Source organism: Capra hircus, chromosome 27 (assembly GCF_001704415.2).
Source record: "Capra hircus breed San Clemente chromosome 27, ASM170441v1, whole genome shotgun sequence".
In the NCBI taxonomy this organism is placed as follows: Eukaryota; Metazoa; Chordata; class Mammalia; order Artiodactyla; family Bovidae; genus Capra; species Capra hircus.
The window spans coordinates 15,985,873-16,057,961 of NC_030834.1; positions in this window are offsets into that span (position 1 = coordinate 15,985,873).

Genomic DNA, 72,089 nt, shown 5'->3' on the forward strand with positions numbered 1-72,089 from the left:
CACATCCTTTTTAAATGCTGAGACCTGCCCTAATTGGTGGGGTTTTCTCTCTTTTATTTTTCAAATGAAATTACTTTATAAATACTTCACAGGCTATTGTGTGAATCAAATTCAGTAGCAGATGTGAAAGTATTTTGAAAGCTCAAAATGTTAAATATATATATATATATATAAAGTTATTTGACATGCAGTTACAATAATAACAATCTAAGCGTGCTAACAGACAGTTTTCTCATTATCGAGGTGACTGGTAAAGTGGAAATAACACTAGATTGACTTAGGAGCCTCGTGTTCAAATTCCAGCTCTGACACTACCCAATGGGCATTGTCCTAGGCAAGACCTTCACCTGCTCCAGACCTCAGCACTCTCAATAAAGTGAGGAGGTAGAATTAGGCAGTTTCTAAGGACTTTTTGAGCTCTAAATAACTTTTCTGGTTAACATATTTTCAAACATAATTTTTATTTGAAGAAGAAAAAAGACTACCTTTATATATACGAAAGCCTCTTTAGAAGCCTGCCTTTAAAACAATAACAAAACAGTCCTTATCTTGGAGTCAATTTCATTCCACCCACTTTGAACCTACGGGAATCATCTAGAAGGAAAACCAATGCTATGAGTCTTACAAATGCCCAAGTTCATTGCCTTAAAGACCTTTCCAGGCTATGATGCAGGGAGGAGGAAGCCAGGCAAAGCTTGGCATAGCCCTTGTGTTGAGGAGCCAGAACTGAGAGTCCTAAGATATCAAAGCAGCTAGCATAGAAGACCTACACTGAGGGAATGTCAGAGATCTGCAAGGGTGAATCCTGACCAGTGCGTGTGTACGAGTAACTACTTAGGAACAAAGAAGAATCGAGAAGGATTCAAGAAAACAATGCCTGGGCTCAAACTGGATCCAGAAACAGTGCCCATTTCCACCACCCTGACTAAAAAATATTGCATTAGTTTTTCTTCTAGATGATTCCAGTAGGTTCAATACCACGGATAGTGGGGAATAGTCATCCCTGAACCAGGAACTACTCAGATCTCACCTAACAAATCTTAGGAGAATGAAAGAATCAAACTATTTCCAAGTAGTTTAACAGCATCCCATGACAAAGCTCAAAAATACATGTAAGAATTTTTAAAAATATAGCCAGCACCCAAAAAAGTAAAATTCACAGTTTTGCAAAAAACAACAACATATGATCCAGAATGAGGAGAAAAATTAATCAATCAAAACCAACCCAGAATGGACACAGATGTTAGAATTAGCAGGCGAGGATTTTAAAAGAGCCATCGTAACAGTGATCCATATGTTCAAATGTTAATTAAAGACTTAGAAGATATCACAACCACTCAAATAGGACCTGTGAGATGAAGACTAATCAATGCAAAGTGTGAGGTGAAAGCTACACTTGATGGGATTAATAGTAGGTTAGATACTACAGGGAAAAGATAGTGAGTTTGAAGATATGATAACAGAAAATAACCAAAATGAGACACCAAGAGAAAAAATAATTTTAAAAAAGGTGAAAAGTCTGTGAGCACTTCAAGTGGCTTAATATGTGGATAACTAGAAATAATGAAAAGGGAGAAAGAAAATATTTGAAAAAATTAGTTAAAATTTTTCCACTTTTGATGAAAATTATAAACACACAGTTTTAAGAAGTTAGATGAAACTCAAGAACAATAAACATGTATAAAACTATGCAAAAGCATATTATAATCAAATTGCTTAAAACTGGTAATAAAGAATCAAAGTTCTAGCAAGATTTTAATAGCTATAGGCAAGCCATTTTATAGTTTCTATGGAGACAAAGGAACTAAATAGCTAACACTAATTTTTTAAAGAAGAATATAGTAGAATGAATCACTCCACCCAATGCTAAGACTTTGTACATCGTTGCTATAATCAAGAACAGCACAAATATGCCCAACTGATTTTTGACAAATGCTTCAGAAGTAATTTAATGAAGAATGAACAGATCTTTCAACAAATGGTTCTCGAACAACTGTCAACCACAGACAAAAAAGTGAACCTCAATCTAGACCTCACACCACACACAAAAACTAACTGAAAATGGGTCATGGCTTTGAATGTATAACACAGAGCTGCAAAACCTTTAGAAGAAGACATAGAAGGAAATCTTTGGGACCTAGGACAGGAAAAGAATTTAAAGACACCAAAAGCATAATCCATGTAAGAAAAATAATTGATGTTGGACTTTTTCAAAATTTAAAAACTTTAATGCCATGATAGGCCCTGTTAAGGGGATGGAAAGGCAAGTTATTTGACAAAAATATTCAAAAGCCACATATCTGAAAAAGATCTTATATCTAGGATATACAGTAAAAAGTTTCAATTAGAAAATAGACATAAGATTTGTATATGAATCTACATAGCAGCTCTATTTGTAACACTCCCAGATTGCAAACAACCCAAAGAACCATCAAAAGGTGAATGGATAAACCCTGTTACATCCATGCAATGAAATACTTTTCCACAATAAAAAGGAATGAAATACTGATACACGAAACAGCATGGATCAATCTCCAAATATTATGCTGAGTGAAAGAGGCCAGACCAAAGAAGAGAACACACTGTATTATTCCATTTATGTATCTATAATGACACGAAGCAAGTCAGGGATCACATGGGACTAAAAGGAGGGCGGATGAAACAAATACAAAAGGCAATGAAGAAACTTGAAGGGTTGATGAAAACGTGCATTATATTGATTGTGACGATGGTTTTATGAAGGGATACATATGCCAAAACTTACTAAGTTGTACACAAAAATGTATGGCTTATTTTATGTCAGTTTTGCCCCACAAAAGCTGTCAATAAAAAAAACATGTTACTTTGGGACTTTCCTGGCTGTCCAGTAGTTAGGATATCAGGCTTCCAATGCAGGGGCTGCAAGCTCAGTCCCTGGTTGGGGAACTAAGATCCCGCATTCTGCATGAAGCAGCAAAAACAAATCAACAACAACAACAAAAAAAAAATGTGTTACTTTAATTGGAGGCTAATTACTTTACAATATTGTGTTGGTTTTGCCATAATTAGTCTCCAATTAAAGTAAATAAATTTATATTAAAAATTAATGTGAAAAAAAGTGTTACTTTATCTCTACATAGCATTGTCATGATGTCATGTCTGCATATGGATGTCTAACTGATGACTGCAACCATTGGAACTGAACTGCTAATATCCCTTCTCCTTAAGTATGCCCCGATCAGAGTTATCCTATTTTAATGACTAGCAACCCAAATCTTCAAATTGTTGCCCAAATCATCATTTTCTCTTGTTGTTCCCTTACAGAAAATCCATATCGAGTCCATCAGCAAAACTGTTCATTCCATCTTTTCAAAAATACCCCAATTCTGCCCACTTATACCACACCCACTGATGTCACCCTGGTCAATGCCAACATCATTGTAGCCATCACTACCTAACTGGTGTCCTTGCCTCTGCCCTTGCCCTCCTATGCTTTGCTCTGATTGCTGAAATGAACTTTTAAAAAAAAAAAAAAAAACCTGAAATTAAAAAAAATTTTTTTTTCACTGCCCTGGGTCTTCATTGCTGCACGTGGGCCTTCTCTAGTTGTAGTGAGCAGGGGCTACTCTCTAGCTGCGATACATGTGCTTCTCATTGCCATGGCTTCTTGTCCCAGAGCGTGGGCTCAGTGGTTGTGATGCATGGGCTTAGTTACCCCGTGGCGTGTGTAATCCTCCCAGACCAGGAATCGAACCTGTGTGCCTTGCACTGGTGGGCAGATTCTTAATCACTGTACCACCAGGGAAGTCCCTGAACTTCTTGTAATATGTCGTATTTTTAACATTCCTCCTCTCAAAGTATCTTCACTAGATTTCTATCTTAGCGAGATTGGAAAACCAAAGTCTTTAAAATGTCCTACAAATTTCTACATAATCTGCACCCCCCCCCCCCCGCCCCCACCGGCTTTGCATTCCTCTCTGGACTCATCTCTTTTTACTTTTTCCCGACTCATTCTACTCAGTCACATTGGTCTTCTTGCTGTTTATCAGGTAAACTGGGCGTGTTTACACCTCAAGATCTTTGCACTGGCAATTTCCTCTGCCTGGAATTTCCCTTCCCTTAAATACCCATGTGGTGCCAAGCAGTCAAGCGGTAGCTAAACTGCAAGAGGGAGGATCAGTAAGGAGACAAGCCCAGATGGGTTTAGACAGTCTGTCACTCATGGAGCAGCAGGCAGCACACACGTGATGCTGGCGTTGGTTCTGCTGCCCATCCAAGTCGCAGGAAGACGGGAACAGCCTCCGGTGGAAGCAGCTCATGCGTGTTTGTGTCACAGTTGAGAAGCATTCAGTTTAGGAGATGCCTAGTCTCACATGGGGACTGCTGTGAAGCCTGTTCAGCCTCCCCTCCAGAAAGAGCTGTTATCTTAGTACTCTGGAATGGAAGCAAATCTTCTTTGGGGGAAGGAGGGAGACTTTATTATCCTAGAAATTCTCCAGGGAGGGGGATAGAGTCCATATTTATTATATGCATCATGAAATGAATCTACCCAACTTAAAGAGACAGGCTCTCCCGAGCTCCCAAGCCTGTTTACTACTCAAATATCCTTGAAAACCTAGTTCAAGATGTGTGGGAACATCATTTCCAACATGGCTCCCCGTTTTTCCCCCTTTGAGCCTTTTCCCAAATATCATCTTCTTTGAGAGACCTCCCTCATGTATTTACTCATGTAATACCCTTTGTCTTGCTCCATCCCCTTGAGTTATTTCACTCCAGACCATTTAACCAATTCAAAACAAAAAGTTGACCCTTCAACAACACGGGTTTGAAATACAGGAGTCCACTGATAATGTGGAGTTTTGCCATAAATACATTGGGAAAAAATTTGGAAGTTTGCAACAATTGAAAAAATTCACAGATGAACCACATAGCCTAGAAATATCAAGAGAATTATGAGCAAGTTAGGTATGTCATGAATACATAAAACGTATGTAGACATACAGATATCAACAAAATAAGGGTTAATCAACGGTATGTTATCATTAAGGCTTCTCGTTAACAGCAGGCTATTAGGAGTTAAGTTTTTAGGGATTTAAAAGTTATACATGGATTTTCAACTGCACAGGGGGTCAGTGCCCCTAACTGCTGTGTTCTTCAAGGGTCAACTATATTTAGATTTATGCTTTGCCTTCTTCCACTTGGAGAATGTGCGGTCTGTGAGGGCAAGCAAACTTTTTGTTTGATTCACTGCTATACCCAGCATCTACAATTGTTGACTACTTATAAGCACCTAACAAATTATTTTCAACTCTGACTCACACACTATAAAGTGTAAAGTACATTATGTTACTTTTCCCTGCAATGCTTTGCAGGGAATTCCAGCCTTCTGAAGAAAGAGATACCCAAATAAAACAGGTTTTAAGGGAAAAAGTCATGAGGTTACCAATATCTGGAGGCCCAATATTCCTTCCAAAAGGCCAACTGCAGGGAAAATAATTGATTGACAGTAGCCAGCCATTACATCGTTACCTTTGATGTCATAGCAGTCCATGCTCCCTTTGGTTGTTCCTCGCCAATCACTGAGGATAGTAATAGACTATAAGTGGACAATCCCTGCCCAGTTTGGGATTCACTGATGGGTAAATTTGGTTCAGAGACTCCCCACTAGCCTGGGCAAGATGTTCACAGATCTCCACTGCAGTATGAGACTTTCTGCCCACTCCCCCACCCCTCCCCGTTTTCACAGGCATCACGCCTGTATTGTGGTTGGGGGCGATGCTTAACTTCTCCTCATCCTCTATCCATCACAGACTTTTCCCAGAAGTAAGCACATGTTTATCTAATCCCATTTTCGTGTCTGCTTCTTGGAAGACTCGAACTAACCCACAAAGACACAATAGGTCTGTCCTTGGTGGGAAAGCATCAGTTTCCTCACACGGTTGTTCTAAATGCAAGCTCATCACATGAGTACAGAAGTCAAAATTCCAAAAGTCCAGGACAGAATTATTTTCATTAGAAAGATAGTAACTTACTAGAGCTCAAGCCTTCTTTTACTGGGGGGACTAGTTCCAAACAGAGTATTCTTGCTTACTGAGTTCATCTAAGGAGGCAACGTGCTTTGCTTTGTTTTGTTTTGTTTCTGTGAGTGGGATGTGATGTGATTATCCCTTATTCAACAGGGCGAGACATCAGTTTCACTTCCTCAGAAGCAAAGGGTATGGATAAAAAGTTCATTGCTCTGGAAATCTGCACATTGCTGCCAACTTGCTGGTTTGCTCCATACTACAGTCTCAGGTAAACCAACTGAACACATCTAGCCCAGAAATATCATCTGCAAAATGCTAGAGATGTTAGTGATGTCAGAGAATGCAGATCAAAGAAACCTCCCCGGTCTCTGCTTCTGCAGCTTACTAGGAGGCAAAGGTAAATTAATCATCTAATACTATCATGGCCTGACCATTTTGTTCAGCATCCCAAAGGGTAAAGCTAGGAAACATTTTGAAGGTAAATCATGGCAGTGGTAATTTCTGCACTGTATTCTCCTAAAATGTGTACATGTAGGAATGGGATGTTGGAGGAAGGGGAGTCAGGGATGGAAGGAAGGAGGAGGGAGATCCAAGAGGGAGAGGATATATGTATACACAGAGCTGATTCACTTCATTGAACAGCAGAAACCAACAAACCAAAGAAACTATGTGTGTGCGTGCTAAGTCGCTTCAGTCGTATTTGACTCTTTGCCACCCTATGGACTGTCGCCCACTAGGCTCCTCTGTTCATGGGATTTTCCAGGTAAGAATACTGGAATGGGTTACCATGCCCTCCTCCAGGGGATCTTCCTGACCCAGGAATTGAACCCACATATCTTACGTCTCTTTCATTGGCAGATGGATTCTTTACCACTAGCACCACGTGGAAAGCCCATAAAGCAACTATATTCCAATTTTTTTTAAACCCATGTATTTCTCAGTATGGGTTCCTCTCTGATTCCTAGGGATGCTCATGTCTACAGAAAACCAAGCAGAAAAGCCCTGAATTCAGTCGTCAAATGCCCTGACCCTTCACCAATAGACACTGATATTGCATTAGGCGCAAACTAGCACTCAAGCTGCATTTTCTCATGAACACCCTCCCAGGACTCAGCACGAAGCCTTCACTAACACTGTACTCAAGCCTTTGTTTGAACGAGGCTCTCGTTTTCCTTCATTCAGTCCACAGAACCCTGTCGGAGTGAATCCTGCCATGAGCAAGACGGGGGTCCCGAGAGAGGCCATGTTGGGTTCTGTATGTTTAACGTTTTATCCTTCTTGTCAACCCGAGATGTTTCTAAAACATTTCCAATCCCCTGGCTTCGCAGAAAACAAGTAACTCTGCACAGTTCCCCTCTTCCTTCATTCCTCATATGCAATAGCCACAGAGGAGGACGGCCACAGAGAAAAAGCCTGAATGCTGAAGAGGGAGGTTTGGCCAACTTCAGCTCCACCTCAGAGAGTCATCTTACCACTGGGCCATGAGACTTTCCCAGTGGGATGGGAATGGTGTCATTGCAAGTCGAGATCCTGACTCTGCCATCGGAAATGCTCAGGGCTAAGTGGGCTTCCAGGGTGGCTCGGTGGTAAAGAATCTGCCTGCCAATGCAAGAGACACTGACTCAGTCCCTGGGGTCAGGAAGATCCCCCAGAGAAGGGAATGGCAGCCCTCTCCAGTATTCTTGCCTGGGAAATCTCATGGACAAAGGAGCCTGGCGGGCTACAGTCCCTGAGGTCACAAAAGAGTCAGACATGACTTGGCGACTAAAGCAACAGAAGCAGGGCTTAGTGTCCTAGCCCTAACTCAGTGAAATGTTCCCTGTGTGATTTAGAAGAGCTGTGATAAGAATCTCTCCAGACCTTAGTGTCTTTATCTATTATGAAGCATGATGATGGGGTGGTTAAATATGGGGCTTTTCAAACCAAATAGATTACTTTTAAACTTGAATTTTGCCACTTAGTAACCATATAACCTTGAACAAATCACCTCGTTTCTGTATTAGAGAGCTTATACTTGTTTATGCTGCACAACAAACATCCCCCCAAAAAAATCTCAGGGGCTTGCCACAGTGAAGATCTGTTTCTCACCCAAGTCCCATTGTGACTGTGGATCAGCTGTGGTCCTGAGGCTCTGTGGCTCTGTTCCATGCATCTTCCTTATTGACAGATATAGGCTTTATAACAGATTATAAGAAAGCAACGAGATTGGACGCATTTAGGGTGGCATGGGCGTAGATTATGGAGGACCATATGGAGATTCCTTTAAAAATTAAAAATAGAAGGACCATATGATCCAGCAATCCCACTCCTGGGCATATATGTAGAGAAAATCGTAATCTGAAACAATACATGCACCCCAATGTTCATTGTAGCTCTATTTACAATAGCCAAGAAGCAACCTAAATGTCCATCAACAGAGGAATGGATAAAGAAGTTGTGGTACATATATATATAACAGAATATTACTCAGCCATTAAAAAGATGAAATGATGCCATTTGCAGCAACTTGGGTGAACCTAAAAACTATCCTGCCAAGTAGTTAAGTCAGAGAAAGACAAATATTGGACGATGTCACTCATATGTGAAATCTAATTTTAAAATGATACAAATGAGCAGGAATATACTTTTAGATATTGAAAACAAACTTTTGGATACCAAAGGGGACATGTAGCAGGGCGAGGGATAAATCAGGAGTTTGTGATGAACACACACACACACACTACTATATATAATATAGATAACCAACAAGGACCTACTGTATGGAACAAGGACCTCTACTCAATGCTCTGTGATAACTTCTATGAGAAAAGAATCTGAAAAAGAATGAATATATATATACATATATAAAACTGAACCTCTTGGCTGTACACATGAAACGAATGCAACATTGCAAATCAACTATGCTCCAATAAAATAAAATAAAACAAAATAAAGCAATGATCAGCCATGAGATGGCTTCTAGAGCAAATGATTGAAATAAGCCTACTGTCTCTTCCACTGACATTTCATTGGCCTAAGTGATGATATCATCTCAATGTGCAAAGAAGTCTATCTCATCTGTAGGAAGCATGAGCAAGTCAAGCAGCAAAGAGCAAGGATCTACAACTCTCTTACATGGAAAGGGGTAAATAATTGTACAAAATATAATCTGCCTTCTGCATTGCACTTTACTCGTATGTGGTATAAAACTGATAGTAATAAAGCTTACCTTATAAAACTGTTAGAAAGATTAGATAAGCTTTCATACAAAAGAAAAACATTTAAAATGGTACCTGGAATAGAGGAAACTCCCATTAAATGTTAGCTATTATGATCCATCCAATAGGAATAAGATAACTCTTTTTCTACCTCACGGAGATGTTTGAAGATCCTGTTATTAGTGTTTTTTTTGTAGATACTATGCAAGAGGAGATAAATTGTATTAAATATCATACAAAAGTCAGAAGTTGTATTATATCAATTGGAGGCAATAATGTAGACTTGTACCCTCCACTCATCTCCAAGTAGATATTCAGTTAGGAGACTTTGAAAAGTATTATTAACAGCACAATAATCTCTTGGCGACATCATCATCACCAATAGCAGAATATATCATTCACAGAGCCTCTATTATGCATGAAGGATTATACTCAGCACAGAAAAAAAAAAAAAAAACGATAAAGAGGGTCTAGCTCTCTGTATGGCTACAGCCCAGTCAGAAAGACTTTCCTTATTTATGTGCCTTAACTAAGCACTGCAGGTGAGAGCCACCTGGATGGTGATACAGGCCATAGATGCTTCAGAAGGTCTGAGGGGAAATGACCCCAGGGGCTGCATGTTGGCACACACTTTTCAGAAAGCAAGACACTCGAATTAGCCCTTTAAGAAAAGTAGGATTTGGATAACCAGAAAAGGAAAGGAGAAAGAGAAAAGCACAATAAGAGGTAAAGACAGCTTTCTCCTTTTTCAAGAAAAATTTTATGTAAGGGATATTGCCAGTTGGGACTTCCCTGGCAGTCCAGCGGTTAAAGCTCCACACTTTCAATCCAAGGGGTGAGAGTTTAATCCCTGGTCAAGGAACAAGATCCAACATGACACACAGCCAAACAACAACAAAAAAGATGTTATCAGTTGAAATAGTAGGGGAACAGAGAGAAAGCTAGCAAAATAAGAAGCCCGGACTCCCAGTACTGGGTGGGACTTTCCTCTGAACCTGTGATCTCTTTAGATATTTCATCCAAAATATTTCATCTTCTGCTCATGTACTTGATTTCTTTCTCTCAAAACCCCATCTTTCTTCCTCCATCTGTCTTTTTATAAGGTTAGGTAACATGTGAAATACATTTTAATGTAGTTGCTTTAATAATATTATCACTTATCAGCATCTATTATGTATTTATAGACACATAATAATCTTCATAACACTCAATGAATTATTTAATACAATCCCCAAAGTCACCCACTAAGGGGCCAAGCCTGTACTCAGACCCAAAATATTTTTTTAATATTTATTTATGCATTCCTTTATTTGGCTGCACTGGGTCTCAGTTGTGGCATGCAGGAGCTTTTTCTTTTGGCATTTGAACTCTTAGTTGTGGCCTGTGGAATCTTAGTTCCCAGACCGGAGATTGAACCTAGGCCTCCTGTTTTGAGAGCACAGAGTTTCAGCCACTGGATCACCAAGGGTGTTCCAGAACCAGTCATTTTGCCCTAGAGTTAGTGTTCTTCTCCATAAGAGTGTACTCTTTTCCTTTAAAAGTATGTGTGTGTGCACACATATGAGCACACATGCGTGTAGACATATAAGTGCATGCCAGATATGCGTACGTGGCTCTTCATATTCGCCTGCTTTGCTGTGGGCACAGGGCCACAGGGAAATGCCTTTCAATCAAATCAGTTGGTCACATGGGTCTCCCCACTTGGCAAATGTTGGTGCCTTGAACTCTACTTCTTAACTCCATTGGTTAATTACAAGGGGTTTGCTGGCTCTGAAGAACATGGACGATGGTGAATGCAATTTCCTTGTTAGTTTATTTGAATGCCAGTGGCAACTGTGCATCACAGTCACATTTTGGAGGATCATGAACCTTCATGATCTCCACCAGGGCAGTGGTTGGCAAGCAGCCTGCCTGGAAGGTGGGGGGAATCATTAAGCCTCTTGTGTCTCAACAGAGACAACAGTGAATCCCTCAATCATACCTGTGTCAGCGGTTCAGTCTCTCTAGTGAGAACAATTTAGCAACAGCCTGGTGATTCCTGCTGTCACACGGCTGCCCGAAGCTCATACCTGGCCCTTCAATATGAACCCAAGATCAGGTGGGAAAAGACCTGAAAGTCATTTTTAATATGATTCTTTTATTCCCCGTCTCCCTGACCAAGTTCTCAGTGCACATGGGTGTATGCACACACACACACACACACTCACACACACAGTTGCACTCACACAGTCTTCTGTAGATTTCTTCACTGTACCAAGACCTCATAAGGTCGTTAAGGGTATGACTCTGTATTCTCCAGATCTTGCCATACAGAGCCTGACTTCTAACTGGAACCTAATGAAAATCTGTGAGGGGAAAAAGCAAAGAGATTTAAAAAAAAAAAAAAACTACCCAGGCTATAGAATTTGACAAAAAATTTTAGAATCCAGTGCATGAGCTAGAGAGAGAATTTTTATGTCATTTCAGATTCCTCTGCTCATGCAATTTTCTCTCCCTCTCCCTTAGACCGCCACAAACCTACCCATTCATTTTCACTTGGATTATCATAAAGGCAGAGCCTGATGCAAGGATGTTTGAATAGGTAGTTTATCTGGTAGGTAAACCAAGAGAGGTAGAGTGAGAATCTGAAGAGAGTGAAAACAGAACAGCAGGTAAAGCTATTATCAGCAGGATGTATCAAGGTCACACCTGTGGGCAATGGGAACTTGATTTTGCTGGGTTTTCTGAGAAACATACAACTGTCAGAAGCATCAACTAGAAACACAATGGAGCTCCATTGCCCATTGGTTAATGATTATCCCAAAGGATGTTAATTCAGAAGGCAAGTTTTCAGACATATCAGAAAAGTTGAGTGGGTTCATTCTAGCATCTGTATGATGGTAGCAGAAAAGTCCTAGGGCAGAAAGTAAGAAATCCACAGTGCCATTGATGCTTAATTAGGTCATATGAGACATAAATTTAACAAAGATGTCTATCAAAGAAGTCAAGCACAGTTTAGCCTTTGAACGACATGGCTCCACTCAATCCTATGTAAATTCTTGCTATCATACAGCCTTCATGATGGTAGTAAGCGCCATCTTTACAAAAGACTCAGTAGGAAATGGTTAGTGAAACAAACTCCAGTCTTTGCTGCTGCAACTGGTCCCAACTCCATAATTTCTATTCATCATCTCCTATCTCCACCATCCATTCCAAATATTCCCTACACTCAGCCATAACATTAATGGATTCAAATGTGTTCCTTGTTGCTGCTGCTGCTAAGTCACTTCAGTCGTGTCCGACTCTGTGTGACCCCATAGACAGCAGCCCACCAGGCTCCCCTATCCCTGGGATTCTCCAGGCAAGAACACTGGAGTGGGTTGCCATTTCCTTCTCCAATGCATGAAAGTGAAAAGAGAAAGCGAAGTTGTTCAGTTGTGTTCAACTCTTCCAGACCCCATGGACCGTAGCCTACCAGGCTCCTCTGTCCATGGGATTTTCCAGGCAAGAGTACTGGAGTAGGGTGCCATCGCTTTCTCCAGTGCTCCTTGTTAGGGTATTCCAAACCTTCATCCCTGAGAAATTTCAGCACCTGATAGCCTTAAACTTTCCAGGTCATGATTGGTCCAATGGCTCATTCATCATTCTCACCAAGTGTGAAAACACCAAGACACACCCCAGTAACCACTGAGTTTCATACAATATCCTCTTTGCCACCCTATATAGTGATGAAGCTAGGGTCTCTTGATGCTCAGGGTCAATTACAACCCAGTGGAAATCTTACTCATCCTCTTGTGTACATGTGTTCTTTTTATGGGAACCAGAACTTCTAAACCAATAATGTCTAAGGATGCATGGATGCTTGTGAGAGGGACCAATTCAGCTTTCACCCTTCAGTTTCTTGACTCATGTTTCTGACTATGGGTTGCATGATATCACATGTCAGTTCTTGGTTCAGGCATAAACTGAATCTTGGATGAAGCACTCTAGTCCCACATGGTGTGGCCTCAAGGTGCCACCTTAACTGACCTCTTAATAGGTCATTTCTTCATCCCATAAGCCAATTAGTTCTGTTGGGTATGGAGTAAGGCAAAGCCAGTGATTTCCATGGTTACGCTCACCTGTCACATTCCTGGGACTGTGTAAATGGTTAAAAATGCACACTGACTCCTAGCAAAATCAAGTGTGGTTCGATTGAGTGTAAGAGAAGGTATGAACTATCCTACGAGAAGATAATAATCAGATGGAATAGATACTACGTCCCGAAAAGTAGACATTATATGATACACTCAGTTAAGACAAACAACAAAGATACTTCTGTTTAGAGAATGAAATAAGCAAATAAAAGAGAAAATTTAAAAAGGCTTTTCAGAACACCTAACACCCACCTTTTGGTTTCTAGCTTTACCTTCCAATAAAAAGAACCAGGGCACTTTGGAGCAATGGTGGATTTTAAGACTACAACAGAAAATTTATAAGATGATCCTGGAGCATCTTGTAATGTAATACACAATGTAATATAACACACAATGACAGAGTTATATCAAAGGAATCCAGAAAGCAACCAAAAGAGCTCCCAGTGGCCAACGTGGAAACTGTACAAGAAAATAAAGTAATACTGGATTATAACTCAAAGGAGAACAAACATCCTTGAGTCCTTGGTGACATGTATGAATGATTGAGCAAAGAAATAAATGGGACAGAATAGACAAACCTCCTATGCAGGAGAATTCCAAATAATTCATCTAGATACTCTGCCCTCAAGAAACAAGAATGAGGGAGGTTCAAGAGGGAGGGGACAAATGTCTACTTTCCGCTGATTCACACTGTTGTATGGCAGAAACCAACACAACGTTGTAGGACAATTATCCTCCAATTTAAAAATTTTTTTTAATTTAAATAAACAAAAGCATAATTTCCCCTTTATTCAGTGTGGGCTGTACCTAGAAACTTCCTTCCAAAGAGCGAAATAGGGAAAGTATGAGAAAAAGTAACTTTACAGTGGAGAAACCTGATAAAGAAGCCTAAGGCATCACTGACCACTACACATAAGTGCTGTCCTGAATGGGATCCTGAAACACAAAAAGGACATTAGGTAAAAACAAAGGACATCTGAAGAAAGCGTGTGTGCATTCTAAGTTGCTTCAGTCATGTCCGACTCTTTGCGACCCCATGGACTGTGGCCCTCCAGACTTCTCCGTCCACAGGGATTCTCCAGGCAAGAATACTGGAGAGGGTTGCCATTTCCTACTCTAGGGGATCTTTCCGACCCAGGGATTGAACCCATGTCTCTTGCATCTCCTGCATTGGGCAGGTGGATTCTTTACTGCTAACGCCACATGGGAAGCTTCAAATGAAATATGGACTTTAGTTAACAATAATTGTTAATTAATGGTAACCAACGCACCATATATGAGAAGGCAATGGCACCCTACTGCAATACTCTTGCCTGGAAAATCCCATGGATGGAGGAGCCTGGTAGGCTGCAGTCCATGGGGTTGCTGAGAGTTGGACATGACTCAGTGACTTCCCTTTCACTTTTCACTTTCATGCATTGGAGAAGCAAATGGCAACCCACTCCAGCGTTCTTGCCTGGAGAATCCCAGGGACAGCAGAGCCTGGGGGGCTGCCATCTATGGGGTCACACAGAGTCAGACACGACTGAAGCGACTTAGCAGCAGCAGCAGCAATGCACCATATATGTGTGTAAGGTGTTAATAATGGGATATATGAGAACTCTCTACACTTACAAATTTTCTGTAAATCCAAAATTGCTATAAGATAGTTTATTTGGGGACTTCCCTGTCTGTCCAGTAGTTAAGACTCTGTGCTTTCACTGTAGTGAGTGTGGGTTTGATCCCTGGTTGGGGAACTAAGATTCCCACCTGCCTTGCAGCATGGCCAAAAATGTTTAAAATAAATAAAATAATTTATGTGAAAAAAATAATTTTTTTAAAGGTTTTTCACCAGAGAGGATAAAAGGGGGAGGAAAGCACCTTCATTTGACAAAAGAAAATGGATGAGGACAAAAACCCCTTAGCTAGATTTCCTAATAAAAGCAGAGTGTGAGACTGACTTAAATGAACCAGTTTTTATTAATATTTGGGAGGTGCTTCTGAGCTGCAGGAGCTAGGGCCTGGAGAGGGTAAGCCAGGCACATAGGAAAAGAAAGCTCACAGTGATTACTGAGAGAACCGCTTTGAGCAATGGAGACTTGATTCTAACAAGGACTTAAACACATCAGCTCTCCCCACAGTATCCACTTGAGACAGAAAAAGGGAGTGTTTTCCCTCTGGTTCCCATCTTCTCTTTGTCAAATGCTACTTAACAGGGAGCTGATGTTCTTACACCTAGAGGTGTGCGCATGCGTTGAAATGGCCCAGTGGAGCCCCCGGAGGTGTTAAACACGGTGGTGGCAACAGACCCCCCCAGGTGAAAAAGGGCAAAGGCAGGCAATGCAACAGAAACAACATCCCGGAATTCTAGATGTGCAGTGACTGGTTCCTGCAGCAACGACAGAGCAAAGATGTGGGCCCCAAACTTGCAGACAGAGGGTAAAGAATGCCCCCACAAACCTGCATCAAAGTTCCAACTAAAACATCTCTCTAGGGTTGTTCAAAGTGTGCCAGGAACCAGAGCATTTGACCAAGCAGTTCGTGGCAACTGGGAACACAGATGGAACATTTACTTGGCCACAACAAATCTCCAAGAGAAAGATGAGAAACCAGCAATCCTAACTGGGCCAGTGGGACCTGGACCTTATCCTGTGTTCCCGTGTGTGGATTAAGCAGGGGTGTATGGGGAACAGCCCAAGACTGTTGCTACACTCCCTGTCTCTGGCTAACTTAGGTATAAACCCAGGGCAGGATTTTAATCCATGGATATGGACAAATCATCTTCCCTGGTTTGGGAATATCCCCTGGAGGAGGGCATGGCAATCACTCCAGTATTCTTGCCTGGAGAATCGCATGGACAGAGGAGCCTGGGCAGGGCGGGGGTTGGGGGGGCGGGGCAGGGGGGTGTCTACCATCCATAGGGTCGCAAAAAGTCAGACACTCTTTCACTCTTCTTTTCATGGACAAATCATAGACCCATCCACAAAAAGCTGGAGAAAGCAAAGTCAAAAAATAAGGTAGTGGCTAACATTTTTCTTTAGCTGAACTCAGATACCTGTCTGTTCTTGAGACTTATTCTACTGGGGAACTTCGCTGGCTGTTCAGTGGTTAAACCTCCGAATTTCCAAAGTAGGGGATGCAGGTTTGAAACCCGCTCAGGAACCTACGATCCCACATGTTTCATGGTACAGCCAAAAAATAATAATTTTTTTTAAAGACTTGTTCTGTTGAAAGTTTGCCTTTTCCACTTTTGATTCCAATTTTTCATCCAGAGCAAATCTCACTATTTGCCTATGCAGCTTTGTCACAGGACCATATTTTTCATTCCACTGTTCTCTTCCTCAAGCTAACACCTTCCAAAGACCAGAGGAAAACTCCCTCTCCCTTCTTGTTTCAAAGCATTCCATCTTCTTTGCCCACTCCCTGAGTTCCTGTTCCCCAGTGGGGATGACCTGCACGGAACAGAGGTAACTGATAAGCCATGATCCCAGAGGAAAATCCGAGATTTCGCCCCAGCTCTGTTTACCACCAACTTCCCAGGCTCTTTGTGAAAACTCATCACTCGCAAGCATCTCTCTCCTTCCTTCTGACTCTAGTTCCACATCAGCAGAAAGATTCCTCACTTTTACAAGACTTCTCACTTTTACAACATCAGAATTACATTTGCGAGACTAACGGCTATTTGCAACAAGGAGAATAGAAGGTCTTTCTCTCCCAGGATCAAGAGAAGGAATTGTGGGTGGGGAATCCCCACAAGACCTTGCCTTGAACTGGTCCATCAAGAATCCTTTAGGTTTTCTTGTTGCATGCTTAATGACCTCTTCAGTATAAATCTTGGGACTTCCCTGGTGGTCCAGTGGTTAAGACTTCGCCTTCCAGGGCAGGCGGTGAGGGTTCAATCGCTGGTAGTGGAAGCAAGAACCCACATAGCTCGCAGCCAAAACACCAAAATATAAAACAGGAGTGATAGTGTCACAAATTAAAACCTTTTAGAATGGTCCATATCCAAAAAAAAAAAATCTTCAAAATAAGCCTTAGTCCAGGAATCACAAACACAATTGGTTTATATTAATGACTCAATTTTTCCAAACTTTCCGGGTCTAAGAACCTCCATCTTCATTTAAATCACAGACCCTCAGCTTACCCTTCCAGGTCATATAACCTCTTCCAGTGCTGGGCCCTCAGCCAGGCAGAGTAACTGCCTTTTGATAGCAGCAAGGATCCCTTTTAGAGACTCTCACAAGCTTAACTTTGAAAGTTCACCCTTCTTGTAGTTTCTGTAATCATTACACCAAAAAGACAAGCTGCTCTTTCAGTCTTGACACGGTGGACGCCAAAGACTTCCCCAAGTTGGAGGTATGTCAGTCAGGGGTCACTTAGAAACCCAACTTAACAAGATTGCTTCTCTCACCGCATGAGCTATTTAATTATTTTTAGCTCTGTTCTGCTGCTGGCTGATTGGCAGACGGAATTGTTTCAAGGTTGCCTCTGAGGGACTGTAGATACCCATGTGCAGCATGCTTGCTGGAAATCACATGTGGAAGAATTATGGTTTAGTTCTTTTTTTTTTTTGCATTTGCTAGACATGAATGTCTATTTATTTATTTTTAATTTTTTAGTTTATATTGGAGTACAGTTGATTTACTAAGATGTGTTAGTTTCAGGTGTTCAGCAAAGGGATTTAGTTACACATATTCAGACATCTATTCTTTTCATTTTTACCCAAGCAGACATGAAAAATTCACAGATGTCGATGTTCTTTTTTTAATTTGGCATCATATGCTTTGTATTTTCCATATTGCTATTAATTATGTACCTTCATGTTTCTCTGCTATTCTATCTAGCTGTTTGCACCATAAATGTTGGAATTTTGCAAAGTCTCACTTCTGTTCTGTTGCCTTTCTCCTTTGACATACTTTCCTTCTCCCTGTAAGTTTCCAGATACCCTGAGGACTTTAAGTAGCACAGTATCTGATGACTTGAAATCATGATCTCCCACTAGATCTCTCACCTGGGCTATTTTTCAGTACCTACCTTCTATCTGGATGCTGTACACTTACTGTGTCTTTATTTAAGATCCCTTTGAACGAGTCATCTATTTTAAGGACCAACTCTTAGAGAATATCAGCTTTATTTTGTGAACAGACATAAAGACCTTAGACATCAGAGCATCTAAAAGCACATCCAAAAGACAAGAAACATTATTAGAGAAAAGCAACTCCTCCCAGACGGATACTCTGTGATGTAGAACTGCCCAGCCCTGGGATGCCTTCCATCAAGGGAGAGGTGGGGTGCAGAGGACAGGCAAAGGGGGAAACGGGACAAGAAAATGACAGAACAGAAAGCTTCGCGCCTCCCCAGCCCTTGCAGCATCTGGAATTTAGGACAACCTTATTTTTCAGAGTAAGTCTGAAAGCCAGCCCCTAGACCCTGCCTCAAAGTTCACTCTCCTTCACTCATTGCTCTTCCATCTCTACGGTTAACCACTCACTGTGAAAGCAACAAAGCAAGGCTATTATCCTTGATTGTTTTTAATGTTTTTCTTCTTAATGAGACAGAGAATGACCATTTAACTAGACCAATTCTGCACATTTGTAACCCAGCAAGATCACTTCCTGGGGATTCTGGTTCGCAGCTAATTTCTCCTTCCACAAGGATGGACTCTTGCTGTTTGCCTTTCATTTCTGGTGTGACCCTCTGAGTTTAGGAAAAAGTACGGCCAAAAAATAATATGGCTAAGCATTATTTTTATTAGTTTTCCTTTTGTCTCTAGGAGAGTTTCTCTAGGGAAGCCCATGTTATATTCGTAAGACAGTAATGTGGAATATGCAAAAAGAGAATGCAAGTTATGGTTGTACATACTGTCAGCTGCAGAGCCCCCAGGGGTCTCACCTGGAGCTGTATTTAAACTCACATATTTAAATCTAGAGGATAATTCCTGACATTGGATACCCTGTGGGATCTACTGACTATTATTCTCACTTTAGATAAAAATAACCAAGCAACAGGCAAAAGAAAGGAAATTAGTGCTGATACAGACGCATCAAAAGCTAGAAATTGCTGAAATTATCTTTTCCTAAGGAAAAATTTGACAATAATAAAGTAATATTAATAATTAACTTGTGAAAATTTTAAGGCAAATTTTCCCAAGATCAAAAGGCACTTAGGCACCTGAGGATCACTTTTTCATCCCTTTGATTGGTGAGTAACAATTTCCCAAAATTGGTAGCCATTGGGATTATATAAATATTTCTTTCCGAAGAGAATATGTTTAAGGGCACAGATATAAAACATGGAAGTCCCCACCAAAAAATTCCTTAAGGGAAAAGGTTTTTATCCTCCCTAACTCCCCTTCCTCTATGCCTCTCCACCTTCCCAATCTGCTGCCCAGAGAGCCCTATATCTCGGAATGGGAGTGATGATTGGGAAGGTACTGAGGGGAGAGAGAGAATTTAAAAGATTAAGGGCAAGTCACCTAGGAAACGAGACCTCTGGGAAGCGCTCCTCAGATGCGCCTGTCTCCTCTGGGATACTCGGAGCTAATGAGGCCACCGAGAAAGCTGCTGTCAAAACCCTAAGGATGCTCCCCCGGAGTCACAGAGTCAGGTGCGCGGAACCAAAGGGTTCTGGTCAGGGAAGCATAACCTTAAGTACCACCGGTGACACTCTGTCCTTTAGAATCCTTTGTCATTTGCTTGTATGACAGTCCACTGTCTGAGTGATGAATGGGGAGCAAGCTGATATGACTGTTGCTGCTGCTGCTGCTGCTGCTAAGTCGCTTCAGTCGTTTCCGACTCTGTGCGACCCCATAGATGGCAGCCCACCAGGCTCCCCCGTCCCTGGGATTCTCCAGGCAAGAACACTGGAGTGGGTGTTAGGAGAAGGGAAATAAAACCCACGTTCCCGTAATATGTCTTCCTCTAGTCCATTTTGCCTTTGAGCCCTGAGTCAGCTGCACTGAGGCCGACTTCCCTGTGTTACAGGAAACACTGCCCTCTTGTCCTGAGCACTGGGTCCCCAAGCCCGCACGAAGAGCTCCTTTCTGAACATCAAGTGCACTCGCGCATGGTGTTGGCTCTAGTTATTGGCTCCAGCGGCTGCTTTGCTATCACTGTTTTTTTCTCTCTATCATAGTGGTTTTACAGTCATCGTTGTTTTCTGGTGTGTAACTTTGAAATTATATTGAATGAAATATAACTTAATTATATTTGAATGAAACTATACATTGAACTATAATTGAGTGAAATATATTGAATAAAATGAAAGGAGGAAATGGGCAACTGGCGGCCAACAGAAGGTGGAGCTATTTGAAAAATCTGGGCATTCAAGGAATTCAGAAATAATTATAAAGAAGAGAGAGCAGGGGTGAGATGAGTTGGTGAGAAGACTGAATATAAGGAACTTGGGGATCCCATATAAGATAAAACCCCAGGCTGAATGTAACGCAACCAACCCCAGCCTCTCCTCTGTGCATCCCTCATCCTCTTGCTACCTGGACTGGACCACCTTGGTTTTCTCTTTTTTTTTCCCCAAATATACCACGTCAGTCTCATCTTAGTGTCTTTGCACCTACTGTCCTCTATGCTTAAAGCCCTTGTCCCCACACCTATATTATCTTGTTTCTGTCCATCTTTCAGGTTTCAGATTAAAGCCACTTCTTCCCAGAGGCCTTCCCCGAACCCTCAATAGAAACAAGACTTCCTGCTTATTTCCTCTCGTGAGCCCTACACATGTTGGTTGTTTTTTTTTTTTAATTGGGGTGTAGCTGCTTTACAATGTTGTGTTGGTTTCTGTTGTACAATGAAGTAAATCAGCTATGTTGTTGTTGCTTAGTTGCTAAGTTGTGTCCAACTCATTGCGAGCCCATAGACTTGTATGTGAGCCCATGGACTTGTATGCAAGTGCATAGACTTGTATGCGAGCCTGCGGACTTGTAAACATATATCCCCTCCCTCTTGGACCTCCCCTCCCACTTCCCCCACCCCACCCTCTAGGTCATCACAGCACAGAGCTGACCTCTCTGTGCTATACAGCAGATTGCCACTAGCTAGCTATTTCACACATGGTAGCGTGTATATATCAATCCCAATCACCCACCTCATCCCCCCTCCCCCCACCACTGTGTTCATCCTTCCATTTTCTGCAGTCTTTATTCCTGCCTTGCGAATAGGTTCATCTGTACCATTTTCTAGATTCCACATATATGCATTAATGTGGCTTCCCGGGGGGGGCTCAGCAGTAAATAATCTGCCTGTCAGTGCAGGAGATGCAGGAGATATGGGTTCAATCCCTGGGCAGAAATTCCCTGGAAGGGGAAATAGCAACCCCTTCAGTATTTTTACCTGGAGAATTCCGTGGGCGGAGGAGCCTGGAGGGCTGCAGTCTATGGGGTCACAAAGAGTCAGATACAACTGAGCAACTGGGCATCCATGCAGAATCTAGAAAAATGGTACAGATGAGCCCTGCGAATTTTTACACTCATCACAGCTTGTAATGATGTGTGTATCCTTCACCCCATAGCTGTACCACTAGGCATGTGATTTCTACCTCCTCGTTAGGCTATCAGCTTCATGAGGCGTAGACATTTGTCTGCTTTACTGAAGACCAGAGCGCTGTCAAACCGCAGTGCTGGGCACATGTTAGGATGAGCCCTGGTGGTGGTCGAAGGAAGAAGGGTGAACACTGAAATGAGGAACTAACAACCTTAATAAAGCATCAAAGGAGACAATATTAACAAGAAAGAGCAGACACAGATTATTCTGAATGATAGCTATAATAATAATCCGAGTGATGTGTTTACACCTTTATACTTCTCAATATTTACTTATTATTTGACTGTGCTGGGTGTTAGTTGCAGCGTGCAAGATCTTCATTGCGTCATGTGAGATCTCTCGTTTCTGCACACAGACTCTCCAGTTGTGGCACGTGGGCTCCTGAGCTTGGGCTCAGTAGTCACAGGGCCTGGGCTTAGTTGCTCCATGGCATGCGGAATCTGAGTTCCCCAATTAGGGATCAAACCTGTGACCCCTACAATGCAACGTGGATTCTTAACCACTGGACCACCAGGCAAGTCCCAGATTCTCAACTGCTTCAGCATCCATTAGATCATGAGGATCCCAGTAAGAGAAGTACAGCAGATAGGGGCAGGGAGGGAGTAGGCAGCTTACTGGCCCAGCTCTAGAGGTGCTTTCTGTGTGTGTGGTAAACAGTTATTTTTAGGAACAAAATCTTGCATTTCTGTCACATCTTCAACTTTTCTGACATGCTTTATTATGAACTTTTCTGGCATGCTCACACCTGAGACAGTTCCTATTCTGGATGCAGCTGGATTTTCAACATCTCAGCAATAGGTTTTGCAGATTCTGCCAAAATTAGTACCCATTCAGCACCGAAAATATTGTCTGAATGTTAGTTGAATCAACTCAAATTTGGTCATTTCTGTTCTACTAGCTCAATATTTTTTCAACTTAGAAAAAATAAAAACAAATTATTTAATTTTGAACAAGTAAAAGATAAGCATGTGTGTACCTTATTCAGTTCAGTTCAATCTGACTCTTTGTCACCCTATGGACTATAGCTTGCAAGGCTTCCCTGTCCATCACCAACTCCCAGAGCCTACTCAAACTCATGTCCATCAAGTCATTGATGCCATCCAACCATCTCATCCTCTGTTGTCCGCTTCTCCTCCCACTTTCAATCTTTCCCAGCATCAGGATATTTTCAAATGAGTCAGTTCTTCACATCAGGTGGCCAAAGTATTGGAGTTTCAGCTTCAACATCAGTCCTTCCCATGAATATTCAGGACTGATTTCCTTTAGGACTGACTGGTTGGATCTCCTTGCAGTCCAAGGAACTCTCAAGAGTCTTCTCCAACACCACAGTTCAAAAGCATCAGTTCTTCAGCACTCAGCTTTCTTTAGATTCCAACTCTCACATCCATACATGACTACTGGAAAAACCATAGCTTTGACTAGGTGGACCTTTAATGTCTCTGCTTTTTAATATGCTGTCTAGGTTGGTCATAGCTTTTCTTCCAAGGAGCAAGTATCTTTTAATTTCATGGCTGCAATCACCATCTGCAGTGATGCTCCTCGTCGTCGTGCTCGCTCCCCCTACCTGGTTGATCCTGCCAGTAGCATATGCTTGTCTCAAAGATTAAGCCATGCATGTCTAAGTACGCACGGCCGGTACAGTGAAACTGCGAATGGCTCATTAAATCAGTTAGGAGCCCAAGAAAATAAAGTCTGACACTGTTTCCATTGTTTCCCCATCTATTTGCCACAAAGTAATGGGACCATAAGCCATGATCTTAGTTTTCTGAATGTTGAATTTGAAGCTAACTTTTTCACTCTCCTCTTTCACTTTCATCAAAAGGCTCTTTAGTTCTTCTTGGTTATTGATGTTTCTCCCAGCAATCTTGATTCCAGCTTGTGCTTCTTCCAGCCCAGCATTTCTCACAATGTACTCTGCATATAAGTTAAATAAGCAGGGTCACAATATATAGCCTTGACATACTCCTTTTCCTATTTGGAACCAGTCTGTTGTTCCATGTCCATTTCTAACTGTTGCTTCTTGACCTGCATATAGATTTCTCAGGAGGCATGTCAGGTGATCTGGTATTCCCATCTCTGAAGAATTTTCCACAGTTTGTTGTGATCCACACAGTCACAGGCTTTGGCATAGTCAATAAAGCAGAAGTAGATGTTTTTTTCTGGAACTCTCTTGCTTTTTCAATGATCCAACAGATGTTGGCAATTTGATCTCTGGTTCCTCTGCCTTTTCTAAATCCAGTTTGAACATCTGGAAGTTCTTGGTTCACGTACTGTTGAAGCCTGGCTTGGAAAATTTTGAACATTACTTTGCTAGCATGTGCAATCATGTGGTAGTTTGAGCATTCTTTGGCATTGCCTTTTTTTGGGATTGGAATGAAAACTGAATTTTTCCTGTTCTATGGCCACTGCTGAGTGTTCCAAATTTGCTAGAATATTGAGTGTAGCACTTTCACAGGATCATCTTTTAGGATTTAAAATAGCTCAACTAGAATTCCATTACCTCCACTAGCTTTGTTCATAGTGATGTTTCCTAAAGCCCACTTGACTTCACATTCCAGGGTGTCTGGCTGTAGGTGAGTGATCACACCATTGTGGTTATCTGATCATGAAGATCTTTTTTGTATAGTTTTTCTGTGTCTTCTTGCCACCACTTCTTAATATCTTCTGCTTCTGTTAGGTCCATACCGTTTCTGTCCTCTATTGTGCCCATCTTTGCATAAAACAGTATCTCTAATTTTCTTAAATATATCTCTAGTCTTTCCCATTCTATTATTTTCCTCTATTTCTTTGCACTGATCACTGAGAAAGGCTTTCTTATCTCTCCTTGCAATTCTTTGGAACTCTGCATTCAAATGGGTACATCTTTCCTTTTCTCCTTATTACATGGACATAAAACATACGTTTGGTTCCTCTATAATTCCTAATCTGCTAATTCTTAGTCTTGAGGTCCTACTAAGATCCTCTAATTATCCACACCTGATTTCCTCCTAGAGGGTTCCTCTAGAACCTTCCCCCAGATGTCAGTGGGCACCGCCTCTACATTTAAGCTCACTTGGTAATATTTAAAGTCTTTACTGAATTTGTTACAGTATTGCTTCTGTTTTATTTTTTGGCCAAGAGACATGCAGGATGACAGCTCCAGGGATCAAACCTGCATCCCTTTCATTGGAAGGTGAAGTTTTAATTACTGGACCGCCAAGAAAGTCCTCCCCTTGGTAACATTCAAGACCCTCTCTTTTAGCTTCTGTTACTATTGCCCTTACCATTATTCTTTTTCTCCCCCACTTTTTTATTTAAACTTTATTTTATATTGGAGGACAGACAATTAACAATGTTGTGATAGCTTCAAGTGCACAGCAAAGCAACCCAGCCATGCATATCCCTATATCCATTCTCCCTGAAATTCCCGTCCCATCTAGGTTGCCACATAACCCTGAGAAGAGTTCCCTGTGCTATCCAATAGGTCCTTGCTGGTTATCCACTTTAAATATAGCAATGTGTACATGTCCATCCAGAGCTCCCTAACTACCACTTTCCCCGATCCTTCCCCCTATGTTACCGTGACTCTTTTTCTTTCCACGCATCTCTGTCTCTTTGGCTTTTGCCTCTTGCTTTGTGTCGCCTCGTTGCAGGGAAGCGCTGCCTTTGCCTCTAAACTGGAAAAGCACTGCACTGCTTTGTGTCTGCTACACCACGTGCACTGGGCGCCTCGCATTGCTCTGTGCTGGACTCAGTTTCCTGGCCAGAGGTCTCAACCTGTGTTTCCTTCAGAGTGTTCATCCCAACCTCGAAAAGCAAGTGATTCTTTTCGGCCTGGCTGGCCTGGCTGCCCAGGGCTCTTGTGCTGTCTGCCCAGGCTTTGTACTGTCACTCCTTCTGGTCTGTAGAGATTCTTGAATTTCAATGTTACTCCACTTTGGTTGATTCTTGGGCCCCAGAGATTTTTACGATCTGATTTGGGATAGGAAAGAACTACTCATGGGAAAACCATACTGGGAAGACTACTATTTTCTCAGGGAAAAAAAAAAAAAAGCCAAAAACAAATGCCTGACTTTGTTTGTCTCTGGGTGACTTATATACATTTTATCAATATGTAAAATTCTGGAGTGTGCTGAAATTGCTGCCTTTATAGGAGAAAATGTCCTTCAGTGTTTTTTTCTTTTCATTTTAACTTCTTCCAGAAATAAAACATGGTTACATTTCCAACTAGATTAATGTATTTGATATTTATATCCATCCTATGTATTAAGTAAGGCTGTTACTACAATTTCTTTTTCAGATAAATATACTGAACTTGGGTTATTTAAAATGTCAGTGGCCACACAACTAGCTAACAGAACTGAGAAAATAATACTTTGTCCTTCTGATTCTGAACTCAATGTATTTTTTACAACATTATGTAATCACCAATGCTAGAAATAAAGCAATTTCCTTTATCAATGCATTTCTTCTTGCACATGTTGGACTTTGGAAATATGATTGGGCACATGAGAGTGGGGAAAAAAATGGTGAGGAGCAAAGAAGGAATTAGCAATAAAAAGGTAAAAATACTAGTGGTGATCATTTTGTGATGCATAGAAATATGAATCACTACATGATTCACTTGTAACTAATATAGTGTTGTAGGTCAGGTACACTTCAATTAGAATAGACAAATAAATAATAAGTAATTTTTTAAATTTAAACAAAGGACTTCCCTGGTGGCCCAGGGGTTAAGACTCCATACTTCCAATGCAGAGGGCATGGGTTTTAATCCGTGATTGGGGAGCTAAGCTCCCACATGCTATACAGTGTGGCCAAATCTAAAATTACAAAAAGAATTTACAAAGAGGAAAAAAATGTAATAATAACCAAAAAACATTTTTTAAGAAGTAAATGGAAGGATGATGATTCATAAATGTTGGCAGAGACTCAGAATTGGAGAAGAGGATTTAAAGCTTCCAAGAGAAAAAGATTGCCGTTCACTCTCAAGGACACAGAGCACACACTCTTATTCCAGCAGTATAAGCATTTTACAGGTAGTGGCTTCTTGACATCTTAAGAACAGATGAAGCTGGAATGTTCCAGTGAGCCAAAAATAGCATATGGTATTCCTAGACTCCGGTTCTTACTGTCACTCGACGCATGTCTTACCCTTCTAAGATTTTCTACTTCAAACAAAAAGAAAGGAAAGATATTTTTCCTCAAGAAATGCAGACATTAACAAGATGTTTTGAGCTAAGCTAGCAAGTCTTTAGCATCACTGTTAAATCAATGACTTACTACTATGCCCAACAGCCTTGAAATTATAAACAGCCATCAAATTATTCAAACTACCTTGTATTCATCTCAGAAGAACTTGCTGCATTACAAAGCCTGTGCTCTTGAAGAGCTTTCCCATGGAAGCGGGTTGCACCAATTCTCTTCTTTCCCCTTTCAAGGCAATTTCTTAAGAAGAGAAAGAGAATGGTGGTGGGAAAAGGTTTCATTTGTTTGTTTTACTGTTTTTGACTTATTAGAATGAGCTGTCCCTGAAAAGATGTGAGAGGGGTGAATTGGGGCAAAATAAAATAAATAAAAAACTAACACAAGACAGCCCGAAATTGCCGTCATCTTAATGTTTCTCAAGAACATTCAACAGGGGGACTGATCAAGTATTAACAAAGATCAAGGGTCACCACCCGTCTTTCCTTGGGAAACACTTTAAAACTAACCTTCAAGTTGTGTCACAAAGGTCAGCAAACATGGATTTACAGATAGGAGTGACAGCAGCAGTGTTTCTGATTTGTCGGATTTGAGGTGAAGGGCAAGCCAACCTGTGTCTCTGGGTAGGTGATCAGAGACATCACTGGAAGGAACAGCTCTGGCCACACAGCTTCTTTCGCTGAGTTTTACCTTACAGGATCTACTGTTCTGTATTGGCCACAGATTTGGTGGTGCTGTAAGAAGCTTGTCAATTTGGTGTGCGACTCTAAACAAAATAAGGACCATCTGAGATTTATTAATGCTGATTTCCTGTTGGGCGAGTGAACCAACAGGAGGTGTCAACCCACGTTTGTGTCTGTTCTGTGACAGGATAAATGTATGTTACTTTCTATTTACAGAAAAAGACAGTCGGCCCTCTCGTGTGGTGAGGAAATGGATAAGGATGAATGGTGCAGACAGTTCTGTCAACTGCGCTTGGAGCTGTCGAAATGGTTTCTACCAGTTCCCACCTACAACAGACAAGGTCAAAAGCATCAAGGAGGTGCCACCTCATTAAGACGGAAATGCACCTGGCTCCACGCCCCACACAGTGGTCCCCGATGCTCAGATTAGTCCTATAGACACCTGAGTACTTCTTTCCATCTCACATTTGGTCCCATTAAGCACAAGGGACAGTTAATAAAGGAAGAAAAGTTAGTCCAACTGAATTAATTGAGCTCGGGTAGAAGGGAGGGGAACATTGCCATTCAGTCTATTTCTGAAGGAGCAATGGTGCTTTTGTTGCCCATGATGCTGAGTGCCTGGATTCTGATTTAATTTTTTCATAGGCTTCAGGGGCAGCGTCCCCCCAGGAAGAAGTTTAAAAGTGTATCTCTGCTTCTGTTTAAGAGAAAAGAGTGCTACATATACCAAGCAAATGAAAACACACACACAAGTCAATCACATGAATAGAATAAAGATGGCTAATTGTTCATGAAGTGATATCAGTGAGCTTTGCACAGTGCTATTCTCTGTAGTGATCTGTTATCAGGCAGTTGAATGAATGTTTATGAGCCCCACCCATCCAAATAGAAGTACTCTCTGAACATACTGTTATGAGAAGGACAAGGTTTATCCTCCTGCTTAGTTAGCACAAGAATAAATCAAACTTTACGACTGAAAGAGTCGTAGAGATCTTTAGGTTCAAATCCTTTCTGAAAAACCCAGGACCAGTGAGGTTTATAGACTTATTCAGGTGACCTGACAATTTTTGACAGAGGACTGGTCAGATTTAGGTCTTTGAAAGCTATGGCGTTGTTCTTTATACTGGACTTCACTAGCCATTTTAGTAGGAGTTCCCCATCATTACTCTGGAATATAAACATATTTTCTATAACCCTAGTGTCCATACTTCAGTAGACTTAAGAGTCATCTAAGATCTTTCATAAAAATTCAGGTTCTATAGCCTCAGCTCCAGATATTCTGATGCAGTAGGTAATGCCCACCACTCAAAAAATTATATTTTAAAAATCTATTTTTTTATAAAATTTTTATTTTTACTTTATTTTACTTTACAATACTGTATTGGTTTTGCCATACATTGACATGAATCCACCACGGGTGTACATGCGTTCCCAAACATGAACCCCCCTCCCACCTCCCATAACATCTCTCTGGGTCATCAAACCCATGGATGATTCTAATGCAGTTAGACCATGGAACCCACTCTGAGAAACACAGTTATACGCAACATTATAATCCTAACAGCTTGAAAAAATTAAGATCTTTTTCCATTTTATGAAAGGCAGTTAAATAACATCTCCTTGCTTTTACCTCATTACCTGAATAGATGTACTTTTTATCTTCTCAATGAAACAATAATCAGAAAGATTTCGAAGAACTTCTACTCCTATCTTGTCTGTTTCCTCCAGATTCTATGCCATCTACTCATGCCTAGTTTTCTTCAAGACCATTTTCTGGTGCTCAAATGAGATTTAAATCAAAATACAATCAAATGTAGCTTCATAGTACTCAACTTTGTGATGGAGCAGCTACAGTACAAATACATGGACATTCAGAGGGAAGAGTACTTCCAGCTCAGGGAGATATTGCAAAGCACGTGACAGACACACTGTGCTGAGACCAAGCCAGGAAGGGCAAAGGGGAAGTGGCATTTACTGAATGTGCTTAATGTATCAGGCATTTTGTTTACATGGTAGCAAAAGCGAAACAAAGATGGCAGCCACATTCCTCTGGGAAGAAGGAATAGATCTTTGTTTAGCTATCTTGCCTAACTGATGGACAATTTAGATACTGTGAAAACAGTCCATTTTGTGCATGGTCAAGATAAGCCAGGAGTGAGCTGTCAAGAAAAACTGTGCACTTACTTTGAAACAGAAAAAAGAAAAAAAAAAAAAAAACACCAATCAGGGAAGGGAGTCCTTTCTGGCATACTCATCCAAGTTATCGCCTTCTTTTATTTTTCTTTTGGTTCTTTTAAAAACTCTGTCAGTTGCAGAATATTGATAGTAATGCAAATGATTCTTGTGCATAGACATGAAAATTGTGTCCATAGAAGAGACAATTTCTTACTGCCCCATGAATATTGACCAATTTTGCCATTAGATACCTGTGATTCTTCAAGGTTTCCTTTGAATCCAACTGGAATATCTTACTTGACCTCTCATTAAATAATAAGTTAAATATGTGTCATATGTTAATTTCTAAAGTTATGTATACAACTGTGATTTCACCCTTTAAAACACAATAATCCTTAACAAAACCAAAGAAAGAAAATTGATCTGCGTTAAGAGAGTAAGCTTTTTTTTTTTTTTTTTTTTTCAGTTTCTCCAGGTAGACTGAAGAGAGAAAAATAAGAGGAGAACAGATCTGCAGGTACAGGGGTTAATAAATTGTGATAAGAGGGTAAAGCTTTATGTGATGGTACCAGTGAACTGTCAATATTTAGAATGGGAATGTTAACACTCTGGATTTGCTGTGGGTTTTTTTTTTCCCTCCCCACTCATTCTCCCAAACATTCTCCCATACATTATTCTGCTCACACTGCATGGTACTGATCAGCACCATTCAGTAAGGAACAAGGGACAGGGCAGGCAGATGGAGAAGGCAGAGCTGAGGTTGGCAGTGCAGTAGAACCAGAGGTCAAGGCCTCAAGAACCTGAGTAAGACAAGAGAATTCTCAAAACCCAGCAAGATATCCAGACAGATGCTGGACTAGCCAATGTATGATGGATGGGTGATCCAACTAATACTTATTCATGTTATTTTTCAAATTAATAAGCTCTATTTTTAAAGCAGTCTTAGGCTCCCAGGTGGCACTAGTGGGTAAAAGATCTGCCTGCCAATGCAGGAGACGCAAATTCATGGGTTGAATCCCTAGGTTGGGAATATCCCCTGGAGAAGGAAATTGCAATGCACTCCAGTATTTCTGTCTGAGAAATCCCATGGGCAGAGTAACCTAGTGGGCTACAGTCCATGGGGCTGCAAAGAGTCAGACATGACTGAGAAACTGAGCTGCTGCCTAGGCTGGGAGCAAAATACAGCAGTGAATCAGAGCATCTCCCATACCCACCGCACATACCCCCCAACACACACACAAAGCCTCCTCCACTATGACACCCTACACCACACTGGTACATTTAATTACAATTCATGAACCTTCATCTCACATCAAAATCACCCAAAGTCCACGGTCTACACTGGGATTCATTCTTGGTGTTGTACACTCTATAGGCATAAAGACACATATCCACCACTGCAATATTTAGTGTCCGTTTTTAAAGCACAAGTTAATATCAGTTGAATGTCCATTGTCTGACATCCAGGTACCACATTCCACATCTTCCTTTAAGCAAGCAGAAAAGGCAAGTCTTATTAGCTCTATTTCGCATAAGAGGACGCTGAAGCTCAGTTCAGTTCAGTTCAGTTCAGTCACTCGGTCGTGTCCGACTCTTTGCGACCCCATGAATCGCAGCATGCCAGGCCTTCCTGTCCGTCACCAACTCCAGGAGTTCACTCAGTGATGCCATCCAGCCATCTCATCCTCTGTAGTCCCCTTCTCCTCCTGCCACCAATCCCTCCCAGCATCACAGTCTTTTCCAATGAGTCAACTCTTCGCATCAGGTGGCCAAAGTACTAGAGTTTCAGCTTTAGCATCATTCCCTCCAAGGAAATCCCAGGGCTGATCTCCTTCAGAATGGACTGGTTGGATCTCCTTGCAATCCAAGGGACTCTCAAGAGTCTTCCCCAACACCACAGTTCAAAAGCATCAATTCTTCAGTGCTCAGCTTTCTTCACAGTCCAACTCACATCCATACATGACCACTGGAAAAACCATAGCCTTGACTAGACGGACCTTTGTTGGCAAAGTAATGTCTCTGCTTTTCAATATGCTATCTCGGTTGGTCATAACTTTTCTTCCAAAGAGCAAGCGTCTTGAAGCTCAGGGAAGTAAATTGTTCAAGCTGAGACACTAAGCAACTAATGGAAGACGTCCCTGGTGGTGCAGTGGTTGGGAATCTGCCTGCAATTGCAGGGGACATGGGTTCAGTCCTTGCTCTGGGAAGATCAAACATGCCACGGGGCCACAAATACTCAGCCCGAGCACCCTAGAGCTTAAGATCCACAAGAGAAGCCACCACAATGAGAGGCCCAAGCACAACTAGAGAAAGCCCAAACACAGCAACAAAGACCCAGTGCAGCCAAAAATAAAATACAAAAAAAAAATGTTTTTAAATGATGGAGATGTATACATTGCTCGACTCCAACATCCTCACTCTTGACATTATTTTGTACCCACTTCTTAGAGTATTTGCACTTGTGGAAATAGGACCAGGTGGAATATTTTGTTTTGTTTTATTGGGGTATGAAGCAAATGAAGCTCCAACCAAAATATTAGCAGCAAGAGGACCAGAGAAAACATATCCCAAGTAGATAAATCCTCAGTCAACAGAGCTAAACCAATAGTGACACCAAGGGAAAGTACATTGGCACACTTTAAGCACTTTTTAGAGCCTTTCAAGAAAAAGAAATGGGTTTATAATTGCAGTACTCAGGCTGTGAGCTCCTTAAATGCAATGGATTAAGTCCTCACACCTTTCAGGATGAATAATAATTTACCAGTAAAGAGAAACATATTAGACTTGTCATAGGCAGATTTTGTAATAATCAGAACTGCATTTGTAAGAGAATCAAGGTTCCACATTGTCAGTTTCAGCTTTTCTTGTTAAATTAACTTCTTCTCCGACAATACATCCTTCTGGGAGGAAATGAAGGCAAGGTAGGGGGAAGGATTTATTCAGATGAAGGAAATACGCTACTAAATTTATCTGGCTTTATTTGTTATGAGTTAGAAAAAAAACTGAGATCAAAACACATCTGCACATATTTGAGAATCCAAGCTCTTCTCTGAGCTTTTTATAAACCACTGTCACTTCTCTCTGCCTCTCCAACGTCACCCTCTTCTGTTCCGGAAGTGTTCTCACTCTGCCCCTTCTTCCTTCCCCCTTGGAGTATTTGTTCAAATGTCAGGTGCTACCTCCTCAAAGAAATCTTCCCTAACCACCTACCTTAACCCTGACCCTCACATTTTTCCCTCAGCCACCTCTTCTCACTTCTTCTCTGACTCCTTCCTTATTCATTACTCAGTCTGTTCAGTTCAGTCACTCAGTTGTGTCCAACTCTTTGTGACCCCACGGACTGCAGCATGCCAGGCTTCCCTGTCCATCACCAACTCCTGGAACCTACCCAAACTCATGTGCATGAGTCGGTCATGCCATCCAACCATCTCATCCTCTGTCGTCCCCTTCTCCTCCTGCCTTCAATCTTTCCCAGCATCAGGGTCTTTTCCAATGAATCAGTTCTTTGCATCAGGTGGCCAAAGGATTGGAGTTTCAGCTTCAGCATGAGTCCTTCCAAAGAACACCCAAGGCTGATCTCCTTTAGAATGGTCTGGTTCGATCTCCTTGCAGTCCAAGGGACTCTCAAGAGTCTTCCCCAACACCACAGTTCAAAAGCATCAATTCTTCAATGCTCAGCTTTCTTTATGGTCCAACTCTCACATTCATACATGACCACTGGAAAAACCATAGCTTTGATTATATGGACCTTTGTTGGCAAAGTAACATCTCTGCTTTTTAATATACTGTCAGATTGGTTATAGCTTTTCTTCCAAGGAGCAAGCCTCTTTTAGTTTCATGGCTGCAGTAATTTTGGATTTTTGATTCATCTGCAGTGATTTTGGAGCCCAGGAAAATAAAGTCTGTCACTGTTTCCCTATCTATTTCCCATGAGGTGATTTACCACTAACTGAAATTATTTTCCATCTTGATACATCTGTGTATTGTCTATCCTCTGCTCACCCAGCACAGAAATGTAAGTACTACAAGGGACGTTTTCTGAATTGTTCACTGATATTTTTCCACCATCCAGCATAGTTTCTGGGTCACTGGTAATGCTCCATCAATATTTGTTGAGTCAATAAATGAGTAATATATGTAAGGAGATGGCTACAGAAGGAAGGAGCCACATGCAGAATTGTCTCTGATCCTTCTGTTTCCTCAAATCTGGACTTAGAAGCCAACCTCGGGCCTCCATCACCACGCTGGTCCCTACAGGGACATATCAAGTTGTGTATCTGTCATGTCCTATTATACTGACTGAGGTTTGCCAAGACTATTTTTTTTTTTACCCTTGAACAAACCCACAAGCTATTTTTACATTTGACCGGGTAAGTTTGCTTAGAAAACCCTAGCCGACAAAGAAAGCACAATGGTGCCCTCACAGGGTTTGTGAAATGGATGGGTTTATAAGCAAGGGAAATCTTCCATAATTACAAGTTTTATAGTCTAGAATTCAGAATTGCAAAATTGAATTCAGACCAGTCAGACTTGTTCCGGCCATAGTCTATTGTATCTAAGCTATGTTTACGTTTCCCACACTTTGAGATTCAGAGAATTTTCTCTCTGTCCCAAAACCTGTTTCCAGCCTTGCATGTGGTTCCCTAATTGGTCCTGTTCCAGCCCTGGGTGGTGGTGGTGTAGTTTTGTGGGATATTGTTGTATGACCTTTGCAAATGCATCTTTAAAAGGGAAAGCTAGGATGAGATCCACCTTAACTCTTCCAATAGGTTTCTCTGGGCCAATGCATCCATCATATTATCTTCCTTGAAGCATTTCTTTCAGTCCCATGTCCAGCATGTACAAAGAAGTGAGGGAGGCAGTGTTACCACGGAAAGCTCATGAACTTTACCATTCAGTTCAGTTCCGTTCAGTTCAGTCACTCAGTTGTGTCCGACTCTTTGCAGCACCATGAATAGCAGCACACCAGGCCTCCCTGTCCATCACCAACTCCCAGAGTTCACTCAGACTCACGTCCATCAAGTCAGTGATACCATCCAGCCATCTCATCCTCTGTCATCCCCTTCTTCTCCTGACCCCAATCCCTCCCAGTATCAAAGTCTTTTCCAATGAGTCAACTCTTCACATGAGGTGGCCAAAGTACAACCCAGAAATTAAATCATGACTTCAGAACTTTCTCGGTATATAGTCTTCAGACAATTAAATTTTCCAAGTTTAAGGAAATCAATCTCCAACATTGACATAATAACCATTATATTACAAGATTATGAAAATGCAATGATGTATTTATTAATAACATAACAAATTGCATATAGTAGTAACTGAATAATTTTTTTACAACTTCTTTCCCCAAGTGCCTAAAGTTGTAAGTGCCCCTTTATGAAACCCACTCCTACCCTCAATATTATTTCTAAGTGAGCGTCTTGGCTTCTTCCCACATGGTCTCTCTTTGGTAGGTACCATTTTGCCTGAAGGTTTCCCAAGGGGCTCAGTGTTAAAGAATCCACTTGCCAATGCAGGAGCCGCTGGAGATGTGGGTTTGATCCCTGGGTGGGGAAGATCCCCTGGAGGAGGAAACAGCAGCCCACTCCAGTATTCTTGCCTGGAGAATCCCATGGACACAGAAGCCTGGTGGGCTACAGTCCACGGGATCCCAGAGTCAGACGCTACTGAAGTGACCAAGCATGCATGGACTCATCTTGCCTGAAGACAGTGGGTGTATATGGAGTTTCCTTGCCCTACCCCACCATTCTATTTACCTCCAACCCCAGTTTATCTACCATAGTGTGCACAAATCATGCATAAATACTGCTGCCTCTCAGTGACTTTCCTGAATAGAGATCATTAAAATTTCCTGTAGCTAATGAATGATCAAGACATATAAATCCCAAATCACCTCATTTTCTTTTCTCCTCAATACTTTATATGCATTCTGTCATTTAACTCTCACAACTCTAAGGTATAATTATGCTATTATAGGAACTGAGAATTTCCATAGTTCAAATCATTTGACCAACTTGATCCATTAATAAATGGCCAAGCTCATCTCAAAGCAGACTTATTTGACACAAAACCCTGAATTTGAAGCTCTCACTATATTGACTCCTTTGATAACTTATCATTTAATTATTTCCTTGAAAGAATAATCTATATTCTCAGGATACCTTAATAACACCAGGGGGAAAAGTGGGAGGATAAATTGGGAGATTGGTCTTGACATATGCACACTACTATATGTGAAACAGTTAACTAAGGACCTTCTGTATAGAATGGGGAACTCTATCAGTACTCTGTAATGACCCATATGGGAAAGGAATCTAAAAAAAAGAGTGGACATAGGTATCTGTATAACTGATTCACTTTGCTGTACAGCTGAGAATAACACACTATAAATCAACTATACTCCAATAAATATTTCAAAAACTAACATTCATTCAGAGCACAATATTTTTAAGTTTGTGTATTATTGGGTAAGCAGATTTGATCCCTAGGTCAGGAAGATCTCCCAGAGAAGGAAGTGAAACCATTCCAGTGTTCTTGCCTGAAAAATCCCATGAACAGAGGAGCCTGGTAGGCTACAGACAATGGGGTCACAAAGAGTCCGACATGTCTCATGGCATGAATTTTTTTGGATAGTCTCTTGCCTGATCCCAATTTGAGAAGCTAGGTTCTGGGAAAGCTATATATCTAGGGTTTTTATAAACCAACAGAAAGATTTTCCTATTCCTAAACTTTGGAAACTAAAATCTACAAGTCAGACTTTCCTTGAATGGTAACTTTCACTACAAAATCATTCAGGTCCCTTTAAATTCCATCAGAAAATAATTATAATCATTATGCTCTTAGCACTATAGCACACTAGCTAAAATAATACTCTCAGTGTTTCTAAAATAATGTGATAATATGCCATACATGTGACATAAAAGATAATTAATTTTCAAAATGACAGCTGCAAAAATCTCTTCCTTTTAATTTTGGAGAGTAGAAACATATTTCTCAATTGTGATACATACAGTTTCTACTTATAAATTTCTTGAGAGGTTGTAGAAAGAACAACATCAAGATTTCAGAAAAAGCTTTCAAGACACAGCATGAAACAATGTATTTAGCAAAGCTGCTCTTCAACTAAGAAGGAATGATAAAAGTCAGCAAAAAAGTTTCAGTATGAATACTGAACTATGGAAATACCTATACCATCATATTCCAATGTTTGATTCTAGTCTGAATACTGACTAAAATTTGCAGAATGTTTGTAGGATATGAATTATTGATTTTCTCCTCCTTGGTCTGAAGGCTTATAATAGTCAAAGACTATCCATTTTCCTCATCAAAGTTGGTGGGAGTCAACTTTTTTAAGTTAGATGTTTGTATAACCTCATAGGGAAGTGAATGTCTCTGTTCACGCCTCACATTTCCTGTAGATAAAATGTAGATAATCTTACAAATCACTCAAAAGCATAAATGCTCCCATCCATGTAACAAGACTATATCTCTCTCTTGAGTTCCTAAACAAGTTTTCTCTTTTCCATTTGTTTCTAAAACCTTGTTGTCTAAAGCTAAACTATTCATTAAAACCACTTCTTTGCTGAATTTTCTGCCTTGTTTAATAATACCTTTATATCCTAATCACATGTGAAAATTTGGGAGTGATACTCAACAGCTTTCTCTTCTTTATCCCTTGCATGCAGGTTCTCAACAAACCTAGATAACTCTATTCTCTGTAACACCTCTGCTCTTGACTGTATTCTTGGGGGTTTTTTGTTGTTTGTTTGTTTGCTTTGTGTCACCTTTCAGTTCAGTTCAGTTGCTCGATCGTGTCCAACTCTTTGTGATCCCATGAATCGCAGCATGCCAGGCCTCCCTGTCCATCACCAACTCCCGGAGTTCATCCAAACTCACGTCCATCAAGTCGGTAATGCCATCCAGCCATCTCATCCTCTGTCGTCCCCTTCTCCTCCTGCCCCCAATCCCTCCCAGCATCAGAGACTTTTCCAATGAGTCAACTCTTCTCATGAGATGGCCAAAGTACTGGAGTTTCAGCTTTAGCATCAGTCCTTCCAAAGAACACCCAGGGCTGATCTCCTTTAGAATGGACTTGTTGGATCTCCTTGCAGTCCAAGGGACTCTCAAGAGTCTTTCTCCAACACCACAGTTCAAAAGCATCAATTCTTCAGTGCTCAGCTTTCTTCACAGTCCAACTCTCACATCCATACATGACCACTGGAAAACCCATAGCCTTGACTTAGACTAATTCAATAGCTTCTTAAGTAGGTTCACAGACTGTACACATTGTTTGTGACAACATTTGTTGTCTGATCCTCTGTTGCCTCTCTTGTTCATCATATTGTAACTGAGCAGGACACTACGAGGCCTTCCAGAGACAGAACCTGCCCCCCACCTCCGCCCCCCGCCAGCCATGTCTTCTGTCTCCTCTTGTTTATAGAAAAGCTGTAGTCTCCCAGGACTCCCCTGAGTCACAAGAATAAATGATTGAAAGCATGCTTTCAATGTGAAAGCAGCTGGGCCAGGAGAACTAGTAAGAATTTAGACATGATATCAGTTATATGGCAGTCACAGACTCTTTAGTTCCTTCCTGAAGTACCTATGTAATAGTATCTGAAATTTCCTGAGTTGTTTCACAGATGTTTAAGCTCCCACCAAGTGGAAGAAGGTAACTACTTTATGACTATGAATAATTATATTGCCACCAGCCCTACTGGAGCTTAAAGATTGATAATGGTAACCCCTGTGACACTGCCCTGTAACCTCACCATTGGCCAATCAGAGAATGGCATATGAGCTGATCATACACCCTGCAACCCCACTCCCTCACCTTGCCCTTAAAAATGCTTCCCTCAAAGACATGGAGGAGTTTGGGTCTTTTTACCCTAAGGCACTCTTTCCCTTTGCATGGCCCTTGCAGTAAGCCTTGCTCTGCCCCAAATGCTGACATTCATTTCCCTCCTTTAAAATTGCAAAGTCTTTATGACTGCTTCTAGAATAAAACGCCAAATTCCTATCATGAATTTTAAAATATCTAATTGCAAATTATCATTCTAGTCTTGTTCCTCTCTCCATGATGCCGTGTGCCCTATACTCTGATCAGTTTCAAAATGCACCCTTAACTTGTGTGTCTTGATAAATTTGGCCCTGCTGCTTCCTCAGTTCTCACGCCTTTATTAAAATCTTTTCTGTCCTTTAAGACTCAATTCAGTTGCCACTATGCCTTCGGAATATCTAACCCCATGTCAGAAAAAATTGCCTCTTCATTTGGATGCCTTTCGTTTATTTGTACATTTACTTGGAGTTTATTTCATCTCTTCCATTCTATCTCAAAAGGCAACATAAGGGCTTTTAAGAGATAGCATGCTAAAAACATTAGAAAGACCTGGGTTGCAATTGCAGCTTCACCCCTTGCTAGCTGTGTGACCTTGGGCAACATACTTAGTTGAAGTTGCCTCAGTCTCTTCTCATCTTCTCTAAACTGTAGCTAATAGTAGATATTCCACATAATTATTATGAGGAAGAGAGAAATCTATATACCTATAAATATCAGCCATAAATATCTGCTGTAATTCTCAGGCGGCCCTAGTGGTAAAGAGTCTACCTGCCAATCCAGGGGAGGCAAGAGACACAGGTTTGATCCCTGGAAGGAGAAGATCCCCTGAAGTAGGAAATGACAAACTGCTCTAGGATTCTTGCCTGGAGACTCCACGGACAGAGAAGCCTGCTGGGCTACAGTCCATGGGGCTGCAGAGAGTCAGACACGACTGAGCGACTAAGCAGAGGCAGCATAATTTAAAGAAGAGGCGTCAGAAAGAAATATTTTCGCTAATAATTTTTACTAAATCAACTCGTCTGATATTGTCCTTCTGGAGAAATAAACATAGCAGTTTAAAAAATCTGAGACAATAACCCACCAACAACAAAATTATATGAATTTTGTAGATGAGTTTTATCCTTCCTCCACCCAGAAGGACACAGGAAATACACCCTCTAGGATGCGGAGGAGAGCATGCAGTATCCCTTCTAGTAGAGACTGGTACAGTCATCACACTAGTTGTTTATATTTCTGCTTGCTCTTCCCTACTCCTGCTCTCTCGATTCTAAACTCCTGGAAGACGAGAACCTCACCCTACTCAATCCTGGATAAGCTCAGTGCCTAAATGAAGCATTGAAGTTCATAATATTGAATTGAGTTGAATGCAATTTAATTAAATTGAAGCTAATCAAATCTATGCTAACTAAATGTGCCCATCAAAAAGAGAAAAATATGCTATCTGGAATTCCTTTGGAACCCTCTGTTCTGTCTCCTTGACGCCCCCTCAGTTCAGTTCAGTCGCTCAGTCATGTCCGACTCTTTACAACCCCATGGACTGCAGCACGCCAGGCTTCCCTGTCCATCACAAACTCCTGGCTGCTACTGCTGCTAAGTAGCTTCAGTCGTGTCCGACTCTATGCAACCCCATAGATGGCAGCCCATCAGGCTCCCCCGTCCATGGGATTTTCCAGGCAAGAGTACTGGAGTGGGTGGCCATTGCCTTCTCCACAAACTCCTGGAGCTTACTCAAACTCATGTCCATCAAGTCAGTGATGCTATCCAACTATCTCATCCTCTGTCATGCCCTTCTTGACTCCCTGCTCTCTGTTTATAACTAAACAAGCAGTGTCTCCCAGCCTTCCTTTTCCTTTGCTTCCATTGGTTTCCTTTGCTTCTGCTGTATCACATCCTTCCTGGGAAGAGTTGCTTTCCCTAAGGATTTCACTTGGGTGTACGCTCCCCTTTCATGATGGGCGCGTTATTTGTACAATCTGTAGGGTTTTTCGTTAGCAGAGATGTGTATGCTAGGAAGTGGGCATGTTTATTATTCATATTTGTCATCGTGCTGGAACTGCGATTGTTTTGAATTGCAATCGTTTTTCTCATTTGGGCTCTTCTGTGCCTCCTCAATTTGTCTTCTGTTTGTTTGCTCATCTCCCTTCAGAAACAGCCTGACTGCAGTTATAATTGTTTGCATTCATAACAGATTATTTGGCCTTCAGATGTCTGTCTAACTTCACAAGAAAGGGAAAATATGCACCGATGCCTCCCAGCCAGTGGACTTTCAGTGATTTTCCGCGGCTCCCATCACTAGATAACACCAGGCACTTCCCCAGATGAGTCACAGCATGTTTGCTGACCTATGAAACCATCTCCTGAAAGCAATCGTTGACCTCATCCGTCTGTTCTGTCAGTGTTCATGCCTCTGCTTCCCCCAGTGAAATTAAGAAGATTGAAACCAAGGGTAATTGTAATCCTATTATCAATAACAGCTCTTTCATAACCTATAATAGTCAACGTATTTTTTTCTATCAGCTTGAAAGTTGGTGGTGAATAGCAGGATTTAAAAAAATCATTCCTCTTAAAGCCATGTCTAAGACTCACCTGAGAAGCCTAATAAGCACACAGAATGCTGATCCCCAGCCCCCGGAAATTCTGATTCCTGGCCCCTTCTAGAATGGAGCCAGAAATCTGCATTCTAATAGATTCTCCAGCTGATTCTGGGGTCGGTAGTCTGCATACACTATACTGAGTAACACTGGTTAGAAGTGTGATAATTATCCATCAGATGTCAAAACAACCGTAACATTTAGGAAAAAAATCATCTGAATGGGGGTAAGACAATGGGTAAAATGACTGGGTTTTCAGCCAGTTGTTCATTAGATTATGAAAACTAGAGTCAGACTCTGAAGGGAAGATTGTGTACATGAGTGTCAGAGACACATCTTCATTTCTGCATTTTGATGCTTCAACCACAACCAGTATTAAACAACTGCTCCAGTGTGAGTATCTATTTCTGTGTAACAAACCCAAACTTTAGTATTAACATAGCAGTGATTATTTCACAGTTTCTATGGGTGAGGAATTCAGGAAAATTGGGGTGACAAACATTTCTAGTTTGCCTAGGACTCAGGGAATTCCTAGGACATGGGGTTTTCAGTACTAAAACTGGAAAAGTTCTTGGCTAACCAGGATGTGTTGACCACCTTGGGCTTGCTGGGTGGATGTAGACAGATGTCAGTAGGGTCTACTGTCATCTGATGGCTTCACCATGGCTGAAGGATCTATTAATTCTGCCAAAAGGGTGCACTAATGTGACTATGGGCCGGATATCTTCGTTCCTTGCTAGTTCTTGGCAGGAGCCTTCAATTCCTCTCTTACGCGGTCCTCTCCCCAACATGGAGCTAACGTCAGCCAGACACAGCAGTGCAAGAAAGTGATCAGGAAGGAAACTCCCTGCCTTTTTACAACCGTGCCTCCAAAGTTGCACATCATTACTTCTGCTTTATTCTGTTAGAGGACAGTCACTCAGTCCAGCCTACGAAAGAGGAAAATTAGGCTACACCTCTTGAAGGAAGGCATGTCAAAAGATCTGTGGATATATTTTAAGCGACCATCACTCCCAATGTTTTCTTCAGATTCAGACCTTCCTAGGAGATGACTTAGTAGCTACTCCTTCCTTCTGAATCTGAAAGAACTTCATGTTAGAATAAAACAATCTCCTCACTTTGCTTTTGGTAGCTGAGCTATAGCTGACCTTTCTGGCATTTGGAATTATGTTCTTGTTGCTTTAATAAAAAAGAATAAACTTTCATGCCATTTTATTCAATGAAAGCTCATATTTCTAAGGTAAATGCCAGTAGGTTTCCTTCATAACTGAGGTTTGGGGGAAACTTGGCAAGTTCATAATTAACTAGATCAATGCATTCAATCAAACCAGAAAATGGTTGTCTCAAAACTACTGCAACTTGTTCTGTTTTTATTTTATTTTTTATCAAATTAGTAGCTAAGGGGAGACTGGAAACCAAACTTCAACAAATTAGCTATGTGGGGACTTCCCTGCAGTCCACTGCAGGGGACGGGGACATGGGTTTAACCCCTGGTCAGGGAACTAAGATCCTGCGTACCATGTGGCATAGCCACAAAAAGAGAAAAGAAAAAAAAATAGCTATGTCCTTGTAGGCAAGCACTCTTTCTAGCTACTTTATATACCTGTAAGATAAAGGAATTTATCAAAATGTTTTTTTAAGATCGTTTCTATTTGTATCATCAGATTATCTGAATCACTAAGAAATTTGCTGGACTTTAAGATGGGATGGCCTGAGCTTTTTTCCCTTTCTCTTGAACTTGGAAGAGGGGAGTATTTATTGGTGCACTGGTCTATTCCATTGGGAAGATGGTATAATACTCCAGTCATTCCTCTGGGAAATGCATCATCAAAACATGTGCCTCTAAAGACACAACCAATATTCAAATAACCAGACCATTTTTTCTAAACAAAAAGTGCCTAAGAAGTGTGATGCAGCCACACATGCTGGAAATCTTCCTGGCTATCCAAATCCTGAGGTTTGCAGGAAAGCATGCAGTGTGCCATCTCTTTTGTCTATTACTCATTTTCCGTTGCACATATCAGCTCAACTCCATAATCAACTTCCCTCTGCATGTTCTAAGAGAATCATAATCTTTACCTAACTGAATATTAACAGCCTCAAACATTACGTACATTTCTTCTTCCATTTCTATTTTCCCTCTCTTTTGTGTTTATAAAATGTAACTGATTTAACACAGTTAATACTGATAGTATTAACTATTAGTTGGGTTTCTTTTTTCCTTTAAATGATTCCTCTAAAAATGCAATGACTTGTTTTCTCTGATATAAAAGTAATTTTAATACATAGAAATATCAATAAATAGTTCAAAAGAGTATCCTAAAATTATAAAATAAAAATTCTGATATGTATAATAGGAAATCATTACATTTTAACAACTCCATTTCAAAAGTGTCTTCTCACATCTTGCTTTATTTAAATCCTTATGACAAATCTGAAACTGATGAGTCAAGTATATTTATCCCCATTTTACAAATGAAGAAATGGAGGCTCAGAGAACTTCTGATGTCACAATATTTAGAGTTAAGAAAATAGGGGCACATGTTTTAGACACACACTTGAATATGCAACCCTTCTCTATCTTCAGTTCCTTTCTAAAATGCTATACACACCTATAGCATTTATATCTGATGCACAGTATTTCATAAAAACTTAAATTCTTTCACCATGGATAAAGAACGACCAACTTTGAGGAGCTGTTACTAGGCAGAGTAACATGAGTCAACAGTTCATGCTAGAACATGACGTATTCTTTCATGCAATATAAGGAAGTTCAGAGCAGTCTATTGTAAGAACCATTTCAGTTGTGAAATATCCTTGGACTCTAATTCTTCCTTACTGTGTGACATCCTTAGCCCTGAACAGTGGTCTAATTGTTCTGCCTTAATCCAGAATCACTCAACATGTTAATATCAGTTATCTTCAACATACAGCACACGTACAGATGTCTTATGACCCAGGTCCATCATGATGACATTTACTTACGCAAATTCAAATAGGCAAGATCAGATGAAAATGGCCTTTTAGAAATAAACATGTTTAGAACATATGGTTCTAAACACAAACCAACCATTTCATCTAACACAAAAAAGTCAAAGAAACAAACCGTTCTTTCAATGCTGGAGGGCAAAACTGGCTGTGAACTGGATTTACTAGGACAATGCAATCTGCATAAACCAGAGAGTGTGTTCATCATGGGGAGCCAGGGGGATTCTTCTAGAGTAATTGTGACTACATGCAGGTATAAACCATGACTTTGGAGCCTACCTACAGAGGAAAGAACAGTTGATGGGCGAAGGGGATGGGCAGAAAGTAGTCAAGGACAGAGTCTGTCCTCCTAATAACTAAGTTTGACTCAAAGAAACGAATGTAACTTAGTCTTGTAAACAGCACAGAAGGAACCCAGGTATCCCAAATGGATAATGCATCCATCATCCCAGTTAGATGGATTCTCATAAAGATTTGACCTTGGTTGATCAACACACACACATTTGAATTTGTCTTTTGACATCAAAGCAAATATAGAACTACAGTGAGCTAGCTTTCTGTTTGTTGACTCTGTGTGTGTGTGTGTGTGTGTGTGTGTGTGTGTTTTCAGTAGCTCAGTCATGTCTGACTCTTTTGTAACCCCATGGACTATAGCCCACCAGGCTCCGCTGTCCATGGGATTTTCCAGGCAAGAATCCTGGAGTGGGTTGCCATTTCCTCCCCCAGGGGATCTTCCCAACCCCATGATGAAACCCACTCTCTCTCTAGCACTGAGATACCTGGGAAGCCCCTTTATTGGCTACAGTATAAGAAAGAAGTGTATATTCAGTTACACAGGAGGGCTCCAAAAAACTGCAAAGATCAAGGAGTCATGTTTCCAAAGAGTTTCCCATAAGATATCTTGTAAGCTCTCCTCTTCCCTGCCCCTCCCCATCCCTATTCCCTTTTGCTTGCTTGAAAAGACAATCATTGCATTAAGTGATTAAGTGTTTCTTTTCTTCTGACTCATAGTTCATAAGACCGTGGCATGAATTTCAATTAGCTTTTCTTCCTGTGCTAAAGGGAAAAAGGAAAAATCAGAGATCAGGGTTGTTGGGAAGACTTTTCTGTGTCTACAGGCAGTAAGATGATGAAAGGGCCAAAGATTCAAATGTTCCTAAATGAGCCGTTTCTGTATGAATACCCTGTTTGACATTGTCTGTCAATCTGGATAAACATGCTACCTGGAAAGATTACTTGTAGTTAGAAATCTTAGTTCCAAGATCCAGCTACAAGCTGTGAAACTTTAGGCAAATTGCAAAGACTTTCTAAAGCCTTGTGCCCTCATCTATAAAATGGGGAAATATTAATACCTGCTTTATACCAGCTAGCAGAATTAAATGAATTGTATATACGAAATTGCTTTATAAACTCTTAAATACTATGTATGAAAGATAATACTCCACAGTGGTAAAGATTGGGAATTCCAGAGCTGGGTTGCCTGGGTTAGAAATATCACTCCCCAGCTTCTTAGCTGGGTGATCTAGCAATCCTTAACCTCTTGGTGCCTCAATTTCCCTTCAATAAAATGCAGATATCATGGCCCTGTGACATTTCACTCAATATTTAGACTAGTGCCTGATACCCTGCAAGCACTACTTAAATGACAGCTACTATTACCATGTAACTCTTATAAAATCCAGATTCAAAATGAATATTTAAGGAAGAGAAGACACAGCAAAAGGGAAGTTAAGGCCCTGTTTGCTGCAGGCAGGAGTGACCCCAAATGGGTGGCTAGATCCCAGGGGCACCAACATAAGGCATGGGTCCCTTCAGCAGCGGCCAAGGTACAAGCTGTGTGGAGGGGCTGTGTGCTGTTGCTTCCTCAACAATCGACTCTAATGCAGAAGGAGAGTGTCATTAATAATCATTAGCGTGAGGCTTACAGGTGCTACAGCAGATGTTGCCTGGCAGGAAAATTGGCAGCATCTGAGAACACAAACCGGGAGGTAATTTGCATCGTGGGACATACTCGGAAGATGTCCAGCCTAATTCAAAATGTGTTCACTCTCCCAGCCTTTGCTGTGATGGTAACTTCACTTTCTCTGACTCTCCCAGGAGTTAGATGTTCCTCCAATGTGCTCAAAATATCCCACCAACTTACATCCATCAAAACTTCTGTCCCACTGTATTACATTTGTCTATTTACGTGTCTTCCTTTCTTAGTAGACGGTCACTTTTTAAAATACAGGATGCATGTTTTGTTCTTCTCTGTATCTCTAGCACCCAGCACATGATGGCTGCTCAGTTATTTTTGAACGAGTGAGTGAGTAAACAAATGAATGGACCAACAGATGGATGGATGGATGGATGGATGAATGGATGGATGGAAGGATGGGTAGATAGATGGGTGAGTAGGTAAAAAGAGTAGTCTACAAGTTTAGTATTTTAGCCAACTTTCACCTCAGGACCAACACTCTCAAAAATAACCTTGGGTACCACTTACTTTCTCAAGAATATCAAATTACCTTTGGAAAACATTTAATTATTTTGCAGTATGTTTGCACACCCATAACCCAATTTAAACCTCAGAATGGTATTTTATGACATAGAGAGACAATGTGATTTAGCCATTCCAAAAAATGAGATGAACAAAGGACAAATGACTTTCCAAACACCAAGCAGTAAGTACATAGCAGAGCTGAATTGTGACCCAAGTCTCCTAATGACCACCATGTGGACTCTTCTAGCCACTGCAACACATCCCTCCCCGCTATGGAGAAGCAGCTGTCACTCGGGATGGGGTTCTGTTCTCTGTGACCACCACCCAGGAATTCAAGCTGAACAGACTTCTGTATATTTACAGCATAAAACAGACTCTTTAAGCTCTCCTGCCTGCTTGTTCTGTTACTGTTAGTGGCATTTCGGTTCCCCTAGAGCAGGGGACTAGAGACCAAAGCAGGGTCCCACATTGCACTGAGATTCCTTGATGGTTCCTTGGAGGGGAGGGTAAAGAGGCATTCCATACTCTCTGGAGCCCAGGCCCTAGTGAAGATCAGAGGTGACTGGAAGAAGAAAGTGGCATGTGATACCCATCTGCTCATCTAATATAGACAGAGAATTTGCTCTTGTGCTCAACAGCAAGTTAAGCATGGCACACTTCATGGAGGGAGCTATCAGGACACAGAGCAGGAACAGATGTACATCAGTTGTATCCCAAATTTGGCACAGCAGGAATGAGAGGATTTCCTGAGGGTCAAATGGAAAACTAAAAGGACAACCTGGTTTAAGTCATGTAGCTGGTACATTTTTCAGGGGTAAAAGGACCAGACAACCAGTATTCATTTGGCAGCTTGTCAAAAAGTTAAATGTAGATTTACCATATGATCCATCAATTCCATTCCCCAGTATATAACCCCCAAAAGTGAAAACAGAGACTCAGGCAGATCCTTGTATACAAATATTCATTATAGGCTTAGTCCCAGAAATCAAAGGTGAAGGCAACTCAAGTATTCATCAAGAGATGAATGGATTAAGAAAATATGGTATATGTATAACAAAGTAAAATTATTCATCCATAAAAAGGAATGGCATTTTGATACATGCTACCGCATGAATGAATCTTTTAAACATTGTGCTAAGTGAAATAAGCTGGTCACAAAGGGACAAATACTTTATGATTCTACTTACATGACATACCCAGAATAAGCAAATTAATAGAAATGTAAAATACAGTAGAAGTGCTGAGGAGAGTTATTGCTGAAGGAATATAGAGTTTCTATATGGAATGTTTTGAAAACAGTGATAATGGTTGTGAATATAATTAATGCCATTGAAAGAAAGTGAAGTTGCTCAGTTGTGTCTGACTCTTTATGACCCTATGGACTGTAGCCCCCCAGGCTCCTCCATCCATGGGATTCTCCAGGCTAAAATACTGGTGTGGGTTGCCATTTCCTTCTCCAGGGGATCTTCCAGACCCAGGGATCGAACCCAGATCTCCCGCACTGCGGGTGGATTCTTTATCATCTGACCCACCAGGGGAACTGTACACTTAAAAATTGTCAAAATGGTGTATTTGGAGTTATTTTATTGTTTTTTTGTTTGTTTGTTTCAGCTCTTTTTTTAAATTTTTTTAAATTTTTTAATTTATTTATTTTAATTGGAGGTTAATTACTTTACAATATTGTATTGGTTTTGCCATACATCAAAATGAATCCGCCACAGGTATACACGTGTTCCCCATCCTGAACCCCCCTCCCTCCTCCCTCCCCGTACCATCCCTCTGGGTCGTCTCAGTGCACCAGCCCCAAGCATCCAGTATCATGCATCGAACCTGGACTGGCGATTCGTTTCATATATGATATTATATATGTTTCAATGCCTTTCTCCCAAATCATCCCACCCTCACCCTCTCCCACAGAGTCCAAAAGACTATTCCATATATCTGTGTCTCTTTTGCTGTCTCACATACAGGGTTATCGTTACTGTATATATAAAACCAAAATTAAAGAGCTACCAGACTCATTGGCATATATAGAATGGATAAACAAGTTTTTACTATTAATTTATATAGCATAGGGAACCATATTTAATATCCTGTGATAAAGCATAAGGGAAAAGAATATGAAAATGAGTGTATAGACATGTATAACTGAGTCACTGCTGTACAGCAGTAATTAACACAACATTGTAAATCAACTATACTTCAATATAAAAAACAAGTTAAAAAGAAAAGATCCCACCTTCTCAGCTACAACTAGGATGAAACCTCAGCATAATCCAGCCAGAATTATATCATCCAGCTAAGAAAAAGACTATAGTGCAAAGGAGTTACAGAATTAGCCAGTGTGGATCAACAAGAATCACTGGAACGCCCATAGGACTGGATTTTGAGGCTGCTTGATCAGAAAAGCTGAAATATATGACTGAATAATGAAAGTTGATCGACCTCCAGGCATCCTCTTGAGATAAGGGATTTCACACCCTATCAAGGATGCCTGGAGAAAGCAACGTGTGTGCTGCAAAAAACTGAAACCACTGAGTTGCTATGATAGAGACTAGAGAAAGAAATTAAAAGATTCAGGGAAGTGGGCATGCTGGAGAGGACATGCCTTACATGGTGAAAATGATGATTTTGTTTCCTGGAAAAGCCAGAGGGCACATCATTGCCAAATCCATCAGGAGCAAGTTGGTGAGAAGGTATGAGCATCACCACGTTCAGTATGGCTCTCCTCTTGGACCAGAGACAGAGGTGGAAAATGTTGTCATGGAATATTTCTCTGGAAGCAATAGAAACCAGGTGGCAGCATTTAACTGCCAGGAGCCAAGGGGTTGCAATTATTGCAACAGGCTGCCAGGTCAGAGAAGCAGCTAAAGGTCTTCATCTTAGAGAGCTGTGAAGATGTTTAATAAGGCATCCTATGGCCAAACAGAGGGGTAAGGGAATCAACAAGGATACAGCTTGGCACATATAATCAGAAGTAAGTAAAAATGGATGAGTTGATAAATAAATAAAAGTCACCATCTCTTGCCCAGATCACATGCCTAGGCCAGTTTTCAAAACTAAAACATATTGCCCAATATACTGGCAACACCATGGCAGTATATACTCTAATGATTCTCCCAATCCTTTCTCAGAACTTCCCTGGTGGCTCAGATAGTAAAGAATCTGCCTGCAATGCCAGAGACCTGGGTTCAGTCCCACAGTCTGGAAGATCCCCTGGAGAAGGGAATGGCTACCCACTCCAGTATTCTTGCTTGAAGAATCCCATGGACAGAGGAGCCTGGTGAGCTGGGCTAGAGTCCATGGGGTCACAAAGAATCAGACACTACTGAGTGACTAAAAAAAAATGAAAGAAAGAAAGAAATCCTTTCTCAAAGAGACCTATTGCTATTTAATTGGATTGGGGTCAATCTCACTTTGGGTGCTTGACCTTTGAGGCAAGAGCCATTGACAGTGGAAGGCCAAGTATGAATCTCTGAAACTGACTGTCCCTTTTCCACCTTAGATAGCAAATTATAAACAATATTGCATTCTGGGTGAAATTCAGAGATTAGTTACACCCTTATGAGCTTCCCTGATGGCTTAGACGGTAAAAGCGTCTGCTTGCAATGCGGGAGACTCTGGGTCAGGAAGATTCCCCTGGAGAAGGAAATGGCAACCCACTCCAGTATTCTTGCCTGGAAAATTCCATGAACAGAGGAGCCTGGTAGGCTACAGTCCATGGGGTCGCAAAGAGTCGGACACAACTGAGCGACTTCACTTTCACAGAAAATGGAAACAGTGACAGATTTGTATATATCTGAAAGATGCGGAAATGCCAGTCTTACATCTTCATTGAATTCACCAGTCAGCCGACGTGGCAACTGGATGCTTGCTGGGGAATGATGCACACAGGAAGTTATGTCCTTAATAGAGCAGACTTACAAGGAGTCAAATAAATGTACGCAGCCATTGATTCGGTGAAGGTACTCTTTGTATCCTTATCAGGGAAGAGGAGTAAAATCAGTTCACATAGAATTCACATGGAACTGAGAAGATTATACATTTATAGTTTTGTTCACAGCTCTGCAGCTCTTCCCCTGGCCTCACAATCTGTTATTCTGTCCAAATAGCCCATATATTGTCACATTGAGCCATGACATTGATGGTGTGATACTACTCCAGCAAACCGATCAAGAGCAGCTGGGATAGAGGAGGGTTTAAGACAAATAATCCACAAGTCCCATGGACCTGTCACTTCCATTAAGTTTTTAGAGGTCTGGTGTCAGGAGCGTGCTGAGACAGCTGTCTAAGGGGAAAAAAACTGCCACAGCTTGTATCCCCTACCGTGTAGAACAACACACATCACCTAGTAAGCCTCTTCTGAGTTTGAGAGGCAACATATCCCACACCTGGGCTTCCCCAAGTGTCTCATGATAAAGAATCTGCCTGTGATGCAGGAGACTTGGGTTTGATCGGGCAACCCACTCCAGTGTTCTTGCCTGGAAAGTCCCATGGACAGAGGAGCCTGGCGGGCTGCAGTCCATGGGGTCACAAGAGTAGGACATGACTGAGCAACTAAAACAACAACAACAGTTATTCCACACCCACGAACCCAGCCCACACACCTGGTGATGGGGAAGAATAACTGGGAGTGGAGCCGGAAGCAGCAAGCGCCCCACGCCGCGTGAGCCAGCAGTGCAACTAGCCCCGTCCCTTGGGGAACACGTGCTGGCAACACTATGGTGTCTGAGGTGTCAGTGATGGCAAAAGATGCGTGTTAACCACACGCTCAGGAGGAGAATCAAAACACAGACTCTGTGGACCTGGTATTCCTTGACTCCTCCAGTGGAGAATTACAAGCCTTTGGGGAAACGAACAACAACAAAAAGCTAAAAAACAAGATTAAACAAAAAAAGAAAAGAAAGCAGCTCTAACATGCTCCTGGACCCTGATGGAGAGAAAATAGTTAACCATGAAATACCAAGTAAACGTGCAACCAGAACTGCCCATCATAAGCTGGGTCTCTGACCTCCTAAGCAATAACGTCAAGCTAATCGAAAGGCCATGCAAAGGGATTGAGCGCTAGTGGGAACAGAGGGCACAGTCAAGCTGGCATCAGCTCACACGAGATTCATCACAGTTAGACCATCACGACTCTCAGCTCACAAGGAGGCTGTGTTGGGAAGTCCCATAGGACAAGCTGAAGAAGAAAGGAAAAACTCAAGCCTGGTTTATGGATGGATGTACATGGTCAGGGAGTGCAGGCCAAAAACAGACGAGAGCTGCTTCACAGTCTCACCCAAAGATAGCCTTGAAAGACAGTGGGGGTCTTCCCCGGCTCTCCAGTGGTTAAGACTCCACGCTTTCAAGGCAGGGAGCTCAGGTTCAATCCCTGGTCAGGGAATTAAGACCCCACATGTCATGCATCTTGGCCAAAATAAAATAAACAAACGTGTGTTCAGTCCTATCTGACTCTTTGTGACCCCATGGACTCTAGCCTGCCAGACTCCTCTGTCCATGGGATTGTCCAGGGAAGAATACTGGAGTGGGTTGCCATTTCCTCCTGCAGGAGATCCTCCTGATCCAGGGATCAAACCCATGTCTCCTGCATTGGCAGGCAGATTCTTTAGCCATTCCACCACCTAGGAATCCAAACACATAAATAGTTAAAAACAGGCAGTAGAGAGAAAACATCTTCCCAATGGATGGTTTGAGTAGTACACTAATCATCTACTTTGAATGAAAGGAAAAGAAGCCTGAGGTTAATTCATCTATCTCTCATCCATCTCTCTCTCTATGTCTATTTTGGTCAGATTCCATTATTTCCCAGATAACTTCAGTTATTAAAAGACTATCCATTTTGAACGTGACTCTCATATCACATTCAAAGACTTCCTTGCTCTCATTATATGTCAGGCTTATAAGCAGGGAGACAGGAAGTGGGGAAGCAGAACAGAACATTACCATGTCAAGACGGCTGGCTGCTTCTGGATGGTTCAATACATGATAAAACCAAGGAATCCCCTGGTCATGGGCTCACCCCAGCACTTCCTTCAGAGTAAAATGGGTCTTTGGTTAAGTGCTACCTTGTGTGTGGTCTATGACTCTGTGATTCCATTGGCCTCTGGATGGCGGTGATATATGTATGTGTATATATATATATATTATGAAAAGTGAACATTGCTTAGTCGTGTCCAACTCTGCGCCCCAATGGATTGTACAGTCCATGGAATTCTCCAGGCCAGAATTCTAGAGTGGGTAGCCGTTCCCTTCTCCAGGGGATCGTCCCAACCCAGGGGTAGAACCCAGGTCTCCTACATTACCAGCTGAGCCACCAGGGAAGCCTTATTATGGGCAACAGCAAATGTCTTGGGTGCTGATCAGAGCCAAAAAAAAGTCAACATTCAGTGAGATAAGGAGCTCTGAGTAGAAGTATATGGATGGCAATACAGGCACAAGTATAACATTATCCTTTAACATCCATCAGAAAGCATCCTCCACATTAGAGGCAGCAAATTACTGATGAGATACAATGAATCAGTCAGTTGATATGAGCCAGTCTTTGTCAGCTGCCATCCCAAGTGATGGAAAACAGACTCCTGAACAAAGTGGCAGAGGCAGAGCCATGCATGGACCAACAGCAGGGATTCTCACTTACCAAGGCTGATCTAGCCACCACCACCTCTGAATGTCTAACTTTAAAGCAACAGAGACCCAAACTGGGATTGCTAGTATCCCTTGAGATCAACTGACCACACCATGGCAAGCTGGCTACAATGAGTCCTTTGAATGTTGAAGAATCCACAATACATTCTCACAAAAATAGATACCTATTCTGAATATGGGTTTGCTTTTCCTGCGGACAGAAGCTCAGCCAGCACCACCACTAGAATCACAGTCATAGAATCACACACAAGGTAGCGCTTAACCAAAGGACCTACTTCAGTATGAGGGAGGTCCTGGGCTGTGCCCGTGACCACAGGATTCCTTGGCTGAGTGTCCCTGGGACAGCAAGGAGATCAAACCAGTCAATCATTAAGGAAATCATCCCTGAATATTCATTGGAAGGACTGATGATGAAGTTGAAGCTCCAATACTTTGGCTAACTGATGCTGCTGCTGCTGCTGCTGCTGCTGCTACTGCTCCTAAATCACGTCAGTCGTGTCCGACTCTGTACAACCCTATAGATGGCAGCTCACCAGGCTTCCCCATCCCTGGAATTCTCCAGGCAAGAACACTGAAGTGGGTTGCCATTTCCTTCTCCAACGCATGAAAGTGAAAAGTGAAAGTGAAGTCGTTCAGTCATGTCCAACTCTTCGTGACCCCATGGACTGCAGCCTACCAGGCTCCTCCGTCCATGCAATTTTCCAGGCAAGAGTACTGGAGTGGGTTGCCATTGCCTTCTCTGACCTGATGCAGAGAACCGACTCATTAGAAAAGACCCTAATGCTGGGAAAGATTGAAGGAAGGAGAAGGGGGCAACAGAGGATGCGATGGTTGGATGCCATCACCAACTCAATAGACATGAGTGTCAGCAAATTCCAGGAGATAATGAAGGACAGGGAAGCATGGCGTGCTGCAATCCATGAGGTCTCAAAGTCAGACATGACTTCAGTTCAGTTCAGTCACTCAGTCATGTCCAACTCTTTGCAACCCCATGAATCGCAGCACGCCAGGCCTCCCTGTCCATCACCATCTCCCAGAGTTCATCCAAACTCACGTCCATTGAGTTGGTGATGCCATGCAGCCATCTCATTCTTTGTCATCCCCTTCTCCTCCTGCCCCCAATCCCTCCCAGCATCAGAGTCTTTTCCAGGGAGTCAACCCTTCGCATGAGGTGGCCAAAGTATTGGAGTTTCAGCTTCAGCATCATTCCCCTTCCAAAGGACACCCAGGACTGATCTCCTTTAGAATGGACTGGTTGGATCTCCTTGCAGTCCAAGGGACTCTCAAGAGTCTTCTCCAAAACCACAGTTCAAAAGCATCAATTCTTCAGCGCTCAGCTTTCTTCACAGTCCAACTCTCACATCCATACATGACCACTGGAAAAACCATAGCCTTGACTACACGGACCTTTGTTGGCAAAGTAATGTCTCTGCTTTTGAATATGCTATCTAGGTTGGTCATAACTTTAGACATGACTTAGTGACTGAAAAACAACAACATCCCATACTGGACCATCCAGAAGCAGCCTGCTTGACACAGTATTGAAAAGTTCTTCCTCCCCACTTCCCATCTCCCTAGTTGTAAGCCTGACATATAATGATAGCAAGAAAATCTTTGAATGGGGCATGAGTCAAGTGCAAAACAGTCTTTTAATAACTGAAACTATCTGGGAAATGGTGGAATCTGACCAAAATGGATTAAGGGATCTACTCTCCAAAGGGAAGAAAGATTTGACATCAAAGAGTTGGGACCAGTAATCCTAGAAATATAAAAATCGTTTTCATGTTTGTCCCTTAATTAACTGAGAGGGCATAACAGATTGCATTTCTTGTTTTCCACCCATCACCAGAGAGGATATTTGGGATGGACACAGATGTTGCCCTCATACTCTTCACTTCTCATCCACGGGCTGACATTCTCCAAAGTTTTCTTTTCTCTAATGGCTGCTGAATTATTCACATTGCCAAGTGCTTTCTGAGCATAGATTGTAATTATTAAGAGTCCTTTCTGCACCACCCATCCTGTCTCCCCCGTAAAAGAACCTTCTTCTCTATTGTCTTCCTCATTTGCAATTCATTCTACTAATCATCACAGCTTTGTCTGGACGAGAGAGCGCCCTGGACTCCTTCTCTGTAATTCTCTCTCGCTTCAATTATGGGAGAGAAGCAGCAGCTGACTCACTTCAAAGATTCACTCTTAAAAAAAAAAATCATTGTTTCCTGATTGAAAAACACTGTAAATAAAGTGTCCTAAATATATTTAACTGCTCTTTCATTTTGATTTAATACTGGGAGGTCCAGGGGAAAAAAAAACTAATTGAGCTTTAACAGTATGCCTTTGAAAGGTTGGAAATTTTTAAGTAGCTTTATATTGTTAAAGAGCTGGGAAAACTCACTGAAGGAAAAATTATTCATTATTGTTTTCCACCTCTTAGAGAATATCACTACATACATATGCCATTTGGAATGTATATATATGTACACACATATATGTATACATATGCATATACTTACATATATATATATATGCATGTGTGTGTGCATATATATGTATTTTTTCCAAATGGACAACCTTTGCATTGTATTATATATGCTTGCATGTGTGTGTGCTAAGTCACTTCAGTCATGTCCGACTCTGCGATCCCATGGACTGTAGCCCACCAGGCTCCTCTGTCCATGTGATTCCCCAGGCAAGAATAGTGTAGTGGGTTGCCATGCCCTCCTCTAGGGGATCTTCCCGACTCAGGAATCAAACCTGTATCTCTTATGTCTCCTTGCTTTTGCAGGTGGGTTCTTTACCCGTAGAGCCACGCGGGAAGCCCATTGAATACGCATATACTTGCATATTTGTAATACACACACACTTCACAACAATAAATGCTGAATGTTACAAATAAACAGTCTTTGAGCAATCTTTGACCAAGGAAGCCTAGACAAACCAGCACGTGTCTATTCTGTCTTCCCTCCTGTCTCTATGAATGAGGTGGAAGGTTGACTGCTTCTGCCCTTGCGCATCTGCACAAGACGCCATCTCCCATTCCGACAGGGACCTACAGCCTGTCTCTTACACCGCCCATTCTCACCTCTATCGTATTGGGTTGGCCAAAAAAGTTTGCTGGGATTTTCCATTACATGTTGCAGAAAAACCTGAACAAACTTTTTGGCCAACACAATATTTTTTCTATAAGCACAAAGCAACTTATTCTTCTCCAACTTAAGAGATAATGATAATAATAAGATTTTCTTAGTCCCGCTTTCCTCTCTTGCTGTTGCTTTATTTCTCAGTTCCCCTTTACATTAAAACTCTTTGGAAGAGTTACTTCTGTCTTCAGTTTACCTCATTCCACTCCTTCCTAAACTCATTCCATTTTGGCTTTGGCACCAAAACTCCACTGAGACTGCTCCTGTTATTGTCACCAGCGAACTCCATATTGTTAGATCCTGGGTCCATGATTGGTTCTCATCTTAACTGACTTACCAGTAACATTTAACACAGTTGTTCATGGCTTCCCCTTAGATATAGTTTTCAATTTTCTTCCAGGACACCAGGTAGTTCTGATTTTTCTCCAGACTCTGACCACACTTTCTTAATATTCTTTGTGAATTTCCATTTTCTTCCCTGACTTTGGGCCCGAAGGGTTGAATCCTTGAACTCCTTCTGTTTTTGTTTTCCTCCAAACTGCTTTAAGTTCCATCCAGATGCTTGTCACTCCCAGTTACTTTTAAAAATCTCCAAGGCAGTCATCTCCTCTAAACTTCATATTCCTTATCCAACCGTCAAATAGACAAATGCTTACCAGACACCACAAATTCAACCTGTGCAGAATTGCAGTCTTGATCTTCTTCCCAAAACCTGCCCCATTAGCAGTCTTCCCCAGCTCAGAATATAGCAATCCCAGCCTCCCCTTGCTTGGAATCATCTTTGACTTCTGTCTTTCCAATTCTGCTGACTATTTCCACCTCTTTGGTCCCAGCCACCATCGTTTACTTGCCAAGATCATTACTATGGCTGCTTGATTAGTCTTTCTGCTCCCAACCTTTGCTTCTTCAGTATTTGCACTCAACACAATAGCTACAGTGATCCTTTTAGGATATAATTCGGGTCTCTGATGCTCAGCTCCAAGCCCTCCAGTGGCTTTTCATTGCATCATCGTAAGAGTCAATTTCTTTACAAAACCCTCCAAGAGGCAAAACTCCCAACTCTCTGATCTATCTCCTCCTACCCTCCCCTCTTGCTCATTCTGCTCCAGCAATAGTTGCCTCCTGGTGGTTTCACCTGAGGGCTTTCCCACTGCCTAGAACATTTCCCTGCATGACCATATGGCTCACTCCTTTACCCTTTCAAGTTTCTACCCAAATACCAGAATTTTATTGAAACACCCCGCCTCTAATTTTGTGAAAGTCACTCAGTTGTGTCTGACTCTTTGCCACCCCATGGACTATACAGTCCATGTAATCCTCCAGGCCAGAATACTGGAGTGGGTAGCTGTTCCCTTCTCCAGGGGATCTTCCCAACTCAGGGATGAAACCCAGGTCTCCCACATTCTACCTTATTTTCTTGTAGCAATTATCATCTAATATGCTGAGTCTCCAATACTTTGGCCACTTAATGTGAAGAGCCAGTTCATTGGAAAAGACCCTGATGCTGGGAAAGGCTAAGCACAGGCAGAGAAGGGGGTGATAGAGGATGAGATGGTTAGATGGCATCATCAACTTAATGAACATGACTTTCAGCAAACTCCAAGAAATGGTGAAGGACAAGGAAGCCTGGCATGCTGCAGTTCATGGGTCACAAAGACTTGGACATGACTTAGTGACTGAACAAAAAATACATAAAATAATTTACTTATCTATTATATGTGCTTTGTTTCTTTCTAGTAGAATATGAGGTCTCTGAGAACAAGAATTTTTTTCTGCATTTTTGTTTTTCTACTATTCTATCTTCAGTGCCTAGAAAAGAATCTATCACTTAATAAATGTACACTGTAGAGTAAATTGAAGATTTGGTTCAACAATCCTTTATTGAGCACTTTGTGCAAAGCACATGCCAGGCACTGATGAGAGGATATTGAGATGAATAGAACAAGATCTCTGCCCTCAAAGAGCTTCTTACAGTCAAGCATCAATAGAATTAACCATGCAAAGACCACCCATGAGGCATGACTGTTAGACCTTTAGAGAGATTTCTTTTTCCCCAACTTACCCCACATAGAAATTCACTGATGCTTGAAATTTCATAACTAAAGATCAATCACTCGGCAGCTCTGGGACCTTGAGCAAATTACTGAAGATTCTTAAGTCTCAGGTTTTTAATTTGTAAAATTGGATAATAGAGCCCATTATAGGGTCATTGTGAGGACTAAAATCATATTGTCCTTGTAAAAAGGCTCAGCACTGTCCCTAACATGCAGAAAGCATGAATGGATGTTAGCTATGACTATTCTCTTGACTCAGAATCCTTATCCTTGTTAAAAAGCAAAGTCATCTCATGGAAGTACTGAAAAGTTCTGAAATCCAAACAGAGAAATTGCTAAAAACCAATATACAAGCACTCATCTTACAGGCTAGTAAAGTAATGCTCAAAATTCTCCAAGCCAGGCTTCAGCAATACGTGAACCATGAACTTCCTGATGTTCAAGCTGGTTTTAGAAAAGGCAGAGGAACCAGAGGTCAAATTGCCAACATCCACTGGATCATCAAAAAAGGAAGAGAGTTTCAGAAAAACATCTATTTCTGCTTTATTGACTACGCCAAAGCCTTTGACTGTGTGGATCACAATCAACTGTGGAAAATTCTTCAAGAGATGGGAATACCAGACCACCTGACCTGCCTCTTGAGAAACCTATATGCAGCTCAGGAAGCAACAGTTAGAACTGGACATGGAACAACAGACTGGTTTCAAATAGGGAAAGGAATATGTCAAGGCTGTATATTGTCACCCTGCTTATTTAACTTCTATGCAGAGTACATCATGAGAAACACTGGGCTGGAAGAAGCACAAGCTGGAATCAAGATTGCCGAGAGAAATATCAATCACCTCAGATATGCAGATGACACCACCCTTATGGCAGAAAGTGAAGAGAAGCTAAAAAGCCTCTTGATCAAAGTGAAAGAGGAGAGTGAAAAAGTTGGCTTAAAGCTCAACATTCAGAAAACGAAGATCATGGCATCTGGTCCCATCACTTCATGGGAAATAGATAAGAAAACAGTGGAAACAGTGTCAGACTTTTTTTTTTTTTTTTTGGGCTCCAAAATCACTGCAGATGGTGATTGCAGCCATGAAATTAAAAGATGCTTACTTCTTGGAAGAAAAGTTATGACCAACCTAGATAGCATATTCAAAAGCAGAGACATTACTTTGCCAACAAAGATCTGTCTAGTAAGGCTATGGTTTCTCCAGTGGTCATGTATGGATGTGAGAGTTAGACTGTGAAGAAAACTGAGCGCCAAAGAGTTGATGCTTTTGAACTGTGGTGTTGGAGAGTCCCTTGAGACTGCAAGGAGATCCAACCAGTCCATTCTAAAGGAGATCAACCCTGGGATTTCTTTGGAAGGAATGATGCTTAAGCTGAAACTCCAATACTTTGGCCACCTGATGAGAAGAGCTGACTCATTGGAAAAGACTCTGATGCTGGGAGGGATTGGGGGCAGGAGGAAAAGGGGATGACAGAGGATAAGATGGCTGGGTGGCATCACCGCCTCAATGGACATGAGTCTGAGTGAATTCTGGGAGTTGGTGATGGACAGGGAGGCCTGGCGTGCTGCGATTCATGGGGTCGCAAAGAGTCAGACATGACTGAGCGACTGAACTGAACTGAACTGAATACACACGCTGTCTCTCAGGCAAGCAGGAGCATACGGATCAGACATATGTATCACCATCCAAAAATGGGAAGATGTTGGGACTTCCCTGGTGGTCCAGCGGTTAAGATCCTGCCTTGCGTGCAGGAGGTGTGGGTTCAGTCCCTGGTCGAGGAACTAAGGTCCTGTATGCCATGGCAAGCCTGAGTGCTCCGCCTCCTCAGTCGTGTCCATTTCTTTGCGATCCCATGAACTATAGCCCTCTGTCCATGGGATTTCCCAGGCAAGTATACTGGAGTGGGGTACCTTTCCTCCTCTAGGGGATCTTTCCAAACCAAGGATCGAACCCACGTCTCCTGCAGCTCCTGCATTGCAGGTGGATTCTTTACTATGGAGCCACTAGGAAAGCCCATATGCCATGGAGTGTGGCCAAAAATTACCAAGAAAAAAAGTGAGAGGATGTTTGGTCATGACTGAGTTCCACCGCAAAGGATTCACCAAGCACTAGAATAGGAGCCAGAAAAGGAAGATCCGAGAAAGGATCCTGCCTCCTTATGTGGAAGCAGCAGCCACTCTCATATATGTCCTCCGTGATTACTGTTTTCTACTTCTTTCACTACAATAAGATTAAACAGAAGTAAATAAATATAGACATGAGAATTCTTTCCAGAAAAGCAGATTTGAAAACCATTTTTTTGAGCCACTAACATGTGCTAGCTTCCTTCACATCTTTTATATGATTTCATTCTTAGAACACCTCTGAGAGATATATATTTTCCTTATTTTTATAGTCAAGGAAATAAAGGCTCGGTGATGTTAAATTGTCCACAACCATAAAGTTTGTAAGTAATGGAGAGATCCAGGATTCAAAGCGAAGTTTCTCAGTCTAACCCTTAATACTACTCTATCTTACTTCCAGGAAAATCAGAAAGCTATAAAGAAAAATGCAAAATCCACACTGTGCAAATCCCTTAAAAAAGGGCCAGGAAAAGAGTTAGAGTGGCTCACAGGAGCTGATTATATGAATCTCTTTCCGGCTCCAAATTCAGTGCCTTGATGTTGGTAGCTTGAACTCAGCCATTATGGGAATAGCTATCCTAGTGAACTCAGCGAAAGTTACAAATCTGGGCTTTCTTTTCTCAGTGCTCCAGTTTATGAGCACACACGATGGAGCCCTTGGGCGCTCATCCTTGGATTCCAAGAATGCCTGATGGCACTCTCTGAGAGCATTCAGATTTTCAATGCCCAGATGGAGCCACACAATCCACATTTAAGTTGCGCCAGTCTCCTACTGCCATTAATATTCCACCAAGAGCAAATCCATCAAATCCCTTCCTGAGATCTGGTCTCAACAAGGAGAGGGGTGGAGCTGAGGACCCTGGCTCACTGAAAGATGAATGAAGGGGACCTCACCTGGATGGCAAATAGCCTCTATAAGGACCCTGGGGCCACTGAAAAGCAGCTAAGCCTGATTTAGCACTGCTGAGGCCGGTTCTGGCCACACCAGCATTGGTGCAGGTCGTCACAGCCTGTGTGACTTGAGAGGAAGGACCAGGACTCATGCCTTATACCCTACTCCTTCATCCAATGACGCTTTTCATCACCCCTTTGTTCCCTTCTATTTCATCAGTAGAAAACCTGAAGGATAAGTAGGCATGTTCACTGAGGGTAATTGAAACACGTACAGATTGAAAATAGATAACCAACAGGGAATATACTATATAGCACGGGGAAACTTGTAATAGCCAGTAACAGAGAAGAATCTGAAAAAGATTCTCACATATATGGGCTTCCCTGGTGGCTCAGACGGCAAAGAATCTGCCTGTAATGCGGGGGACCTGGGTTCAAACCCTGGCTTGGGAAAATCCCCTGGAGAAGGGAATGGCTACACTCCCCAGTATTCTTGCCTGGAGAACTCCATGGACAGAGGAGCCTGGCAGGGAATGGTCCATGGGGTCACAAAGAGTCCATTTATACTTTCCATATATATATATATATATATGTAACTGAATCACTTTGCTGTACACATGAAACTAACAACATTGTAAATGAACTACACTTCAGTAAGAATTAAGAAGCACACACACACACACACAAACAGAATGAGATTTAGTCAAAAAATGTTGATGTGGTTTTCCCAGAGCTTGGAAGTTTCTGGCAAAATGGACGCACTTTCTTTCCTGGTAAGTAGAGAAAATGCCCCTCCCCAAACTAGGAGAAACTTCTGGATTTTGCTAGATAAATGAAAAGAGGACCTTTCCAGAGAGAATGTTCAACCCAGCCTGAGAACTTAAAAACAGAACTTGCTTTCCTGCTGGGGCAGGGGAGGGGGAAGGAGGGGATTCCAGGTTTCCAGGTCACTGCTTCTTCCTACACTAAGGGGAAGGAGGGTATCAGTGCAGGTTGGTTGGTTAAAATTGGCTGGGGATGTATTTCTTCCTGACACCTAGTATTATTCAAATGACAGCAGATATGACTGAAAGCATTTATCATACTCCCTGACTCGCTTTAGTCTCCTGCAAAGGGAAGCCGAGCTCAGCTCACGGGGCAGGCGACATAATGAGGCAACAGACAAGGCTGCTGGAGGGGGGCATTGATTTTAGGTGCTGAAAATAGAAGCTGCTACAGTTCCAGCCTGCTGTCCCACGTCTAGAAGTGGATTATCGGCTGAACAGCAAGAGCACGGAGAGACGTTTCCAGGCAATCAGATTGGCCTGTACACAGGGCATCGTCCTCCAGAAATATGCCGTGTTGACGAATCAAAATGACTCCATCTTTAAATAAAGCTTGTGGTTTCTAAGGCAGCATTCGCACTTTCAAAAAGCAATAATGACCTCTGTTCGCAGGGCATGTTCGAGAAATTAGCACCTGGCGCGGGTTAATGGTATAAAGCACAGCTTCTCCTAACTGGTCATTAATCCCAAGTAAATACCCAGCAACTCGATTTCTGCAGCTTAAGGATAAACCTGAAATCAAATGGACTACTCAGACCCAACAGATTTAATGCCGGAAAAGCTAACGACCACAATAGCCTCTCTCTCGGTCCAGTGGGGGAGAAGCTAATCTAAAAAGCATTTTTCCTTTCATGATGTTCAAAATGCTGATTTACAAGTAAGAACTCTCCTCCCTTACTAAATGGCGCTAAGTCACCTACCCACAATCAGTGAGGAATGAGCTGTGAGTTGTTTTTCTGGTTAGTGATGATGGATTCTGAACTGATTCGTTCACATTCTCGAATGACATGTGTCTAGAGGCTGGTGAGTTCTGCTCAGGCTGCTGTCTGTGGCTAAATGGTCAAGTGATACAAGGATGGGGGTCTGGCTAGGTTTTCACTGTGTTAATAAGGCTAGCACAGCGAACCACTGAAGCTCAGACAAGTTTGATCTTTGAGGAATTAATTGCTTTCAGCTTTACACCTCTGCAGTCATCATGCCTGATAATTTTCAAATTCTGTTCTATGACCTTTAGGGCTTCAGAGAGGTGCCTGTTGGACTTTGGAAGGTATGAGGACATGGCATCCAGTGATCTGACTCTGGGTTTATGCTTCACAGAATCTCGTCTAGTTTATAGATTGAAGGTCTTTGTAAATGTCCATTAATAAAATAGTTCTGCTATTAAAACTACAGTTCCAAAACATCTGATGCTAGTCAGCATTCTCATCTGACACCTGAGGAAATGGCTCCCCTGCACTCTGTGGTTTGGGCAGCCCTCCAAGCATGTAAAGTTCAGCCAGGCTCTTTCCCCTCAGTTCCAATAACGTTTATTACCTGTTCGACTCTCGGAAATTTATAGCACTACCTCATTTTACTAATTACCATTTCCCCCAAAAAGCCATATCCTCCTCAAGGGCAGGATAATAATGAACATTTCTTACCCTTCTGAGCACCTAGCACAGAATTCTATTTATATAGAATAAACATCAATTTCTCAGGGAAATGATCAATGGGAATAGTACCGAAGGTGTAGGTCAAAGAAATATGAGATCTAGCTAACAGTAGCTGATTTGGTCTTGGTCTTGGTTTCTGTTGACTAAAGAACTTGTTTTCATTCACTTCACTTTCTTTTCTTTTAATGTGATCACAAAGTATTGAGAAGCTGCTGGCATTTGTTAAATGACTCAGTGATATCAGAATCCATCTCTACCTAATGATCTCAAGGTAGATACCTCTGCTCCAGACTTCATATCCAGGCTTGGAATAGGCAGGCAGCAGGAGGTAGAAAAGTGAGAAGTTGTGCCAAAATCTGTTCCTTTCTTTTTAAGTTAAATACCTCCCCGCCTGCCACCACCTGCCCCCCCCCCGACCAAAAAAAAACCCTCCTAGCATAACTTCTTGTAAATCTCTGTCAAGAACTGGAAAGCTAACTTATAAGTTAACACGTTAACCTGTCAAGGTTCACGGATGTCGGCAGAAGACATGAGACATCAGAGATAAATGATTTCATCAACCAAGGCAAATCAAGCAAGATGAGCATCTGCATATTTGGGTCAGACCCTTTTGTGCCCAAGTCCCTCAGGGGTGGCATCCAGATGCCTGCACAAGGAGTTGGACATATCACGAGAGAGGAACCCAGAGCTTAGGGAATCCCAGTCTTTTATAGTGTGCAGTAGACATGCCTGCCATTTGGTCCAGAAGGAGATGACATCTCTGCCTTCCAAGGTGAATCACTAAACATGCTTGCAAAAATAATAGAGATGAAAAGGACAAGCAGTATTAAGGACAAGAAGTCTTAAGACCTTCAGAACTATGAGAAACCCATGAAGAATCATCTCTAACAAAGTTTCAAAGGCCAAGACCAGGATGTAAGGCTATATCTGTCTGTATTCAAGCTTAATAATAGAATAATTATCCTCTGATAAAATAGGGTCAATGATCTTACATCCAAAAAGAAACAAATACTGACTTCACCAGATAGTTTTAAGTAAATATGAAATTGCACAGTTATAATATTATAAATTATTGTAAATCTGTTACATTTACATTATTAATGTAAACAATGTAAGTCTGTTCATTTGTTTTCCAATTTATGATTAACCCATTCCAAACTCATGGAAGACTTCACTGTGGTTACCGAAAAAATAGTAAATATCATCAACCAGGATACTTCTGGAATGATGGAGAGATGTACATACACCATTGGTTCAAACAACTTGAGGAAGTTGAATAAAACATAATTCAAGTTCTTGGAAACATAATCAAAATCTACACCAAGAAAGGAAGATCCTCAGGCTGTAACTCTAAGAGCTGCACTTAAGAGCTACCTTATTTTCATGAGCTGAAAGTCACAAAGCCTTAGCCTATCTGTAGAAGGGGCTACAAGAACTTGACACTGAAGGACGTGTGACAGGGAAATCTTCCATCCATTAGGGCCCATGTTCAGAAAAAGAGTCTGAATCCTGACCAAAGCCATTTTCAGGACTATCATTTGAATTTACATGAATTCCAAGACAACAAATTCACATCAAAAACTGATCCAGATTTTATCAGAGACCCATACAAGACCATCAGTTCAGTTCAGTTCAGTCACTCAGTCGTGTCCGACTCTTTGCGACCCTGTGAATCGCAGCACGCCAGGCCTCCCTGTCCATCACCAACTCCCAGAGTTCACTCAAACTCACGTCCATCGAGTCGGTGATGCCATCCAGCCGTCTCATCCTCTGTCGTCCCCTTTTCCACCTGCCCCCAATCCCTCCCAGCATCAGAGTCTTTTCCAATGAGTCAACTCTTCGCATGAGGTGGCCAAAGTGCTGAAGCTTCAGCTTTAGCATCAGTCCTTCCAATGAACACCCAGGACTGATCTCCTTTAGAATGGACTGGTTAGATCTCCTTGCAGTCCAAGGGACTCTCAAGAGCCTTCTCCAACACCACAGTTCAAAACCATCAATTCTTCAGCACTCAGCCTTCTTCACAGTCCAACTCTCACATCCATACATGACCACTGCGAAAACCATAGCCTTGACTAGATGGACCTTTGTTGGCAAAGTAATGTCTCTGCTTTTGAATATACTATCTAGGTTGGTCATAACTTTTCTTCCAAGGAGTAAGCGTCTTTTAATTTCAAGGCTACAGTCACCATCTGCAGTGATTTTGGAGCCCCCCAAAAAATAAAGTCTGACACTGTTTATACTGTTTCCCCGTTTATTTCCCATGAAGCGATGGGACTGGATGCCATGATCTTCATTTTCTGAATGCTGAGCTTTAAGCCAACTTTTTCACTCTCCTCTTTCAATTTCATCAAGAGGCTTTTTAGCTCCTCTTCACTTTCTGCCATAGGGGTGGTGTCATCTGCATATCTGAGGTTATTGATATTTCTCCCGGTAATCTTGATTCCAGCTTGTGCTTCTGCCAGTCCAGCGTTTCTCACGCTGTACTCTGCATAGAAGTTAAATAAGCAGGGTGACAATATACAGCCTTGACATATTCCTTTTCCTATTTGGAACCAGTCTGTTGTTCCATGTCCAGTTCTAACTGTTGCTTCCTGAGCTGCATATAGGTTTCTCAAGAGGCAGGTCAGGTGGTCTGGTATTCCCATCTCTTGAAGAATTTTCCACAGTTGATTGTGATCCACACAGTCAAAGGCTTTGGCGTAGTCAATAAAGCAGAAATAGATGTTTTTCTGGTACCCTCTTCCTTTTCCGATGATCCAGCATATGTTGGCAATTTGATCTCTGGTTCCTGTGCCTTTTCTAAAACCAGCTTGAACATCAGGAAGTTCATGGTTCACATACTGCTAAAGACTGGCTTGAAGAATTTGAGTATTACTTCACTAGCATGTGAGATGAGTGCCATTGTGCAGTAGTTTGAGCATTCTTTGGCATTGCAAGCTATTTCTATAGACAAGATTTACAGTTATCACTTCCATAGAAATGACCATTGCTGAATCTGGGTTCATAACCAAATATTTCAATTAGCATGAGGAAATGAAGTACAATCAGAAACAATTAAAAATGCAAGTAGATGAAAGAATGTGCAGCCTAAACATTTAAAATAGTAAGCAATAAGAAAGAAGCTTTGAAAGTATTATGTTTAAAATGCTTAAAGAACAGAAATCAAAGGCAAGTATAGGACAGTGTGAAAAAAATTAATAACAATTTTAAGAATCTAAGGGAATTCCATAAATAAACAATAGTATCTCAGTAAAATTAAAATATCATGGAAGGATTTAACAGTACAAAGATAAAATTAATGAATTGAAAGAAAAACCTGAGAAAATCATCCATAATTCAATACATAGAAGAAGAGATAGAAAATAATAACTAAGATACTTGTAGTCTAGAGAATTAAAAAAGGTATAATACATCAAAGAAACATTCTTAATAGGAAAAAAGTAGAGATAAAGGAAGAATTTTTATTCAAAGACCTAATTGAAAAGAATTTTCCAGAATTTCAGAAAGACAGATTAGAAGAAGCCCACCAAATCCTCTGCAGAATAAATAAAAATAAATCTACACCTAGCCAAATTACAGTGAAAACTTTGAAGAACATCAAACACAAAGAAAAAATGTAAAAACACTGCACTTATTTTAAAATATGATTAGCTTCAAAAAAATAAAGAAAAATGTAATGGCTATAAAAAGATTGGAATTCATTTTCTTTTCGCATGTAATGGTCTAAAGCATCTCTGTCCAAAAGAAACAAAATGCAAGCTACATATATAATTTTAAAGAATATAATAATCACATTTTTAAAGTAACACAAGTTACATTAACTTTAATATTTTGCTTTATTTGGTACAATACAGCTAAACCGTATTACAATATGTAATCAACATAAAATTAAAAGCAAGCTTAGCTTCCAAAAATTGTTCTAAACAAGTTACATGCTCTCCCAGGTATTAATACATATATAATCTTGCCCATCTATCTATCTAAACTTCTCTTTTCTTTCTTAGTTAGACAGAATTTTATCTTTTTCATTTAGCAGTCAGCCCAAATATTTTCTCTTTCCTAAAGTCTTATTGTGGTTTATCAAATCCATACTCTATCCTACATGATACTATTTTCTGCGTTTCTACTGAGGCATAGTTGACATATAACTTTATGTTAGTTTCATGTGCATAATAAGTCAGTGTTTGTATATATTCCAACACGATCACCACAGTAAGTCTAGCTAACATACATCACCATGCGTGCATGTGTGCTAAGTCGCTGCAGCCATGTCCAACTCTTTGCAGCTCTACGAATGTAGCCTGCCAGGCTCCTCTGTCCATGGGATTATCCATGCAAGAATACTGGAATGAGTTGTCATGCCCTCCTCCAAGGGATCTCCTGGACCCAGAAATCAAACCCACATGTCTTATGTCTCCAACACCAGCAGGTGGGGTCTTTACCACTAGCACCACCTGCTCCTGCTGCTGCCAAGTCGCTTCAGTCGTGTCCGACTCTGTGCGACCCCATAGACGGCAGCCCACCAGGCTCCCCCATCCCTGGGATTCTCCAGGCAAGAACACTGGAGTGGGTTGCCATTTCCTTCTCCAATATGTGAAAATGAAAAGCGAAAGTGAAGTCGCTCAGTCGTGTCCAACTCTTGGCGACCCCATGGACTGCAGCCTACCAGGCCCCTCCGTCCATGGGATTTTCCAGGCAAGATTGGGAAGCCCAATCCATCACTATACATAGTTACAAAAAGATTTTTACTTACATTGAGAACTTTTAAGATCTACTCTCTCAGCAGTTTTCAAATATACATATTTTTTAAATTTGTCTTTTTCTCATAGTTTATCATTTGTATGTGAGACTACATCTAGATCATAAATTTTAGTAGCAAAAGTAGTGTATCTTTAACAATATCTAGGCTTGTAACGTGCAGGTAATAATGCCCATAATATGTATTTTTTTATTTTGTGTAGTCACTAAATGGTGTCTGACTCTTTGTGACCCCATGGACTGCAGCCCGTCAGGCTCCTCTGTCCATGGGATTTCCCAGGCAAGAATACTGGAGTGGGTTGCCATTTCCTTCTCCAGGGGATCTTCCCAACCCAGGGATCAAACCCGCATCTCCTTCACTGGCAGGTGGATTCTTTACCACTAAGCCACCAGGGAAGAGTAGCAAGAGGCCATGTGGATTTTAATGTGTTTTGTAAACTGCAAAGTATTCTAAAAACGTGTTATGATTAATACAAAAATATTAATATTGCATGCAAAGTGTTACTCCAAGAGGATCTTTGGCTAGATTTGATCTAAAAATGCTGGGGAGGGAAAATTGCTAATTATTCTGTAGAAGGGAGGAGGAAAAAGGAAGGAGTGGTTTTGTGTGGTGTCAGAAAGCTGCATGTTTCTTGTCACCTGTCAATTTTTATTTTCTTTTACTTAAAAACAAAAAATCAACTCACATAAGTGTACTTTTGTTTATAATGAAAAAAGAGAAAAAAAAAAAAAAACCACGTTGAATTCATTGGTGAATACTGAACAGATGGAGCCAGAGCATCAAGGGGAGAGAAAATAGAGACAAACACAGTTGTCATGGTTTTGTTTGAGATACAGTAAAAAAGAGACCACAATGAACAATGAAAGCCCTGTTGGGAAAAAAACACATGTTGCCCCTTGCTTGTTTCTTCTTGAGATCTCTCCTTGTGACCCTCTCTCCCTGTCCTCAGCTCTCATACTGTCAATAAAATTACTAAGCAATAAAACAGGAAGTGAGATGATGGGAATAAGCACTGTGGAGTCCAAGGTGATCAAATTTTTTGTCAAGATCTGAAAAGCCAGGGATTCCCACAGGACATTTTGGTTGCCTTAATGCTAGTTTCAACAAGAGCCATGGTGGTAGCTATACCTGCCAGAAAGCTGGTTCAGTTTATATAACAGGCTTATATTTTATTAAATGAGAAATAGTCATTCAATTAGAAATATGGAGGCATTCCTGATCAAAGTGGTTTCACTAATGCAATCCTTTACCAATCTTCTTAACAGTGAAGCTCTTTACAAATAAAAAATCTCTGCTGATCCCCATTATATAAAAAGTTACAAATATTGGACAGCTCCCTCTGAGGGATTAAATTTTTATGATCTGATCAGTTCAATTCAGTTCAGTTCAGTCGCTCAGTTGTGTCCGACTCTTTGCGACTCCATGAATCGCAGCATGCCAGGCCTCCCTGTCCATCACAGACTCCCAGAGCTCACTCAGACTCGCATTCATCGAGTCAATGATGTCATCCAGCCATCTCATCCTCGGTCGTCCCCTTCTTCTCCTGCCCCCAATCCCTTAGATATCAATTTATTGTTTGTGGAACAGAATGTAAACACTGAAGTTTCCATGAAAGCACTACTATGAGCATCACTCATATTTTTAAGGGATGACTGAAACAAAGCTCCATAAGTCATGGATCCTTCCAAGGGATCAAGAATATAAGCAGAGTCAGTCAGTAGAGAAAGAAAAAGGATTTGTGACATTTCCTTTAGAGAGAGATGTTGAATTGCTGAGTTCTCCCCTACAAAGCAGGATGGGGAGCTGGTATGAGACAGATGATAACATTTAACTGAAGTACTTAAGATGGAGCTCTATGATAGTTTTCTGTATGTTCCTTGCAATTGTGAAAAAGCTGAAGTTCCCCAATGGCTCAGCGGTAAAGAATCTGCTTGCAATGTAGGAGACAATTGCAGTTTCGATCCCTGGATCAGGAAGATCCCCTGGAGAAGGAAATGGCAACCTGCTCCAGTACCTGGAGAATCCCATGGACAGAGAAGCCTGGTGGGCTACAGTCCATGGAGTTGCAAAGAGTCAGACATGACTGAAGTGACTTAGCACACAAGCTCTAAAGAATCCATTGAAGATCCCAGAGACAGGCAACTCAACATTGACCACATGCAGAGTTTGGTGGAGTACAGCCATGAAAGGCCTGCCTTATCCCTTCATCTCTTAGTTCCCTAGTCCCCAACTAGGGGAACAAAATGGTGTAAATTTCTATATTGGGAAGGAGGTGAGTGAGAGATAAAAGAAACCAACCTTGAAGGAAGACTGCAATCAACTACACACCCAAGGAAAGAAAAGGAATGCCTTGAATGGAAGATTGAAAAAGGTTGGTTAATATCTTGGATCAGATGCATTCCAATTACCAAGAAAAAGCAGTGTTTGTGTTGTTAGACTCATGATCACGTGACTGTCAGTTACCTAAGAATAAGCAGAAAAACTATGAGATGTGCCAAACTTTTCATCTAGGGACATAGAAAAGTAACTTGCCCATGGGGAAAAAAATGATATTGGGGCAGGGTTGGTAAAAAAATAGAATTGCATTTTTGGATACATCCTGGGAGTTCTACATTCACCGAACCAAGGACATTTGCAAAAGCCCTGGATCGTCTCTTTAAAGCCTCTAGAAGTTTAGAATCCAGAATATCAGCTTTTCAATTGAGGTCATTTGATAGTCATCATTTATTCAGTAACTGCTTCCTACTTTGGGCTGAACATGGTGTTAGAAGCTTTCACCTACATTGTGCCTCTTATCCTTGTCAACTTATAAAAGATGTATGATGTGACAGTTGTGAGTTAAATTTTATTTGGGGTAAAATGAGGACTGTAGCCTGGGAGACAGCGCCTCAGAGAGCTCTGAGAAACTGCTCCAAAGAGGTAGAGGGGAACGGTCAATATACGTGATATTGGTGAAGGAGGAGTTCATACAATCAAGCATATATCTTACAAAACGAGCGGAAGTCATCATGAAGGGATTTAGTGCTTTTCTAGATATGAGCAGATGCAAGGATTGGACTCATAACATCAGTTTCTAAAAAGAATCTAACCATCTAAAGACCTGTTCCACCAGGTTTCCTGGAACGCAAAGGGCCTCATTCTCCACCCTGAACTTTCTTCAGGGCTTGTTGAAGGTCAGCAGCTGCAGCAGAACAGTATTCAATCCC